Below are 58,012 nucleotides of genomic sequence, written 5' to 3' on the forward strand. Positions count from 1 at the left end.
CGTCCTGTGATTCTGGAACTTAAAAATCTCTGGTAGAAAACCCATCTACCTTTCACTTCTTTCCCTTGCTGGAAGGAGAGAGAAGCGATAGAACCTTGCAACTTTAACAAGCCCTATCTTCTTGCCCTCTCTCTGGATATCCCCTGGGAAGTACCAGAGGTAGACTAATTCCTTCAGCAACAAAGATTTGAAGCACTTGTTTTGTGGCACTGTTCTTGACTCCTATCTGATGCTTACCCTGCCCCCTCTCAGAGGTAGGCTTTTTCCCTTGCCTTTGCTGCAGTTTAGCATGACCCCCAAATTCTTCTGGGGGCAACATTTTGAAGGTGAGAACGGACTTACCTTTGGTATCCATGAAGTGCGTTTTCAGGTGTTAACGTTCTGCGGTGGCAGTGATAGATAATCTGGATACTGGGGGCGGGGGGGGGGGCAGTGTCTATCCACTTAACATTCTTAAAATTGAATGCCCATTTTCTTAAAATTGAAGTTATCCTGATTCTGAACCCTCCTACAGCACATGAAAAGGACTGTCAGTGGAGGAGTCACTCGGTGCTAGCAGACAGAGGAGAGTAGAAGCATTCCCAGAGAACTTCCCAGAAGGTATTACAGCACAGGAAACGGTGTAGGGGTGGGGTTCCAGATGTGGCCAGGAAACAGCAAACGATGTTATGTGGCCATAGCACGTCGCGTGTCCTGGTGGGAGTGGGGGGCGCTGGAAATCAAAGTCGCCACTAACAGTGTTTCCAGCCTTTTTCTCACTGTCCCATAAAGGAGATTTGGGTCTCACCCGCTCCTTTTCTTTGCCTTCCTCGTTCTCTAAGGGAAACACTGCTTTGGCAAATTGGTTTACTTGTGCTTCTGTGGCACAGCATCAACAGGAAAAGGGAAGAATGCCCAGGTGCTTGTTAAGGAGATAGAAATGCATGGGGTGGGGTGGGGGGGTAGTGTGTGTGTGAAGAAAATGGAAGAGAAAATAGTCTAAGAAGAATTTCCATGCTCTGTACATCCTCTTCCTAGTGCTCGAGGGGGAAAAACAATGCAAGAACTAGGTGTTTTTGAATGAACATTTTGGTAGCTAGTCTGTTTGACCACTGCAACCCCTTGGGCTAGCTCATGCTGGACATCTTTGCACGTGTTGTAATGGTACAGGGTTGAATTTTGAAGGGCCAGACAGCTGCCAACGGATCGGGAGGGGGGCATATTGTTAACAGCATCACACCGGTTCATTGGTTACTCAAGACCTTAATTCTTGTGCCAGGGGTGATGATGAGTTAGAAGGTAAAGACGGCAGGAAGACTAGGTAGGGGTTGGGGGAGGCACGATTCCAGAGACGTTTCTGAAGTAGGGATAATAAGAACTGATTAGTGATTAGACTGAGGGAATGAAAGTGAGGGATGAGTCAAGACTAGGGTTGGGATATTGAGGCATGCAGACTCAGGGATCGAGAAATGGTCATTGCCGGATTAGGGAGGAGGTAATGAGAGAAGTATGAAGGGGAAGCCGGGGGAAGCAGACCGGGGCAAAGGATTGAGTGAGTGAGGACTGTGCTCGGGTGTTGGTCCGGTGCGAAAATCTGTGGTAGCCAACAGGAAGCTAGAACTGTAGGTTTGAGGGGGGGGAAGTCAGGGCCTGAGCAGATATGTGGGAGTCACTGGATACAGGAACGGAAGACGGAACCATGTGGAATGTGACTAAACTAGGCCATCTGAGTGACTGTTATTTTGAGAGATCTATTTTGAAGTCATAAAATAGGTGAAACATATAAAATAAGAAATTGACCGAATTTGCTGGAAAGATAAATGTGGAAGATAGGTGTTAGACTCTGTCCTCCATGGCTGCGTTTGTTAGGCTACAAAAAACACTGACTCAAAGTGGCACAAGCAATAACTAGAAAGTAGTGCCTCCTGTAAATGACAAGTCCAGAAATAGGGCCAACTTCAAGGCAGGCTAGATCCAGCCACGTGGTGTCCCCAGGGACCAAGCTCAGGGTGTACCTCATCATCAGGCTGGCTCCCCCTGTGGTCACTGGAAAGCCACCCACAGCAACCGGATCTACATGCTTCTGCCTTCAGAGAGAAAACAAAGGGCTCTTTTCAAGACTGAAGTCCCGAGCTGCGCTGTGATTAGACCAACCCCTATCACAAGCGTGTCTGACACCAGTCACAGGTGACGGGTACGGAATATGCCCAATAAAAAGCCTTCCCCAAGAGCTGGAGAGGATGTCAGTCATCTCTCTTCCAAACCCCACGGCAGGCACACAACGGGGAGCGCGGGAAAGACGCCGCCAAAGCCATCAATCAACACTCTTCAATATGACAACCAATCACAAATACGCAAAGGGTAGTTCTAAGTATGAAAGGCATTTGGGAGATGGTCCATCCTGGCAGAGTGAGTCTACACTGTACCAATTATTCGTGGTGTTTTATTTGTCTCTACGGAAGAAATTCGGAGACCAACCCGTGATTCCCATCTGTAGAAAAAAGTATATATAGGTATGCACAGGAATTTATCCTAAGACAATAGATTTGGCCATTAAGTATGTTTATCATAGGGTTATTTACAATAGTGAAAACATAAACAACTTAGATGTCCAACCATGAGAGACTGATTTTAAAAAATACACTATATCCATACTGAAGAATAAGACTATTGTAAGTATAAACCGATGTCCAGATGCTGATAAAAAAGATTACAAAATAGTATGTATTCCCAACTCCCATTTTCATGGGGGAAACTTTAGAGTGTGTCTGTGTAGCTATTTATACAAAAACCTATCTTTGGAATGGTGGTTATCTCTGAGAGGTAGGAATGGAGACGTTTCTTTTCAATTTCTTTGATTTACCTGGCTTGGGTATTAGTTAATTAATTAATTGCAAAGCTAACAGGCAAGCCCTTTGTCTCTTTTTGTCCTCGTGAAGCATATAAAATGTTGAGTCTGATTTCCCTGGTTTCTCCTACTCCTCACCCTTGCACTCACAGGTGACGAAACTGGGCCCGTCTACTGAGGCTCAGTTTTCTTGGAGCCCACCAGATGTGAGGCTTCTAGTCTGCCGTGGTACGAAGCCACTCCATAGTGTGAGAATCTCGTGACTGTCTGGCTAATGGGATAAAACTCCTCTCTCAGAGCTCCAAGATCTGCTTGCTCACTTTGGGTGCTTTTTCCCCTCAGTCTTGCTGAGTTAACACTTACACTGAATTGCCTGAAATCAAATTGTAGAGATCTTATCTTCAGTGTATTGCAATGACCTTCTTAGCTGACCCTCAAGTAATTTAACCCATGTCCTAATGTTCAATTAAAACTGCATCAAATAGGTGAAATTGGATTTTCTTTGCATTTTGTTCAAGCTTTCCTTACCTAGGCAGCTCTAAGCGTATTAGCTTCTGACTCGTGTAGCGCAGTTAGGGTTCTGAGGCACCAAGGAGTAAGTATATTACATGGCACTTCCATTCACTCAATCCGCATTTATGAGCAGCTACCGCTTGGTGGGTGAGGAAACGTGTAGCCCGGCCACCCGCCTCCCGGGGTTGCAGGGAGGGTTCGTGAAGTCACATGTGCAGCAGTTGGCTGTCTCTGACATCACTGGGTGCAAGGCACAGCTCCAGAAAGGAGCCAGTGAACACACACCACGGTGTCCACAGGCCATTGCTACCAACAAAGCTTCTAATCTGAACAGAGGAAGTCCAAAAACGTTGATCTAATGCAGGGCATAATTTAAGTACCTTAAAAGGAGAAATGAAAAGACACACACACATGCACATTTTTATTTCACTGGCAAGAGATATACTATTCCACTGGAGACACCAGCAAGGCCGTTGTGAAAAGGAGGTAGCACCAGACCAGGATCTTTTGTGGGCTATGATTTTATATTTAAAAATTAGTTAAACTTCCTGTAGATGCCTACTATTTTATAGATCACTTTGAAGGAGCCAGACGTCAACTTAAGTGTTTTCCTTAAAATCACCTTCAAAGCTGAATTCTTCTTCTTCTGTCTTTTTTTTTTTCTTATTTTTTTGAAAGCTGAATTATTCTATGTGTAAAGCCGTCTAGATAAGGCTGCCAATCTTGCTCACAGAGCACATCCCAACCCAAAACATACATCTAAACCCTCAGTGTCAGGACAGTCTTCGCACTGACTCTAAATACTTCCCAATATTGTTCAGGTGTGTCTTCCTTGTTTGAGTCCTTATAGGACAGAAGACCAAGCCCTCTCCAGATCTTAGGCAGGCCCACCGTTAGGGACTGAATCATACCTTCTAAATCTAGCCCCCAGTACTTCAGAATGGCACTATATTTGGAGATCGGGCCCTTAAGAAGGAGAGGCCATTATTGTGGGCCCGAATCCAACCTGACTCATATCCTTAGAAGAAGAGGAAATTTGGACACAAAGAGATACCAGGGACTCACAAGCCTAGAAGAAAGGCTGTGAGAGGACACGGCAAGAAGGTAAGTTCAGGAGACAGGCATCAGAAATCCAAACTTGCCAACACCTGGACCTTGGACCTCCAGCCTCCAGAACTGTGAGAAAATAAATGATTGTCATTTAGGCCGCCCAGTCTGTGATATTTTGTTATGGCAGCCTTAGCAAAGTAACACACCCACCATCTGAAAACTTCTAGAAAATTCCATGCCTTCATCAAATTTTTTGAGCACCTACAGAAGATGGTATAAAATGGGTAATGACATGAAGAAACCGCAGTCTTTTGGGGAAATAGAATCTGTACCTATAATGGCAGAACAATACATGAAAAGTGCCTCAGGTGTGGCTGCAGAACTCCCAAGTGTTCAGAGAGGAAGGTAGCGGTTGGTAGGGGGACTCCTAGAACACCTCCCGGGAGACAGTGGGACTGGGCCATATGGAGGGATATAGTCCCAACAGAGCAAAGGGAATGAGATGAAAACAGTGGGGCTGATTGGAGAAATAAATGAGTCTAAATATCAAACTAAATGTAAGAAAAAAACCTGAAATCCGATCATTCAGGGCCTACAAAGTGACTCTGGCTGTCATTAAATTTTGTAATAGAAGCAAGAAGTGGAATTAAATTTAGCTGTAATAATTTAAGAAAAACATCCTTTTAAAAAGCTCTGTGTCAGATTTAGGGATTTTCCTCTATTGGTGATTTGGGTAGGTATCTTAATGTTCAGATATGCAGATTTCTAATTAGAACAAATGACCTCATCTCCCATCACACTTTACCTCCCAGAGACATTTTTACATCCTATTAGTTTATTCCCTGAGAAAAGAAAGAAGCGGTTAGTCCTTAAAATTAGTATTAATTGAACAGAAGAACAGAATCACCGGATTTCTTATTTTTAACTTCCTAAGAAGTTCAAGTTTTAAAGTACATAATTCCTGACTGTAAGTAATACCCGATTTCCTCAATTCTAAGATGTGTTTTTCACATGTCAATATTTCTGAAACAGGATATACCTAAAATTTAACATGCACAATTAATAAGCTATGGGGTTTCTCCCCCTGAAAAGTTAACAATCCCATCAATAGTGCATTTTACAATTGATGGTACCTTAAAACTAAGGAAATGGGGTGATGATAATAACTCCTGGCCAGCAGGACCTGATTCTTGAAGAATCGTGGTCCCTCAGGTGTCTGCGTTTCCAAGGAGATTTCCAGAGATTTTAGCATGGTATCAGGGGCCACCGTGAAAGTCAGGCAATGTTCACGCCCATGGCTGAATCAGAGAAGGGAACACTCCTAATGACTCGGCAAAAGGTTCACATCTGACCCCGTCACCTCTAAATCCACCCCTCTGACCACCATAGCAACCTCCGTGGAAAAAGGGGACAAGGGAAGAGTTTTCTGATGCATGTTAAGTCCAGGGGCTTACTTAGCTCATCTTTTGATGTGGCCGGATATACACCCCCATCAGCTGATCAGGGCCCACGCTGTGCCTTCCACATCACGCATCCAACAGCCCTACCTTAAAGACCAGAAGGAATTTCCATGCCAGATGGGGTGCAGCTCTTGTACCTTTACTCACAGGGCTCTAGCTAAGCCCAAGCAAGCATGCCTCCAAACCTGCTCTAAAGCAACTATTTGGGAATAGGAGAAAAGTCATTATGCAAATGCAAGCCATTCAAAACTATGGGATCTTAAGGAGATCATGTCAGATACCTAGAGAGAAATAGGGAGAGGAACTGTTTGTTCTCAGAATTCAAACCCAGTCCCTTCACTGCTGATACTGGACCACCAGATGATTACCATTAGGGCTGCAACCCCAGCCATCTGCACTTAACATTTCTCACCAACAGAACGAGAGCCAGACACATGTGCCTCATTTAACATAATCACAGAAAACAGCCTGTGGTATAACTATTATTACATAATGTAGTAATTATATGATAATAATAATGAAGAAACGGGTACGAGTGAATGACCTGGCCAAGGACATATAGTCAGGAAGTGTTCATCAGGACAAGAATGAGAGGTTTTAATCCCCAAACTATGCTGCCTTCTGCTACTACTTTTACAAAGAAATAAAGTTACTGGGGCACCTGGGTGGCTCAGTCAGTTAAGCATCCGACTTCAGCTCAGGTCATGATCTCACGATTCGTGAGTTCAAGCCCCACATCGGGCTCTGCGCTGACACCTCCAACCCTGGAGCCTGCTTTAGAGTCTGTGTCTCCCTCTCTCTCTGTCCCTCCCCCACTCATGCTCTCTCTGTGTCTCTCAAAAATGAATAAACATTAAAAAAAATTTTTTTAAAGAAATAAAATTACTGCCTGGTTTAAAAGATACTGAGATGACAGAGCAAGTCATAATTCTAAATGTCTCATTCATTCCACAACAGTTAAGTGACTCTATACCATCAAAGGACACTGTAAAAAGTACTTGAAAAACCCATATTTAATCATAAAGCCATGATGATACTCTTGATATCTTTAGACTATCCTCATCAAAATTCTTCCCATCATCTTCAGTTTTTGTCCCCGAATAATTGCTCATTGTGCCTTTCTTTGCAAGTGGGGTTTAATCCATCATACAGTATTTTGATGTTTGACTTACAACATTCCTGTGTCTAATTTAACACACTCGTGTTCAATATGAACAAGACCTCAAGTCTCCCCTTTCATTCCTCTTCTGACACTTTCTGCAAAAGAATGCTATATGCCCATTGTTCAAAAGAGGCCAAAATGATACGACTGGGACAGATTTGGAGAGTGAAAGAAGGCACACGGAGAGGTCTGGCAAACCAGCTAAGGATGGGACAACTCCCCAGGTCTCCAGAGAGGCTGCTGAGGGGCCCAGACACCAACAAATGCCACCTGCCTATTTTCTGGCTTCAAAAGGCGCATACCTTTGAAAGCGACAGAATTTAAGTCCAGTGTGGCACTTTCAGAAAATGGCATCAAAGGTTGGACTATAAATCTTTCTTATTCTCAAGTCACTGGACATTTAAGAGCAAAGATATTGATGGGCTCTTTCTCTCCTTTTCTTCTTCCTTGTAACAGATGTGTGATTCATGGATTGCTCTTTAACGGTCTCCATTTTCGTCTTCTTACTTTTTCTTTGCTTCTGCTTTCTGACAGCTCTGAAAAAGAAGGTGCTGAATTATTTTGTAGAATAAGCATGATGTATGTAATTATGCTGGGATTTAATTAACCAGCTGACCAAATAAGAAAACAGGAGGAAAAGAATTTACTGTATCCTAAGCATAAATCCTCAGAACCCTAATCATAATAACAAGGATGTAGTCTGAGGCCTCACTAAGCAATATGCCGGAGTAAAGAAATTTCCTTGACAGACGGTTACTACAGATTCAGAACAATCTATTCGAGTAAACACACCACAGAGGTAAATAGTCAAGCCAGGAAAAACCGCTGCTGAAGCGTCCGGTGGCCTCTAACCAGCATGTGGCATCCAAGCGCTTGGAATGTGGTGAGGGCGAGTTCAATGTGCTCCCTATGTCAAGTGCACACGGGATGTTGAAGAAAGAATGCAAAATATTTTGCCAATGTTTACATTGATTATGTATTGAAATAATACTTGGGATATAGATCCTTTAAATTGTAAAAACAGTAAAGCCAATGAGTTAGGAGGGGTTTTTTGTTTGGTTGGTTTGTTTTTTTGTTTTTTTGTCTGTTTGTTTGTTTCTGCTGCTGTTTTGGTTTTGGTACGTCTGTACTGCTCAACTCAGCACTTCAATCTCCAAATCCTTGCATTACATTTTTCAGGAAAAGGACCGATACATTCGACAGTTGGCAGAGGTGGAGAAATGAAATCGCACGATGGAAAACCGGACAACACTTAACGGAGGCCCATCTTATAAGCCCTACGGCTAATTTTCCCTTCCTCAGTGGGTGTAAAGGTCTGGACAAGTGCCACACGGGATGTCCGTATCTTGTGGTCCCTGTCTTCTCGAAAGACTAGCTTCAAAACAAACGAGATGGAACTCACCCCCTAAAAACACTAAAGCACACCAGAACAAAACAGATCCTTAGCTTCTGGTACTCTCTGAACTAAGTTACGGACAATCTATAGCTAAGAAAGATGACTTGTCCGTTCATTCTCTCTCTCCAAACTTACAGAATCATGCCATTTATCACATTACCAACCAAGGAAAATGCTGGGGCTGCCAGCACCAGCTAACCTGGAAAATCCCCAAGGCTACCCAGCAGTATCGGTCACGAGATCCACTTCTCCTAAACCACAAGTCCGAGGGAAAAGCTTCCTTCTGATCTGCCCAGGACCAAAACTTAGGAAAGAAGCTCCATAAACAATATATAATCCCTCAGTGGAGCAAACTCAAGCCTCGCTTTCTGTCCACACAACATCTCTAATTAAGTGATGGAAATGAGTGGGCATCATCTTTGACTCCAAGGATCTGGGAGACTGAGACAAGGCTGAGGTCACCTTTCCTTTTCCTTCCCCCAGCTTCTTTTTAGGGGAAGAAACTGAGGCTATGAAATCGTCCAATGAAGAAGTGGCAGACCAGCCAGATCCTAGAACCTGTGTTCTTAATTACCTTGATACTATGTACTCTGCTATAAATTATTCAGATATGTAAAATGCTACGCATACAGCAAGCACGAAACAAATACGAGCTGTTATTAGTAGTGCCACATGACTATTATTCAGACTTTTGCTTGACGACTTTCCCCTTTTCCATATTTAGATTTTGCATTATGGATTCGGATAGCCTACCCGTTCAGAAATAAAACAAATGCTACAGTCATACACTGTTTTGTGCATGTTATATAAACCTCCTTTCCCTCCAGTCATTATTTGAAGTAGGCTAATGTTCGGACAAGGGATGATTTAGCAAACTTAATGAAGTCTAATGTCTGGATGGCAAAGTCAGTGAAGCTGTTTGTGCCTGTATACAGAATTTGAACAAATTTTCTTTGGCTTATCCACTTACAAAAAGAACTAAACACGGACCAGACCTCACTAGAATATATAGTAAACAAAAGCAGAAGAATATGTTCACTTGTTAATATGAATAAACAAAACTTTCCGGAGATAAATTTTTCACATGAGTATAAACTGAACTGATTGAGTATAAATCAATTGTTTTGTTTTGCCTTAAAATTCAATTGACCTAGTAGCTGTTCTCTAAATTATAGGTATTTATGTAATGATAAAAACGATTTACCACAAGAGGGAGCTTGCATCATTCCAGTTCAGGAGCAAAGGCAAATTAAACTCAGAAAAAAAACAAATTAATATAAGACAGCTATGAAATATCTTTTATGCCATACATGCTAAAATATAAAATATCTATTTTTTTTAATGTTTATTTATTTTTGAGAGAGAGAGAGAGAGAGAGAGCACGAGCAGGGAAAGGGTAGAGAGGACATGACACACAGAATGTGAAGCAGGCTCTAGGCTCCGAGCTGTCAGCACAGAGCCCAACACGGAGCTCCAACACACGAACCACGAGATCGTGACCTGAGCCGAAGTTTGACACTTAACCGACTGAGTCACCCAGGTGCCTCTATTAAAATTATTTTTTACAATTGTAAAGAAAAAATTTTACCTTGTCAATTTCATTATGAAAAATTTTTGAGAGAAATACCTGAAGATAACTGTCAACAGTTCAGGAGTCTATTCTGAGAAAAAAGTAATACTATTTAAGACTTATCAGGTAGGGGTGCCTGGGTGGCTCAGTTGGTTAAGTGTCTGACTCTTGGTTTAGGCTCAGGTCATGATCTCACGGTTCGTGAGTTCGAGCCCCAAATGGGGCTCTGCACTGACCACTTAGAGCCTGCTTGGGGTTTCTCTCTCCCTCTCTCTCTGCCCCTCCCTGGCTCTTTCTTTCACAAAATAAACATTAAAAAAAAAAAAGACTTGGGGCACCTGGGTGGCTTAGTTGGTTAAGCGTCCGACTTCAGCTCGTGATCTCATGGCTCATGAGTTCAAGACCTGCTCAGGCTCTGCGCTGACAGCTCAGAGCCTGGAGCCTACTTCAGATTCTGCCTCCATCTCTCTCTGCCTCTCCCCTGCTCACAAACCATCTCTCTCTCTCTCTCTCTCTCTCTCTCAAATATAAATAAACATTAAAAAAATATATTTAAAAGAAAGACTTATCAGGTATACCACATCCTAATGGATTTGCTCCTTGAATTAAACTTGATAAAATCTAGTACTAAAAAATACTAAATGGTTTCCCTCAACGAAAACAATATAATACTACCAAGCAGACTAGCCAGGGCTGTTGAAGAGCCAACAAAGAGCCTACAATATATAACTAAAATGCAAATTCAGTTTCCATGTATCATACAGATCAAAGTCTGAGCATGTTACTAACTCCGTTTGCAACCAGAATTACCCAGTAAATGGTGCAACAATCCCAGACCAATAGTTTATTATGTTGTACTTTATTCTTTTTAAAGTTTATTTATTTGAGAAAGAGTGTGCATGCGTGTGTGTGCATGTGTGTGTGCAAGCGGGGAGAGACAAAGAGAGAGGGAGAAAGAGAATCCCAAGCAGGCTCTGTGCTGACAGCTCACCAAAATGGGGCTCACCAACCATGAGACCCTGGCCTGAGCCAAAATCAAGAGTCGGACACTTAACTGACTGAGCCACCCAGGCACCCCGAGTTGTACTTTAATTCTCAAAGGTTTCTAAGAAAAACTCTTTTATAAGATTCTTCAATACATTTCTTAATTTAGCAACTTCCATTTCTACCCTGGATTACTTAATGGAAATAATTGTTCAATTAAATTTGATAAAAAGTAATGGAAAAGTAAAACAGTAGGCAGAATTCAAATAGCTGGACCTCAGTGGAAAAAAATAATTGTCACTGTCCAAACAAATAAACAAATGGACAAGAATTCTAATACAATTATAAACAGTTACAATAGCATCAGATATTTCTAATACTAAGAAATATTTTTTTTATCACAAGTCATAAGATAGCTCAAAAATTTTATGCTGATCCCAATTCTCATGTAATGTTAAATTTGGCTATCTGGTTTTCATAACAATAAAAGAAGAAGACTCAATAACTATCATTCCTTTTAGTTTTTTTGTTTTTTTTTTAAGTATTATCATTCAAATCAGCCCAGTTGAAACAGCAGTGGTTTTTCTAAATATACTGTGGTCACTGGGATAACTTTGTTCTGAGTTATAACCAACACCAAATATTGGTGGAAGTGAAAATAATCATAGAAAACAAATGGTAAAAATTAAAATTTTACATATTTAAATATTAATACGTCTAAATTTTTTTTCCAAGTCTGCAGAATTTAAAGAGATAGCTTCCATTTTCCAAGGTGTTCACTGTGGGATGACAAATCACATTCCATCTGAAATGCCTTCTCCAGCCTCGCCTATCACGTGTCTGCATCCCAGCTGCCCTGACTTAAATATCATGTCGGTCAATAAAGCCTGAACTCTCAGGGGTACCTGGGTGGCTCAGTCAGTTAAGCATCTGACTTCAGCTCAGGTCATAATCTTGCAGTTTGTGAGTTCGAGCCCCACGTCAGGCTCTGTGCTGACAGCTCAGAGCCTGTTGCCTGATTCAGATTCTGTGTCTCCCTCTCTCTGCTCCTAGCCTGTGCGTGCATGAGCGCACTCTCTTTCTCTCTCTCTCTCTCTACTGCTCTCTCTTCCCAATCTCTCTCAAAAATAAACATTAAAAAAATATATATAAAAAACAAAGCTTGAAATCTCTCCCCACAAATTATAATTTCACATGAACCACAAAAGATACAAAGTTAATCAGTTTCTACCTTGTATTTTGGTTATTTTCATGTCTTAAATGTTAGGCTTTTTCACTCATCTTCATGTCCTCACACCACTGTCTACACAAAGGTACATAACAGTAAAAATAGCCAACGATTTCGCACTTCTGAATCCTCCAGTGCTCACCTTTGTGGACTGCTTTATATGGATCACACAAGGAAAAGCTTTTTCTAGTCAATAAAATAATTCAACTTACTTGATCACTTTCTTAGATGCAGTGATCTGAGGACAAGTACTACGTTTATGATCTAATTCACCACAAATAAAGCAGCCATCTTTAGGGGCCCCGCAGGAATGATCTGGAAGAGCACAGTGACCGCAAAGGTTACAGTGGATCCAGGCTATAAAATAAAAATTGAGTTTTGGGAAAAAGTTCATTTAATATAATTTTTCATTTGACCAACCTTTATGATAGCGAGGATGAACAGTGATTACTTCAAATTACCGTGACTGGTTTGCATAGTTGTTTATACTTTGGCTACAGAGGCCAAGGTAAAGAGTCGGAATCCCACATAAACCAGCTAACTTCTTTCTGATACATGGCAACAAATGCAGCCCTTCAAGGAGTCATGAGCAGGAGCCACTGACACCATGGGGGTTGGCTGAGGGACACAGAGCCCTATTAAAATAAGCCAAACCAGGCCACCTGGGTGGCTCAGGCGGTTGAGCATGTGACTCTTGACTTCAGCTCAGGTCCTGATCTCATGGTTCATGGGTTTGAGCCCCACATCAGGCTCTACGCTGCCAGTATGGAGCCTACTTGGGATTCTCTCTCTCTCTGCCGCTTCCCCACTGCACCACCACCACCACCCCCATCCCTCTCAAAGTAAATAAAAATGTTAAAAAAATAAAATAAATTAAATTAATAAAATAAAATAAGCCAAACCAAATGCCACACTGAAATAGGTTACAGTCATATCTCCCTATAAAGGAGAGAGTGTGCATTTTGGTAGCTGCAAAAACTACAAAGCAGGTAAAATCAATGCAGGTGTCTATATTAAGTTTTTTTCTCTTATAGATACAATTAAATAAAAACCCTATCTGGGTGAAGAAAACCGCTGAAATGTTTTCATAGGATGTCAAACACTAAGTCTAAATACTTACAAGGTTTTACACACTTTTTGCAGAGAAAGCAATGGTTCCACTTCCTGCCATCCTACAAAAATAATTTTTAAATTATGTTTAATGTATCATAAAAATCAAGTTCCACAATTAAAAATTAAAGTGTCTTAGTAAAATCTGTGTAAATTATTCACTCCTTATTTCTCACTTTCCTGGGCTTCACAATTAAATACTTTGATTTTAATTTATGCATTTCTCCCCTCAACTCAAAGGCCGCCTTGATGGGCCCCAATTTCCTTAACTGGAAAACTAGGGGATTTATCTACATGATCTTGAGTTCAAGCAATCCATACTGCACAAAGAAGGACTCAATGAAAATTTCAAGAGAATTAATGATTCATAACTTTGACATGTCTATGTGGTGTAATCCTTAATAAAATTCGCATTTAAGAATTTTAGATAATTTAGAAAGATAGAGATTACAGGGTACTGTCTGGGTAATGTTAAATCCGGGAAATAGAACTACCTAGAAAAATGTATAAGACACTTTCGTGTATAAGGCACATGTCCCATTTAATGAGAATTATAAAGAACAGACTGATGAATCCCAACAGGCTGAGAAATGGAATCCTGTCAGCCCCGAGACACCCCCCCTTTCTAATCCAGCAACCCCTCCCTCCCCATTGAGTAACACCTACTCCGGTTCCTGGGATGGTCATTTCCTTGCTTTTGTTTATTTTTTACCACTTATGTGTGCCTCTCTAAATGATAAAGTCTGGTCTTCCTCATTTTGAGCTTTATATGATCTGGGTGTAATTTTTTTCTTTTAAATAAAGAACACAGAGAATTTCTAAACTGATTGAAAATACATGTAATCAGGTGTGTTGCCACAGTTAAAAACAAGTATAACCCGTCATAAAATTATAGAGTTTTGAAAACTGTACTTTATAATAGTTACAAAAATATAGCCTTTCCTTTGGAGAATGATTTGCGTATATTACCCAAACTGAACTTCCTATGTTCTTTCTGACTGGATTTAGCTAAAACAAATAGGCCAACTTAAGTGTCATCCCACCTCTTTAAAACAATAAACAGGAGGTGTGTCCCTACAGTCCTTCCTTATCTGCAAAAACTGGCAGAGTACCTGGGGCGCCTGGGTGGCTCAGTAGGTTGAGCGTTTGACTTTGGCTCAGGTCACGATCTCATGGTTCACGAGTTCGAGCCCTGCATCAGGCTCCATGCTAACAGCTCAGAGCCTCGAGCCTTCTATGGATTCTGTGTCTCCCTCTCTCTCTGACCCTCCCCTGCCCACACTCTGTCTCTCTCTCCCTCAAAGTAAATAAACATTAAAAAAAAATTTTTTTTTAATTAAAGAAAAAAACGAATTCATCCATGCACAGCCCTTAGGAAAGGGCCTGGCACATAAAAAGTGCACAGTATGTTACTAATACTTCATTAAAATACTGATGGCATCTAATAGTTCAGTACTTTACCTAAAACACCTTAAATTTATCCCCAACACAATTCAGCACTCATTTCATGCCTTATTTAAAATACTCCTAATTTTAGCAGTCATACAGTCCCATAGCAAAGTGAATTCAAATAACCATTAACGATGATGAATGCAAAGGCTGTTGTACTTTATAATTAGACATAAAATACTCTATTAATGTACATTTAGCAAATGATACTATGGTAATAAATTATAATATTATCAAAATAACCTTAAGCAAATGTAATGGCTAGTAAGCTAAAATAAAACTAATATATTTAAATAAAAATGCATTTTATAGGAGCCTATACCTTGGATGTGCAAGAATTACAGTGCTCACAGTGTTGATTCTCTAGGGAAACATATCGTTGACATAAAGGGCAAAATCTAAGGAGGAAAGAAACAGACTTAACTCAGCTGTATATTCTCATGAAGATTCACAGAGTAGATAAATGGCACTTGTTACAGAAGTTGGGTGTAATCCAAATGCAATTCAATATAAAATACAGACCAAATTTAAAAGTAACAGAAGAACTATATGAGTCAATATGAGAATCATTTTAATGCTAGATATATGGAACTTTATTTTCAGTGACTCATGTATTTCAAGGCCCCACTATGATCTTACCTGTACCCTTCTTCACTAGGAAGGATTATTTTGCTGGGTGGGATATTGGTGAAAATACGCACAGGAGATTGTTTTCGACCTGTCTTTCCATGTTTATAAAGTGCGTGATTATCATAATCTACCTAGAAAGTTAAAAAAAAATTGAAAAACAACATTTACTCAAAGGAGTGAACATCTATGAAGATTCTTTACCAAAAAAGAACAACTGATGCCAAGATAGGAGTTAAACCAAAGTATTTAACAAGAAACTATTCTTTTTAATTGTTTTTAACGTTTGTTTACTTTTGAGAGAGACAAAATGAGTGGGGGAAGGGCAGAGAGCAAGGGAGACACAGAATCTGAAGCAGACTCCAGGCTCTGAGCTGGCAGCACAGAGCCCAACGCGGGGCTCGAACTCAAGAACCGGTGAGATCATGACCTGAGCCAAAGTTGGATGCTCAACCGCCTAAGCCACCCAGGGGGCTCTTACGAAAAAATTCTTAAAAGCAAAAGTTTTCTTATTAATCAACAGCTTCAGAGAGGCCTCTGTGGCAGTGAAATTTCATTACAGAAAAGGCAAACTTTGTTATGATAAGTTCATATTGCCCAGTATTGACAGAACAACTGTAATCTTTTACCCAATACAACAGACTTCACAAGAAGGACTACTATGTAATTAAGAATTTGGCTTTTAGCATTAAAAAAATTCCACCCCTGAAGACGCGTGCCTGTCAGGTGTCAGGTCAGTGAGTCTCAACCAGCCTTACTTTGGCCCTCCACCATTCACTATGTGACCTCTCACATCCTGGTAGAGCACAGGTTCAGGGACCAGACAGTGGCTCTGCCACTCACTTGTTGTGACCAGAGGCACCTTCACATAATCCTCACCTGGAAAAGGAGGTTACTGATTTCTGCCCCAGGGGTGCTGTGAAGGTTACACGAGATAATGTGTGTAAAATACTGAGTTCAAAGCCTGGCATGTGGTGGAGACACAGAAAGATGGAGATGAAGAGAGAGTCACAACTATAATTGTGACTATTTCAAACATTTACGTCTCCTCAACACCCTAACTCGGCTTTCAGCCTTGGCAGCTCATCCTGAAAGTAAGCTGAAGCCAATAGGCACGGCTTCTATAGGCTTCTTGCTCCCACCTCCTTCTCCAACCTCTCTGTTATCCATACGCATTCTCTCTTTGGCTTTAAACCTGCTCTGAATCCACCTGGTCACTAAGGCCATCTTTCTCTAGATCAGTAATTCTCCAGGTGCGATGCCTGGATTGGCAACACCAGCACTGCCCCTGAGATCTTTAGAAAAGCACATTCTCCCCAGCCTAAGACCTAAGAAAACAGAAGTTCTGGGGGTCAGGGCCCGCAATCTGCATTCTTTTTTTTTTTTTAACAGGAACTATTTATGTATGTATGTATGTATGTATGTATGTATTTTTGAGAGACAGAGACAGCATGCACATGTGCATGAGCAAGGAAAGGGCAGAGAGAGAGAGAGAGGGAGAGGGAGAGAGAGAGAGAGAGAGAGAGAGAGAGAGAGAGAGAGAGAGAGGAGGACAGAGCATCCCAAGCAGGCTCCATGCTGGCAGCAGAGAGCCCAATGTGGGGCTCGAACTCACGAACTACGAGATAATGACCTGAGCTTAACCGATGGAGCCACCCAGGCACCCCCACCCCCTGCTCCACAATCTGTATTCTTAACAAGCCTTCCTGGCACACTAAAATTTGAGAACCGTTGTTCTAGATTCTCCACAAGAATACCATGAGATTTTTATAAAGTCAATACAGGCAGAGCCCAACTTTCAAATAAGTTAGACTGAATTGTTTGGATTCTAAACAAGAATACACTTAAGAATTTCATAGAAGAACTGGCTTGCAAGCTAGCTATTTAATAAACAAATCACAAAAATATAAGGACTTAATGACAATGGAAAGAGAGGGCCTTTAATGAGAAATTCCTGAGCTCTCTGTATGGCCCTGCTGTGGCTGGCTATCAGACTAACAGATGAACAAGTTCAGGAAGACTCATCAATAAGCTTCAGCAGTGGGGGGAAAATAAGTGGCACATGAGGAGACCCAGCTAAACAAGGGACAGTTGGGAGGGGGCGGGGACAAACCCTGGGGGTTCTGGTTAACTGTCAGCATGGTAAGTCCACGGTCTAGCGTGATGGTGTGAGAGCTGACATGGGCTCACAGCTGCCCTATGCAGAAGTGTAATATCATAACAAGCAAAGGATGAAGTTGGATTACATTTGAAGCCCTGCATTCAGTCACTGCATATGAAGAGAGACGCTGATAAAACAAGTTCATTTCTACCAAAAGTAATGGGAATGAATAGGATTTGTAGTTTAATGTACTGGGGGTGGTGTTTATTCAGAAAACCGAACACTGGGAAGATCTGATAGCTATTTTATAACTGAAGGGGTGTCAGTGGAATCGAAATTAGACTTAGCCTTTATTGCTTTGGAGAATAGAAGTAGGACCAATGGTTAGAAGTTAATAGGGAGCATATTTTATCTCAATATGAGAAAATTTTCTAACGATTAGAGCTATTAAATAAATTGAGTTGCCTTGTAAGGCTGCAGGACTTTGCTCACTGAAAGCATTCAAGTGAGGCCGGTGACTCACTTAGTAGAGACGATTATTATGGTGAAAAGTTAGCCTACGTTACACCCCTCATGTTTCTTTCCAACTTTAAAATTCTATGAATATATGTCACCTATTAGAGGCTAAGATACAAAAGTAGGTTTTACTTCAAAATTACCTTAAAATATTACTGTAGTAGTTTTCTTTTAAACCTATTTAAATTCATAATTTCTCCCTAATACACTCCTCTATGTACTCAATAAAAACACGATACCTTATTAAATTCAACAAAGATATTTTGAACATTTATGAGTATCATAAGAAAGAAAAAACCTTCCCAAGAGAACCTCAGGAAGATCTTCAAATGTTGGAAAAGAGGACCTTAGAAAAATTTCTAAGAAATGGAATATTCCATGCAATACAACGGATGGCAGATAGAAGAGAGGGAAAAAAAAGAACAATCTCTTTATGGCTACCCCAGGAGTTGGAGAATGTATGTGTCAGGAAGGTGGTTGATTGCTTGATTTTGCATAACCTAATTGAGATTATTATTATTTTTAAATGCGGGTTTGTTGTGCTAATTAACTATAAACATATGCTATGTAAAATGCATGCTGCTAGGGTAAATTAATGTACCTCTAACATACATCCATATTTCATAGCTTCATCCACACAAATAAACGTCCTATGGAAGGAAGCGCTGTAAAGCAAACACAATTTTGCAAATTGCATATCACTAGTGGTAGAGCTGATACACCATTTTCCCATCATTATCTCTGACATTTCACTCACAATGATGATGAGAGGCATTTTCAAATAGAAAATTTCTCCCATGGAACTGATTAATGTGATGAAGTACTGTATAGAAATGAGGGAAAGCACAAAATCTCTGCAGTTCTTAACTTTTAATTTTATCTATACGCAAATTTCTTCTGTAACATGAGACTGGAACTGGTTATACAGACACCAAGACGTTCAAGTCAACAGACATTTATTTTGCACCTACTATGTCCTAGGCATCCCTCCGGGAAACAAAGATTAAAAAGACACAGTACTTGTATTTATTTTCCCAATTCCCTAAGGACTATAATCTATTTATTTAATTTCAGTGTATCAAAAGGTCCAATCAGCTCCATCAACCAATTTCCACCAGAGCAATAAGGTCTTTTAGTCATATTCCCCATATCCCATGTACCTCTTATTTAAAATTATAGGGGTGCCTGGGCGGCTCACTCAGTTAAGCATCCTACTTGGGCTCAGGTCACGATCTCATGGTTCATGAGTTCGAGTCCTGAGTGGGCTCTGTGCTGATAGCTCAGAGCCTGGAGACTGCTTTGGATTCTGTGTCTCCCTCTCTCTCTGCCCCTCCCCCACTCACACTCTGTCTCTGTCTCTGTCTCTCTCTCTCTCGCTCTCAAAAATTAAAAAAAAAAACATAAAAAATATTTTTAATAAAATAAAACATTATATACATACAATATATATTAAAATATATGTTATATATACATATAATCCCCCTTGTCACTCCAAACCCTTTACATGTTTGTTTATTACATATCAAGTTTTAAGAATTTCAGTTGCCATCCTGTAAAATTTGCAATCATTTGCCAGAAATTCCTGTCAAAATATCTTCATTTCTGAACATGAAAATAAAAATTTCAAAAAACAGTTTAACACAGGATGATTTTTTTAAAGATAGCTTAAAAAAAAAAAGCTAAGTTTGTACTTATAACAATCCAAACAAATGTCCCAGATGAAGTAGAAACAAGAGATCATTGCATGTTCGCAGTGGAAGGGAAGTGAGGTGATCTAGTTCAGATACGGTAAATACAGGACCCGAATGCCACTACTCCCTGACCCTGTCCCTGTGGCAGACATCACTAATCAATCACACACTACTCGCTGCCACTAGGCATGGTATTCTCAACAAATTCTCCAGAAAGTCACTACCAATTTATCAGGCTTACCACTAAAGCACTAAAAGTGAAACTTATCTGCCCTCTCTTTTCTGATTCAATCATTTTATTTTATAGGTAAGGAAACAGAGACCAGGAAAGATAAACTGACTTCTTCCAAGATTAAAGAGCCTCTAAAGGGCAGTATGCTAGGACTCACACTTCTGACTGTGAATCAAAATTTCTTTTCATTATCACATCCTTCCTTTCTAATCTGCCCTTAATAGAACTTTTAGTTTTCTAGGTCTTTGATGATTATTTTATTCTGTAGTCATCAAGTGCTTTATCATTGAAGAGTCTGACTTATATTTTATGAAGATTTGCAGCATTTCTGCATTCTTCTTACCCGAAAAGTATTTCAAAAAAAGAGATTTAGTGATTTTTTTTTTTTTTTTTTTTACCGTATTATGGTTTGGGAGCTTATAATCATCTTGGGCAATGTGAGAAAGAAGGTCTAATCAAGGTCTATGGCAAAAGACCTGTGAAGGAGGACAAGAGACTTTCAAAATTTCATTTGATGCAGGCAGCTAATATACAAGAAAATAAATTACCACAAAGTAAGGTTAAAATAACAAGAGAAAGAAAAGAAAGAAAATAAAAGTGTCAGAAAGGATAATAATAGTAAATCCAGAAAAAAAATCAAAAGAAAGGAAGGAAGGAAGGAAGGAAGGAAGGAAGGAAGGAAGGAAGGAAGGAAAGAAAGAAAGAAAGAAAGAAAGAAAGAAAGAAAGAAAGAAAGAAGAAAGAAAGAAAGAAAGAAAGAAAGAAAGAAAGAAAGAAAGAAAGAAAGAAAGGCCATCAAGGTAAGATACAACAAATAAGGTTTATAAACACAATGGGAGATATGGTGAAAATCAATTTCTCCATCTGAGCATATAAAGGGCAGTAGTGTTCTGATCTTTAGTAGAAATCAGGAAAAACAAAGATTTTTCTTTGTTTCACACATTGTATTCTAATTTTCCTTTTCAAAGTTTGGCTTTCTCTTTACCAAAAAGACTACTTTTTACCCTGATACATATGTCCTAATTAGAAACTTTTTTCACCAATACGATGAATTGTATAATTATCATTTTTTTAATGTTCATTTATTTTTGAGAGAGAGAGAGAAAGATCGAGAGAGAGAGCGCACGTGTGCAGGGGAGGCGTAGAGAGATGGCGAATCCCAAGCAGGCTCCTCACTGTCAGTGCAGAGCCGGACGCAGGGCTCGATGTCATGAAATGTGAGATCATGACCTGAGCCGAAATCAAGAGTCAGACATTTAACCAACTGAGCCACCGGGCTCCCCTGGATAATTATTTTTTATAAGCTTGGACCTTGGAACGATTTCTCAACAGCGAGACTCCAGTATTCCCACAGGTTCCTTCCTAGTAACACAGGCTGTCAAAACAAACAATGACTGGTTTCTCCACAGTAACTTCTCTCATCCACTCTACTCTTGATCTGCCTTCTTTGGGCTCCTTGCCATTTCAAACTCTTGCCCTTAGTGAAAACTCATCTCTAAAAGTGTATGGAAGGGCGCCTGGGTGGCTCAGTTGGTTAGGCGTCTGACTTCGGCTCAGGTCATGATCTCACAGTTCGTGGGTTCAAGTGCTGAATCAAGCCGCTTCAGATCCTCTGTTTCTTCCTCTCTGTGTCCCTCCCCTGCTCACGCCCTCTCTCAAAAATAAACATTAAAAAATAAATAAATATGAATGGACCAGTTTTCTGAGGGACCTTACGTTTTGCAAATTTAATATTTCAGATACTGTACAAAAAACAAAAAAAAACGCCCGAAAGAAGAGTTTTACCCCCACCTTGGGACTGTCTGAATGGTGACAATAAAGTGATGGTCACAACAATGCTGAGACCAATAGCCTTTAATCTACATTTGCTGTGCGTCAGGGACGAGGCTAAGCCTTTTTGTGTGTTATATAATTCTCAAAACCTTATGAGGCAGATAGATTATTACTCTGCTCATTTAACAGGTCACATGGGCTGCAAAGAGTTAGATAAAATGTACAGGCCTAGCTAGTAAGGGGCAGAACCAGGATTAAAACCCAGTTCCTTTTCAACTCTGGAGTGCACACTGGTTTTCAGACAGTTATTTATTCAACATGTATAAGGCACCTACTATTGTGCCAAACATCGTGCCACATGATTCTTCACTGTCAAAGGCAGCAGCCGCTCCTGCCAACTGAGAAGTTTCCTTGGTTAACATCTTTAGGATATGGCCGCTATCTCTGCTCTGCAAATGTCCACACTAGAGGCACCTCTCAGACAAGAAACAGAAAACTATGTGTCCTAAAAAGGAAAGTAAACCGGAATCGGGAAGAATTATGACATGGACTTTGCCTAAAGCAGAGCTTGAGAATTCAAGGTTAAAATGGTTTGTGTAGATACGCTTTTGGAAAGGAACCTGGTAATATGGCTCAGAAGCCATAGAGATGTCCATTAAATTCGATAACACAATGTTTGGAATTCTATTTCGGTTTTAGAAATTTATTTTAAGGACGTTATGTAAAATATGGAAAAAATTATTTGAATAAAAGGTGTTTATGGCAGTGGTATTTATAGTGCCTTAAAGGTGGAAGCAATCTGAGTCCAAAAAAAAAAAAAAAAGAATGATAACAATTGATAACATAACTTGCTAATGAGATAATTTAAAGTGATTAAAAGCATAAAAACTATGGTGCTACATTTACAAATGTACACGTACATAAGACACAGGGGGGAAAACAGAATTCAGATTTGTCTGCTATGATGACAAACATGGAAAATTATGATATTTGCTATTTGGGATAGAATCACAGGTAGGGTCTATCCTCTCATTTTTGGTAACACTGTTTCTGAAAGAAACATAACAACTTTTTTCATATGGTAATTTTCATCACTCTCATGATAAATGTCTTCAAGATTAGAAAGCTCAGATCCAAGCACTAGCTTGTAACAAGTAGGGAAGACATTTTCAGTTCTATGGCTGAAAAGCCTTCATAAAGGTAGTCCGTTGCTCAGCAGCTCAAATAGAAAAATATCACTACAAAAGAGGAAGCAGTGGCCACTTGGTGACCACACATGGTGATGGTGACAATCGGGTTAACTTCAGAACCCAAGGGAATGAATACAGGAAAGTGGACATTAAAGCAGAAGGAGTTGAGGGCAGAGATGGGAGGGTGGGCTGGTCAATTCCACCCTGAAATCAGCACACTCACCCCCACACACAGACCTCAGCATCTCTGCCTCTCTGACATGCTGCTACCTGGGACACGCCTCCCTTCAGAGCTCCTGGCATCCTCTGAGTGACACAGTAAAGTGTACATGACATGCCACCAACCAGAAAAGCGACTTACTTCTCTACAACCTCTGAACAGACAAAAATCCCTGTTCCTAACAATGACTCTGAGGTTCTGTGGCATCTTCTGGTGATGATAAAGGTTAGGTCAGTCGGTCTAAAACCTAGTTACACTGCAGAATCACCCGGAAAGCCTGGGAAAATATGGTTTCTTCGGGCTTTACTCTCTAATTTTGATTTAGTTGGTTTATTTTGGTACCTAAGAATCTATATTTTTAATCAGCGCCCTAAAATTACAATTAGGAACCTCTGGACTAAGCTACGTATGGTACACTTTTAGTGTTTAATACAGCTTATAATATTTTCATATGCTAAACCTGATGGATAGTCTGATCAGAATATTTACTTAAGCATTCCTCGGTCATGCCCGAAAACAGAATATTTACTATACCTGGTAATCCAGCATGCAGAAGCTTGGAAAAAACTGACGAATTCGGGATTCAAAAAAATAGGGGAAAATCCAGAATACAGGTAGTTCTTTGTGACTGCTATCTAATGGATCAAAAAAAAAAAAAAAGGAAAAGAAAATAAGAAGTTTAAATTAAAAAAAATAAAACAGCTATAATTGAAAAACTTCTGATACTGGGAGAAATTGCAAACATCCAATGCATTTAAATCATACAAAAGAAGAGAATGTTCACCAGACTGCCATTTACAACCTAATCTTTCCCAAGAGCCAGTGGAAATGTTCTTTTAGATCTAAACACAGCTATAAAGGAAATGTAAAAGGAATCCTTACACACATATCACTCTATTCCAATAAAGGCAAAGATATCACCAGTAAAGTGGGAGATGAAAGGGAGCACCACGTGAGGAGCAAGGTGGCTGTGCTGTGGGGCAGGAAGCACGGGCCAGAAGGCAGAGGCCGGAAGGCAGAACACAGCTCTGCCACAACTCGTTATGTGCTTTTCCGGGGTGAATCAATTCTTTCCCAAGTCATGGAAGATTCTTAAAAACAATTTTATCCACATTAACTTTGACGACAGACTGGGGATATGGCTGTTAATTGCAGAGCACCCAGTAGAGGCTGAGCACAATACTAGGTACTTTCTATACATTATCTCCTTACAATAACCCTTAGAGTTAGATGTTAACAACCCCATTTATAGCCAGGACAACTGAAGCCATAAGATTTAGGTATTTTGTTCAAGTTCATGCGGCCAATAAGTGGCAGAACTGAAACTCAAGACCACTGAGCTCTTTATTGCTTCCCCAATAACGCTGACTTTATCTATTCTGATAAGTGGACTTAAGATCTGAAAATAAGTGGAATACTTAATACTGTAAGTCATGTTTTAGATTTCGTTTGCATTCTCTCTCCAAAGCACAAGCACAATTAACGAAGAAGCCTGGCGCTCTTACAGTTTATCAACTTGCAAGCTGGAAGCTAAAAAATGATTGTACCAACTAATTAGATAATTACATAAAATACTTCAAAGGCCTAAGCCACTTTAAAATGAATAATAACCCCCCCGCCATTAACGCACCTCTATCTACGTGGGTATCTATCGCTGATAACCACTGTAAGGCTAGCGCACGTCCGATCTTTCTACCCCAATCTTGGCACAGTTTAGAGCTCTGGGCCACAGGCTGGGTGACCTCCAGGAGCTTTGGGCAGGACTTTAGGAACATGGAATGTAAGATCCACGAGGACAGGGAAATGTGCCCATCTCGCATGGTACTCTATTCCCAGCACCCAAACAGTACCCAGTACTCAGTAAATATCTATTAAATAAATGACAACGGTTTACTGCGATTCTTCATAATGTCCCCTTATGCTCACCTGCAAGTCATTTTGAGAACATATGATTAGGAAAATACAAAGTGTATCATGATAATGAAGTGTGCCACATTCTCAAATGAGCCCGTTTTAGAAAAACACAAGAACCCAAGACATGTATATTTTATCAGAGCTCTGATTCACTGAGCTCTGCTAATATTTGACAGGAAGTAGATACACAGATACATGTTTGTTTTGCAGTAAGTAATAAATTACACACCTTGGCTTTGACCTTCTTTCCACATAGCAATTAACTTCTTGAATGTAACAGCCAGAGGTTCAACCAAGCCACCAAAAGGAGGATCTGTCACCATAATGACTCCCTCACCTTTATCTTCCTGTAAAAATGTTCTGCATACTTCAAGGGCAGCCTGGAACAAATAAAAATTCATTTCTAAATGAGGACGAGAGGGAGGCACTTCATCCTATCTGGAGGATGTATTAGGCTCGGTCCTCCTGTTTGTACTGAAACTTCACCCATCCTGTCACCTCAGAGTCCCTCGGTGACATCCAGAAGCCTCTCTCATTCAGCCCCCAGAAGATTTTATCTTTGGGCTCCTTGATAAGCGGGTTTTTTAAATTGCAAATTCAAACACCATCACTATCAGAGGACTACACATTTCAAATGGTTAAATTAAAAAACTAACTTTAGTAACCTAAAAGAGAAAAACTCATTACCCATGAAGACTATCTAAAACGCTAAATTCCATTCCACAAACAGAAGCAGGGACTGAGCTAAACACTGGAGACACAAAGATGAATAAGACGGACTCTCTTCCTATCTCGTTTGTCCACCACCATGAGTTCAGTTTAATAGGAGCTACACGTCACCAGTTTCCATGCACGTGTTCTTGAGCACCGGGTATATGACAGATGTATTCGGACATGCACAGTACGTAAATAAATGAAAGACGACAAATAACAAAGCTTATCAAGGCTGTGAAACCATGCTATTAACGCATTTTCCCAACAGACTAATTGTTTTCAGTCATTGTAAAGTTAACATTCACCACTGTCTAGGATATTTATTATTTTTTGCTTTGGGAGAAGTTAGTAAGAAATATACCTATGATACTAACTCCAGTCTACTGACTTTGTAGTAGTTTTCAAGTACTCATCTATAAAAGCAAATCAACACACTATAAAAATGGCCTAAGACTTTAAAGTTTAATGGCGTTTTAAACTTTAATCAGCCCATATGTACTTTATAATAAAATATATATTGTTGTACTACTAAATCAATTTAGAAGACCCAATTGATGAGAGGAAAAACCACAACATCCTAATCCCCTTTCCCTAGGAGAGTCTTTATTAACTTCCTACTCGAAGTCCTATGGCGATGGATGGTATGTCAGGAAGGTTAATCATTTTTCAAGTAGTGCCTGGCACTTCCTTAACCTGCCTACGTGAACAAGGACTTCAAGTACAGATGATGTTATTGAAAAACCTTCAAATTCCTTAGGCTTAAACGTAGGAAAAGAAAAGGAACAAGTAAGTGAAATCTAAGCTCTTAACCAAATTAAAAAACCAGTAAAGAGTGCATTTGTCTCCAATGGCGGGATGGCCCAAACCAGTCGAGTATGTTTGTTTCCAATGGTGGGACATCCCATCGTGACTTGCTGAGGGTCCTGCTGTTGACCTATGGGAAACACATGCTTGACACCACCAACGCTGACACAACTTAACTCTTCCCTACACCTTAATCATCACTAAAAAAAAGTGCCTGGTACTTTAAATAACTTCCCTCTAGACATGCTTCAACTTCCTTGACCACTGAAGCATATGACACTTCCCATTACCTGAAAGACTATATGATTTTCTCTGGGAAACAAGGAACACCTGCTTTTTAATCCTGTGGACTGTGAAGTTCTTACCTGCAGAGACAGAGACCTCTATCCCCGAAAGCTCCCTGCACACCTTTACAGGCGCCTGGTAGATGCTTAAATACTCAGTGATGGATTAGTAGATGGTAAATCTCTACTGAAAACCTTTGACTCAGGAAGCAGGCAGAAAAAGGGCAGACGGTAAAATCATCAAGACAATAGTTTTCTGTAGATCAATCTCTACAGTTGCAGTGCTATTTAGAGGCTGCTCCTAAAATATAGAGAGAGGAAAGCCTGAGCTAGACGATTGTTTTCTTCTGGGAAAGATAAAGTGGAGCTCGGTCTTGGCAGCTTATTCCAACCATTATTCTAGAAACTTTTAAGGTATTTCCATAAGCTTTCAATAAAAGTTCAAAAGAATTTCCTACAGAAAGGTGAATCACATGCTACTTTCTTAACATATAAGATACTGCTAGCCAACGGTTAGTGATTTCAATGTAACTTCACTCTTATCTTACCCTTATTGTTCAAAATAGAATGCAAATCATGGTATAGTATTAAAAACAAATAAGCAAATGAACAAACCCGACCCACTACTGCGGTATCAAGCAGTAACACAGACTCAGTTATTACTTCGCCAACTCTGAACCCAGCCCTGACCACACTCCTGAGCTTGAGGTCCCCCAGTTTCAAGAAGCCATACTCAATACCCCTAAATCAACATTTCACCAGCTCCAGAAACTTGACATTTCCAAATCTCCCTTCCAAACTTCCCTACCCTCTGTTTTGAAGAATGAAATACAAATCCAGGCCGGACCACCATATCCTCTTGGACTTCTCCCCCAGTATACTTACCACCAAGTCTTCTGGTTTCCATCTGTGGAAGCCCACGGAATCCACCTCTCTCTTTTTCCCACTGCCACTGTCCTAGTTGAGAAGCCCATCATCGTCCACTGTCAAGTGAGTTTTCAATACCTCTCTCTCCTTCACACTCATCTAGATATCAGTTCTCAAATCCTGGAGATGATCGACCACATAACTGCTTTGGGAAACTCTGCAATATGTCTAGTTCTAACTGCTATTTACTTCAATACTTGGTTTTTATGGCTATCATAGCTAAAAAATATAGAACCCAATGCTGACTGAGTCTCGTGGAAGGAGTGCATCACTGGCTAGACTGAATCAGGAGACTTATTTTTCAATCCCAAACAACAATTTAGAATTTGCTTTCATTTCCTGGATGCTTAGTGTTCTAGTTTTGCTTGGTTTTTGTTCTATCATCAGTTAATATCTAAAAACATAATATATACATATACATGGTTCAGAATTTCTGGAAAATTGATATACATACATATATGGATATGTGCTTCAAGTAGTCTTGATAATTTCAAACAGTGTGGCCAACTTCCTGTCAGGTGTCATTACTTGGTTGGGTATAGTTTTTATATTGTAATAAGACTAACAAAGAGCTCAAACTAGGAGTGCAAGTATCAGCTCTGCTATGTTGTTTATTCATAGTGACGTTACTAACATCATAGTACTGACAGATGCCATCCCCTGCTACACATGGACAGCCTCCCCCACTACCACCATCCCCCACCAGAGCGGTACATTTGCACAACTAATGAACCCACACTGACACACCATTTGTAGATTAGGGTTCACTCCTGACACAGTCTAATTTTTAAGAATTAGTTTAATAAAACCATAAACCCCCTTAATATTTATCAGGCAGGCAGACATCAAACAACTAACCACAGGATTATTTAATTATAGTATCAAAGCACAAAGGAGAACCTGACCTTGTCTGGGGGCCAGGGGAGGCTAGAGAAAGTGGCTTGGAAAAGAGCTCTGAAGGATAAGGTGAACTTAACAAGGCAAAATGAGCCCAGAAGGCAGAGGAAACACCGTGGGCAAAAGCCCCCGGGGCAGAGAAGCCACTCCGAGATGAAAGTCAGACATCCTGAACACGAACACACACACAGCAGAGCAGGGAACAAAGAGAGCCACTGGAGGGTGGCAGGGGTCAGCTCAGGCTGAGCCACGTGGGCCTTGGTAAGAAAGTGGGTCTTTATCTGAAAAGCAGCAAAAAGTCACAAAAGAACAAGAGTACAATCGCTTCTAGGGGCTCAACACACACTCGGTGGATGAAGAAAACTACACACCAATAAATGGTGGGACAGCCACAGTCTGATCTTGAGGAACTCAAAGAAAATAAGAAAGGAGGTGCTCTCGACTTTGTTCTTCCACAGTAAGAAGGATGACGGTAATAATTCTTACCTTTCCATCAAAGAAGTGATGGTTGAACATGTTATAACGGCAAAAGCTATCTTCCATATAAAACTGTGAATACCTGTAAAATGATTTATTACTGTAGTCATCTGTCCAGTTATGTATACAGTAAATACATACAAACTAAATTTTAAAACTATCAAAGCACACCTTTAATAAAAGCAATTCCATCATTCCTTACTTTTCGAAGTAAAGAGTGCTTTCCCAAAGTCTCAGGGAGTCCATAGCAAGGAATAAATATCAAATTTAAGAATACTCACATATAAGATTCGCATGTTCCTTCAGACCACAGAATTATACAGAAACAATGAGATTACTGACCGATTATTATGCAATTTAAGCTTGAGATGGGTTGACAATTAAGATACATCTCTCATAGTTAATAATTTGAAGAAAAACACTGAATAAGCATTTCTGCTCGGCAGCTGTTATTTTTTTCTGTGGTTAACAAGGAAAATATCTAATACAAAGCATTTCTTGTGCACTGCGGATTAGCTCAATAAAATATACTTCTCGATATATAAGAAAAATAAGTATGTGCATTTCATATTTACTGAATTAGTGCCAGGAAAGAGAGATATTTATTTACTGATTGAACCATTTTATTCTGCTAACATACTACTTTAAAATGCAATCAGTAATGAATGAGAGTACCAGCTTTGGGTATTAACATTTTATAAATTTTTGCTAATTTACTAAAAATTCATAGCATAGGATGGTTAAATTTGCATTGATTTTCTTTCTTACAAGACTGAGTTTTCTTTATTCCTTAATTGTATTTGTACTGTCTGTCTCTGCATCTTCCCCAGGTCTTGTTAGTTCTTGCTGAATTTTGAGTTTTTTGTATAATATAGAAACTTCTTTGTTATCACAATAGGATTCTGAACTTCCAAAAGTTTGCCATAAGCAATTCACATATGAACCACATTGTTTTTCTACAGGATTCATGACCTAGTGAAAAAAAATCAGGGACACATGCTCACTTCTTTCAAGTTGACACATGGTCAACTTTTGACCAAATCGTGATAGTGGCACTTTGCTTCTATTTTTTTTTTTTAATGTTTATTTATTTTTGAGACAGACAGAGGGGGTGGGGGAAGGGGCAAAGAGAAAGGGTGACAGAGGATCTGAAATGGGCTCTGCGCAGACAGCAGAGAGCTGGATGTAGGGCTCAAACTCACGGACTGCGAGATCATGACCTGAGCTGAAGTCAGACGCTTAACCAACTGAGCCACCCAGGCACTCCACTTTGCTTCTACTTCTACTTCCGGTTCTCCATTACTGTCCGTAACTGATTCACCACCCATGGCGAGTGCTCAACCCAACGGACAGCCTTGCTTTATCCTCTCTATTACACGTGGTTAAAAGTACAGGCTCTAGAGTCAGATGGTCTGGTTTCGAACTCTGGGTCTCTCACTTACTACCTGTGTAACCTTAGTAAGTTATTTAACCTATCCGAGCCTCCGTTTCCTCATCTACAAAACGGAAGAAATAACAGTGTTTGCTTCATAGGACTTGGTAAGTATAAACAATGCACATAAAGTGCTTAATCCAATGCATCTACATAGCACATAATGAAATGTAAGGCATTGCTGTTTTAATAAATATCTGCTATAAAGATTTATATCTTAATTCCCCTAATATGAGGGAGTTACGTTTATGTCCAACCAAAATTTCTCCTCCTATAATTTAAACCCACTTCTTCTTGTTCTCTGGAGAGAGAACAGCTGTTCATTTTGAGTACAATGTCCCTTAATGTCATTTGAGATACTGTTAGTGCATCTGCTGATTTCATAAAACGTAAATTTGCTCTGAAGAAATAAAAGGTCTGAATAACTGAAAAGTATTTAAGCTATACACTGTAACCTGATGAACGTTCCAAAAACTGTGGGACAATGTCAGTTACCGTTAATAAACAAATGCCTCCCTATTTAAGCAAATTCCAAATAACCGGTAATATAGGTATCAGTTATTTTATATACAGGTATATCTCCATACTAGTACAACTGCAGATCAACTATCGTTTGCGGACTTTCTTCTCTCTTGCATAGCTTGGTAAGGGTGAGCAAAGGAAAACACGACCCCTTTTAAAATATATTTCTACCCCCCTCCACCTTTTTTTTTATTGCTTCAAAAAGACACAACAGCCATTTTTTAAAAATTAAAAAAGAAAATTTTATTTACATAAAATTCAGCACAGCACACTTGTCCAAAACATTCTGGGAAGCAGTGGGCAGACTCAGAGACAGAAAAAAGCCAAAATTTCAGCTCTGAGTTTCCATCAGATACAAACAAGGCAGCGTAATTTTTCATATTCTAAATTATGAAAAATCACTGAACTTACCCTCTTAAAATGAAATTGGCCTCAAAGAATTATTCTCTCTATTGAATAAGGCAAACAAAACCAATCAGAAATGCATGCACTTGAAAACTGCAGAAGGACATTCATTTAATTTGGCCATTCATTCTCTTTAAATGAGAGTCAGTTACCAAGTGTAAAACATGCTCTATACACAGGAAATGTAATCAAGAGCTGAATAAAATTAGTCCATGAAATGAACCTAAGAAATTCATTTTTTTTTATATAACTTTATTTGGATGATAGTTTGCCAAATAGAGTTTCACATCTTTCATGCTAAAATTGGAGCATGTAAAAATCCATCTTAGCAAATGTTAACTTCATATCTTAGACCTCCTGAAGAGAATATTTATAGCATATATAACACTGGGGTTCAGGCAGTTCTCTGAAGCCTTAGACAGACCTTTTGTAGGGCTGCAAGGAACCAAAGTCAAAGGGCCAAAAGTAATGATTCACTGCCACTCTGTATCACACGGGATTCTGTTCCTGCTTTAATTGTGGTCCCTGTGAGAAATCCAAACAGACCCCACATCCCATAATCCCGGAAGTACAGGCAACAGATTCAGTTCATTCTGGCCACTAATGTGTTTCAGTAAAAGAGTTCTCCCTCAATACCCAATGTCAACCTTTTACAGGACTGACTCAGCATCAAAGAAGCTAAGCTAAGTAATACAGCACTTTCAGCTTCTGTTTCCATCACACACACCCAGAAATGTATAGATACGAAAAGAAAAAAAAAATCAATATATTTGATAAGTTACCAAATAACTATCCACATCACCTACTCCGTCCGGGAGATTTCATACAGGCTCGAGAGAGGTAAAACTATAAGACACAGCTTAAATGAAGAGTTAAGAGTCCATGTAAATCTTTCAAATTAAAAGTCATCAGCCAAGGTGAGAAGAGTTCTAGTGAACTGTTGTACAACAATGTGAAGGTATTTACCTTAATACCACTGAACTGTACACTTAAATAAGTAACTTGGTAAATTTTAACCTATGTGCATTTTAGCACAGTTTTGTTGTTTTTGGGGTTTTTTTGTTTTTGTTTTTGTTTTTAAAACTACATCAGGGTACCTGGCTGGTTCAGTCCATGGAACATGAGACTCCTGATCTTGGGGTTGAGAGTTCAAGCCCCACATTGGGGGTAAAGATTGCTTATAAATAAATAAATAAATAAATAAATAAATAAATAAATAAAATCTAAAAAACCAAAAAGTAAATTAGGGCACTAGCAACGAATAATACAAAATGAAATTTAAAAAATGATTTAATTTACAGTAGCAACAAAAAGAATAAAATATTTTAAATAAATTTAACAAAAAACATGCAAGACTTATACAGTGAAAAACTACAAAATATTTAAAGAAATTAAAAACAACCTAAATAAATGGAAAGAACTCTATGTTCATGGACTGGAAGACTTCATATTAAGATGGAACCCACACCAGCCAAAACAATCTTGAGAAAGAATACAGTTGGAAAACTCCCACTTTCCATTATCACAATTTACGACAAAGCAACTGTAATCAAGGCAGTGTGAAAGTAGCATAAACATAGATCAAATAAACAGAGTTGACAGCCCAAAAATAAATGCATACATTTATGGTCCTCTGGTTTTCAATAAGGTACCAAGATAATTCAATGAGAAAAGAATAGTCATTTCATAAATGTTGCTGAGGCAACTGGATATTCACATGCAAAAGAATAAAGTTGGACTCCTACCTCACACCATACATTACAAAAAACTCAAAATAGATCAAAGACCTAAATGTAAGAGTTAAAATCATAAAACTCTTAGAAGAAAACATTGTGTAAAGATTCGTGACCTTGAATTAGGCAATCGCTTCTTAGATATGACACCTAAAACACAAGCAACCAAAGGAGAAAAATTGCACATAATCACTAATAAAAAGACAGCCCACAGAAAGGGAAAAAATACTTACAAATCATATATCTGATGAGGGTCTAGTATCCAGAATATATTAATTACTCTTTCAATTCAACAATAAAAAGACAGCCAATTAAAAATGGGTAAAGGATTGAATAGATATTTCTCCAAAAAGATAAACAAAAAGCCTGTAAGCACATGAAAAAATGTTCAAAATCATCAGCCATCAATAAAATACAAAACAAAGCCACAGTGAGATACCACATTAGAAAGACAGACAATAACAAGAGTTGACAAGAACATGGAGAAACTGGAACACTCACACATGGCTGCTGGGAATGTAAAATGGTAGCCACCTTGGAAAACAGCTTAGCACTTCCTCAAGAAGTTAAATGTAGGGTCTCCACATGACCCAGCAATTCCCCTCCTAAGATAAATGCCTGTTATGGGCTGAACTGTAACCCATCAACATTCATCTGTTGAACCCCTCACCCTCAGCACCTTGGAATGTGACTGTATTTGGAGACAGAGCTTTTAAAAAGGTGATTAAGCTGCTAGGAATTTACCCAAGAGATACAGGAGTACTGATGTATGGGGGCACTTGTACCCCAATGTTTATAGCAGCACTCTCAACAATAGCCAAATTATGGAAAGAGCCTAAATGTCCATCAACTGATGAATGGATAAAGAAATTGTGGTTTATATACACAATGGAGTACTACGTGCCAATGAGAAAGAATGAAATCTGGCCCTTTGTAGCAACGTGGATGGAACTGGAGAGTGTTATGCTAAGTGAAATAAGCCATACAGAGAAAGACAGATACCGTATGTTTTCACTCTTATATGGCTCCTGAGAAACTTAACAGAAACCCATGGGGGAGGGGAAGGAAAAAAAAAAAAAAAAAGAGGTTAGAGTGGGAGAGAGCCAAAGCATAAGAGACTGTTAAAAACTGAGAACAAACTGAGGGTTGATGGGGGGGTGGGAGGGAGGGGAGGGTGGGTGATGGGTATTGAAGAGGGCATCTTGGATGAGCACTGGGTGTTGTATGGAAACCAATTTGACAATAAATTTCATATATTAAAAAAATAAACAAATTAATTAAAAAAATAAAAAGGTGATTACGCTAAAATGAAATCATTAAGGCAGTCCATGATGCAAGATGACCGGTGTCCTTATAAAAGAGGAATGTGGACATACAAAGAGAAACTGGGGCTATGCTAAGTGAAATATAAGTCAGTCAGAGAAAGACAAATACTATATGATTTCATTCATATGTGGAATTTACAAAACAAAGTAGATGAACATATGAGAAGGACAAAAAAAGGAGAGGGAAGCAAACCATAAGAGACTTTTAACTAAAGATTAGAACAAACTGAGGGTTGCTAGAGAGGAGGTGGGGGGGGGGTTAAATGGGTGATGGGCATTGAGGAGAGCACTTGTGATGAGCACTGAGTATTGTATGTAAGTAATGAATCACTAAATGTTATTCCTGAAGCCAATATCATACTACATGTTAACTTACTAGAATTTACATGAAAATTTGAAAAAGAGAGAGAGAGAGAGAGAGAGAGAGACACTAGGGCCATACACACACAAAGGAAAGACTACGTGAGAACACCGTGAGAAGATGGCTGACTACAACCAAAGGAGAGAGGCCTCAGAAGAAACCAAATCTAATAAAGACAGTCTCTTCAGCAAGTGGTGCTGGGAAAACTGGACAGCAACATGCAAAAGAATGAACCTGGACCACTTTCCTACACCATACACAAAATAAACTCAAAATGGATGAAAGACCTCAATGTAAGACAGAAAGCCATCAAAATCTTTGAGGAGAAAGCAAGCAAAAACCTCTCTGATCTTGGTTGCAGCAACTTACTCAACACATCTCCGGAGGCAAGGGAAACAAAAGCAAAAATGAACTATTGGGACCTCATCAAAATAAAAAGCTTCTGCACAGCAAAGGAAACAATCAGTAAAACTAAAAGGCAACCTACAGAATGGGAGAGGATATTTGCAAATGACATATCAGAAAAAGGGTTAGTATCCAAAATCTAGAAAGAACTTCTCAAACTCAACACCCAAAAAACAAATAATCCAGTGAAGAAATGGGCAAAAGACATGAATAGACACTTCTCCAAAGAAGACATCTAGGTGGCCAACCGACACATGAAAAAATGCTCAACATCACTCATCAACAGGGAAATGCAAATCAAAACCACAATGAGATACCACCTCACACCTGTCAGAATGGCTATTAACAACTCAGGCGACAACAGATGCTGGTGAGGATGCGGAGAAAGAGGATCTCTTTTGCACTGCTGTGGGAATGTAAGCTGGTGCAGCCATGCTGGAAAACAGTATGGAGGTTCCTCAAAAAATTCAAAATAGAACTACCCTATGACCCAGTAATTGCACTACTAGGTATTTATGCAAGGGATACAGGTGTGCTGTTTCGAAGGGGCACATGCATCCCAATATTTATAGCAGCACTATCAACAATAGCCAAAATATGGAAAAGAGCCCAAATGTCCATTGATGGATGAATGGATAAAAAAGATGTGGTGTATATATATTCAATGGAGTTTTACTCAGCAATCAAAAAGAATGAAATCTTGCCATTTGCAACTATGTGGATGGAACTGGAGGGTATTATGCTAAGCGAAATTAGTCAGTCAGAGAAAGACAAATATCATATGACTTCACTCATATGAGTACTTTAGGACACAGAACAGATGAACACAAGGGAAGGGAAGCAAAAATAATATAAAAACAGAGATGGGGACAAGATATAAGAGACTCTTAAATATAGAGAACAAACTGAGGGTTACTGGATGGGTTATGGAAGGGGGGATGGGCTAAATGGGTGAGGGGCATTAAGGAATCCACTCCTGAAATCACTGTTGCACTACATGCTAAATAACTTGGATGTAAATTAAAAAAAATAATAAAATAAAATAAAATAATAAAATAAAATAAAATAAAATAAAATAAAATAAAATAAAATAAAAAAGAAGAAACCAAATCTACTGACACCTTGATCTTGAACTTCTAGCCTCCGGAACTGAGACAATAAATTACTATTGTTTAAGCCATCCAATCTATGGTTACTCTGGTATTGCAGCCCTAGCAAATTAACACAATACCAAAGAGACAATAAAACCTATGTTCACACAAAAACTGTATACAAATGTTCACAGCTGCAATATTCCAAATAGCCAAAGAATGGAAGTAGCACGCATCCATCAACTGATGACTGGATCAAAATTTGGTATCCTGATACATGCTGTAACACGGAGGAGCCTTGAAAATACCAAGCTAAATGAAAGACGCTAGATACTAAGGACCATATGTCGTATGATCCCATTTTTATGAAATATCCAGAACAGGCAAATCTTCAGAGACAGAAAACAGATTAGTGGTGGCCAAGGGCTGAGGGAAGGAGAGAAAAGAGATCACTTATTGGGACCACGATAATGGAGAGACAGCTCCATCAGAAGTGATGGAAATGGGGCGTCTGGGTGGCTCAGTCAGTTGGGCGTCCAACTCTTGATTTTGGCTCAGGTCATGATCTCATGGTTTGTGGGTTCGAGCCCCACATCGGGCTCCATGCTGACAGAGTGGAGCCTGATTCCCTCTCTCCCTCTCTCTCTACCCCTCCCCTCCTCACATGTGCGTGCTCTCTCCCAAAATAAATAAATAAACTTAAAAAAAAAGTGATGGAAATGTTATTAACGATGAGCATTTAGCACAATTTGAGGCTGAAGTTTAGTGCAACACTGTATCCTAGATCAGTCAGTCTTAACAGCTTGCCTGCTGTATTTGTAGTCACCATTTTCCTCTGGACTGTTTAAGCAAAAAAAGGTAACTAACTCCTTCATCTCCTTTCGCACTTATTTGGAAGTTTTAGTTACAGTGTTTAATTGGCATGGATGGATAAAGTTGGAGTTTTATTTCTAAGAAAACTTCACAAGCTAACTTCCACTTAATCCATTACCTCTATCTTACTGAAATGTATAGTCAAATTAGCTGAAGGAAAGATTTGTAGGACTACGTTGCCAAAGCACTTCATGGAAACTAACTTACTGTTTCACGTTGATCTGCATATTTCTGTGTTTCGTCATGACAGTGCTTGCATGCTATCTGGTGTACTGAGCACACACACAAAAAAATTTCCATTTTAAACAAACGACAACAAAAAAAAAAGGTGATGGAAGTGTTTTGGAATTAGGTGGTGATGACAGTTGCACAACCTTGTGAATAATACTAAAACCCTGCTTTTCCTACATGAAATATGCTTCAGTTTAAAAAAAGAAAATATGACTGATATATAGTGGGGAAAAAAGATTATGATTCTCTCTTTTCAAAATGTTTATATGCATAAAAAAGACCTAAAAAGCCAAAATCCAGAATGTTTTGGGTGATGGAATTAAAGATCTTGTCTCCTTAAAGAGCTATAATAGGAGCGCCTGGATGGCTCAGTTGGTTAAGGTCTGACTCTTGATTTCGGCTCAGCTCACGATCTCAGTCATGAGATGGAGCCCTGTGTTGAGCTCCTGGCCGGGAGTGGAACCTGCTTAAGATTCTCTCTCTCTCCCTCTCCTCTTCCCCTGCTCACACACACACTGTCAAAAAAATAAAAATAGAAAGATTTGTTAAAAGTAAACCAGAGATTCTTGGAATTTGAGCAAATCACAATGAATCACTGATTTTTTTCTAGTTTGTGCACAAGACAGTCCACCACAACTGGCTTGGAAAAAGCTTGACTTGAATGAATCAGAACACAAAGAACCATGACTGTACCAAAGAAAGACAACACTGTACCATTTTCATGGAGGTAAAAGTCCCAAAGGCAGGGACATGAGCACTATTGCCTACTGATATACATGATGTTAGATAATTCAGCTGTGGACATGTGATTTTTGTCATCTCTCACGTACCTATGGTAAGAGGGTTTCCTTTGATGAACCCACTCCATGTGGTTGGTCAGGGTTGCCGGGCCACCCTACCTGGCAGGCCACAGAGATGGTTCTGGAACGGGCAGATGGCCCCAGCCCAGCCAGCCCTTCCCCCATTGGGGCTCTCAGGAAAGAGTGCCTCCGGCCACTGGACAGTGAAGCTAAGACTACAGGGGCTCAAAGCTGCTGCTGTCGAAGTGTGTGATGTATACTGTCTGGAGAATAAAGCCAATCCGGAGAAAGACAGAATGAGAGGTGCAGAGAGAAAGACGGAGCCCGAACGACACAGGGCAGCACCCAGGACCTCGCCTGGACTGAGGCCTGCTGTATCACAGGCTCCGGTAACGTGAGCCAACACGTTCTCTTTGACATAAACAGACTTCCAGGGCTCCAATATAAGGTGCCCGACTAACGAGTGCCTTCTTGTAAACACGTGAGGGGCCTGCAAACCGGCTGCCGACGAACCTTCGTGGACCAGGCACGGGGACAGATGGAGAAAGGGAGATGGAAGGATGACAAGAGAGAAACGGGCTACAGAACAAAGGTTCATATACAAGTTCAAAAGCGAAGTTATTTTCAGAGGGTAACTTAACCTTTAGAGCCAGACTAACTGGGTTTGAATCCTGACTTGGCCACTTACAACCACAAGGTCAAGCCTGTTCACCTCTTTGTGCCTCAGCTTTCTCACCTGGCAAATGAGGATGAGGACAGCACCGATCTCACCGGGGAGGTGAATGTGAAGACGGAATGAGTTACAGCAGGGTTTGACACAGGACAGGCACTCAACGCAAGCACCAGTTATTGTGAATACTGTTATCAAAAGAACCCAAAGTTACACTTCTACCTTCAAAATAACATGTTTACAATAACTTAACAATCATTCCTTAGGAAAGGAATGTGGTGTTTTAAAAGACAATCTGCTCTATCGATACAATGGAATGTTAACAGAGCCTTACAAGGAACAAAGTACCGTGAGGTGCCATGACCTGGATAAGCCTTGACACCATTACACGAAGTGAAAGAAGCCACATACTCAGGCCACACATTGTATGATTCCATTTATGGAAAACATACAGAAGAGACAAATCCACAGAGACAGAAAGCAGATCGCTGACCGCCAGGGGAAGTGAGTAGGTTTCTTTTCAGCGTGACAGAAATGTTCTGGAATTAGATAGTGGTGATTACTGTAAAACATAATGAATACACCCCAAACCACAGGCATATACACCTTAACTTGGTGAGTTTTAAGTGAATTATATCTCAATTTAAGAAAAAGAAATTGAATTTCTCTTTTAAAAGTCTGTATTATCACCTATGGAATTACATCTTGCCAAGCCACGCTCATGTTAAGCAGAAATCGCCAACTGTGCTAGTCCTGTTAATACGGAATGAGAGGTTACAGAAACTGTGGCTTATTTCTGAGAAATGTAGCTGCCTCTATTAGACCACCTAAAGTTGACCTGGAAATCTTAAAAATAGTAATAATAAATGATAAAAGCTGTACTTCTTGTTGTAACTTTTTCACTTTAAAAATCTGTTGGCCTTGTTTTTAGCGAGAGAAAGCACATGAAATTTCACAGATTCTCTCTGACAAATACTGGAATATTAGCCAAACAGACTCTATCAGATTAAATAAAAAGAAACACAGTGCCTGCTCCCTTTGACATAGTCAAGAACAAGTAAAAGATACTAAGAACACAGTGTTTTATAGCATCACCCTGATCTTGGGGAATCCAAGTAATTACAGCAAGTAAGGAAGGGTAGTCCAAGTTTACAGAATCACAGAGACTGTGGATGGACACATGTGCTTCTAAATCACCACCTGAGGGGAGGTACGACCCGTGGTCCTCTGTCAGTCTCATCTCCGCTTGTCCCAACACATCAGACGCCATTTAATTCTGGCCTTCTCCCACAGACTTTGCCTGTTTGTTAATCCTCTGCTTTAACACCTGTCTCTTCCCTAGCTCTCCCTTGACTTCAGGCTATTTCCAGTGAAAGACAACAGGCACATCATCTGGGAAGATCTTTTAAAATAAGTATCTTATCACATTTCCAACATGATGAAACAAAATCCTGAAGGAAGTTCACAATTATCTTTGAAAAATAAGTGTATGAGAAGAAATTTCACTCAGTAAGAATTTATCTCTAAATTATAAGCCCAAGACAATGAGACACATTGGTTGAAAGAATTTAGGAAGCACATCAGCAAGAAGGAATCCACTGCCTTCGTGTTTGAAATACAGAAGATTACAAGTGGAGTTTATATGACTAAAAAGGCGGCTTCTAACCAATTACTACTTCTGAATGTTAAAGGAATGCAACCAGTAACAAACAATAAGAGGAAAACATTAACAAGGAATAGGAGACAACTGGGTGCCCGGGTGGCCCAGTCAGTTAAGCGTCTGATTTTCAGGTCATGATCTCGCAGTTAGTGAGTTCAAGCCCCGGGTCGAGCTCCGTGCTGACAGCTCAGAGCCTGGAGCCTGCTTCAGATTCTGTGTCTCTCTCTCTCTCTGCCCCTCCCCTACTCGGGCTCTCTCTCTCTCAAAAATAAATAAACATGAAGGAAGGAAGGAAGGAAGGAAGGCAGGCAGGCAGGCAGGCGACAATGAATGAGAATAAATACCATACTTTGTAAACCTACCGAAAATCAATATCCAGTAAAAGGCTTTTAATGTTAGACTTCTCGTCACCTGATGCTTTCAACCTGATCAGCTCATGCAACCTAAAACAATTAATGAAAGCAAATTTAATAAGGAATTACAAATGCCATAGATAATAAGCAAATAAACCAAAAAAAACCCAAAAAACAAAAACAAAAAAACAACACAAAACAAACAAACAAAAACCCACCAATGTTCTGGTATTTCTAATATTTCAATGAAACAACTGAAGTGAATTTGGCAAATACAACTGTTTCAGTTTTCAAGTATTTTTTAAAAGGTAGAACGTATTTGAAAAAGAGAAGTCTAAAATTGTAAACAAGTCAAGAATCAAATCAGAAGGAACCTTCCATCATATAACAGAATTCTATAAAGGTTTCTCTCGAGGAGCACCTGGGTGGCTCAGTCGGTTAAGCGTCCGACTTCGGCTCAGGTCACGATCTCAACAGTTCATGGGTTCAAGCACCGCGTCAGGCTCTGGGCTGACAGCTCAGAGCCTGGAGCTTGTTTCGGATTCTGCGTCTCCCTCTCTCTGCCCCTCCTCTGCTCATACTCTTTCTCTCTCCCTCCCTCTCTCTCTTTCTCTCAAAAATAAACAAACATAAAAAAAAAGAAAAGATTTCTCTCAAATAACCTATACAAACTCCTTAGGAGAAGGACCATGCTTTCTACTTCCTTTGTATATTTAAAGCTGCGTGCGATGTCTCGGAACATAGTACACAGCTGCTTGATAATTCCGTCTCACAGTTTCAACAGTGGGGATAGAAGTTTAAAAAAAAAAAAACATCATTGGGAGGGGGGAGGGGCTACATGCGTCAGGGGCATTAAGGAATCTACTCCTGAAATCACTGTTGCGCTAGATGCTAGCTAACTTGGATGTAAATCAAAAAATAAGTAAATAAGATCGTGTGACCTACCTTGGTGTGCCAACGCACAGTACTCTCGTGAGCCCAAGGGCAGGAAGCAGGTCTACCAGGAAGTGGCAGGTACGCTCGGCAAACAAGTACTGGGCGTTTGTCTTCTTGTTCTCCAGCGGACGGAGAAGCTGGCTGGGCCTGCCGAGCTGGCCGGCAGAGATGTTGCCCACCACCCAGTGCTCGCGGTGCTTCTCCCAGTCGTCCGGCAACAGCAACTGCTGGCATCTTTGACAAAACCTCCTTTCAGCCAAGGGCAACTCAATAAACTTCAAGTACCTTCAGGACATAACAAAACACAAAGCGATACGTTGGAAGTCTGCTGTTTTAAAGACAGTTTCTCTTTGCTATTTTTAGTATGCAAAAAGTATTATTTTTTTTTTAATTTTTTAAATGTGTATTTATTTCTGAGAGAGAGAGAGAGAGCAGGGGAAGGGCAGGGAGGGAGGGAGGGAGGGAGGGAGGGAGGGAGGGAGGGAGAGAGAGACAGAGAGAGAGAGAGAGAGAGAGAGAGAGAATCCCAAGCAGGCTCTGCACTGTCAGCACAAAGCCTGATGTGGGGCTCGAACTCACAAACCGTGAGATCATGACCTGAGCCAAAGTCAGACGCTCAACCATCTGAGCCACCCAGGGCCCCCGCAAAAAGTATTATTACTTCCTGAAGAGTACTGTGTAAAGAGGCAAAGGAAAGAAAAATCTGTGGAATGCTGGCTAGAATTTATGTCTGGCTGCATACCCACAAAGTAGAAAAGAATCAGCAGTTTTGTAAGAATTGAGATGCTCCAATTCAGTCACTGAATGAAGATCAATATCCACTTAAAATGTGAATATCATATATTACTCAAACAACATAGTAGTAATGGAGACTACTATTACGCTTAAATTTATTGACAAATCCATGTGTTCCAACGCTGAAGTGTTAAGTAGTCTGGCTCGGTATGACAGTCATTTTAAAATGAGAAATTAAGATCGTTCTTCAATTTTTTATGGCATAGTTAGCGGGAAAAATTACCTCCTAAAAGAAAAAAATGTTCCCACAAAGTTCCTCTATTCTTAGCAGTACTGATGGAAGCAGCTCTGCAAAAGCTCATCCCCAAAATAGCAAGACAATACCCAGAGCCTTAAAAAACTGTACCAATAGCCCATTTGGTCTCCTTCAAATCATCCTCCTATCTGATTTCAAAGTCACTGCTTTGATTTTTTTCTTTCATTTTATTAGAGATAATTAAAGAGAGAAAACAATCACTGTATGTTTTAAACACTGCTGTTGGATAGCCACTAGCAGCTATGAAATCAGAGTAGGGACACAAAAGAAAACCAAATAACGCTATTGAGGCCTAAGGCGGGTCAGAAATGTCTGAATCTAAGCATGTCGTATAGTCCACTAAAGGGTTCTTATCGTTGGAGCGGAGCCATACGGTTTCAACTGAACTGAACTCCGGGACTACACTGGAAAAACTGTGAACTTCACACAGAATCAAAGTGGGTTTTAAAACTTTTTATATCTAAGCACAGTTTCACTTCAAAGCACCCACGGCAGTGACAAATCGATGCTCTGAATGGCTACAGCAAGAAATAGGCTTATTGTGCCAGTAATTTAAATGTTTCTATTTCCATGATAACTGTGCTTCTGACAGCTTTATCTATGACTGGAAAGAAAAGGGAAAGCGATATTAGAGGAAACTTTTATAGTAATTCAAAGTAAGACTGTCGGTAGAGGAAAGGGACATGAAATGCCGTAGAAAGAATCAGTACATTCTCCAGCAAGAGCAACACTGAATTCACTACTATTTCCTTTCATTGTTAAATGCGGAGTGTTGAAGACTTTCGTGTGCAGCCATGATAGAGTAACGGAAACCAGACTGACCACCTTGGCTCTCAAAAAATCTTTTAAACGGGGGCGCCTGGGGGGCTCAGTCGGTTGGGCGTCCGACTTCGGCCCAGGTCATGATCTCGCGGTCCGTGAGTTCGAGCCCCGCGTCGGGCTCTGTGCTGACAGCTCGGAGCCTGGAGCCTGTTTCAGATTCTGTGTCTCCCTCTCTCTCTCTGACCCTCCCCCATTCATGCTCTGTCTCTCTCTGTCTCAAAAATAAATAAAAACAGTAAAAAAAAAAAAAAATTAAAAAAAATCTTTTAAACCGACAAAATAACATGAAACTGCGGCTTTAACATAATGGACAACTGGCAGCCAAAATGGGGAATGGTGAGAGAAGGGAAGGGTTGAGGGGGAGGACAGCTGCCAGTTTGCCGCCTGCGCAGAGCTGGCAACAGAGGACAGAAAGCCCAAACAGAGCTCAGGGAATGGATGAGCAGAGCTGGGAGTTCGTGGAGGCCAGGGCGGTTAGAATTCACAGGGCAGAGCACTAGTGAATGCACATGTGGAGCATCCCAGCCAGAAAGCAGGACGTGGAGAGAGAGGGAGCTCCACGGTTTGCTACGACTCCCCTCGAATCCGTAGCTGAGTACTGATAGGCACACGCAGGCGAAGGAAGCATCCAGAGCGTGGGAGAGAACCACTGGAAAGGAGCAGGTGGAATAATCGCCAAATACCCAACAGGACACGGGGTCGGTGTCTACCAAGCAGCCCGAGGGAGAAACCTCCTAAAACCCAAGCATCAGGTGCGGTCCTGAGAAGGGTACCGCTTCAGGAGCGGGGAGAAATCAGCCCTACCCCACAGATGCTCTAGTCCTGCCCAAAAGCTTGAAGATAAACCTTCGAAAGCAAGGAACGACAAACCTTTTCTGTACAGGATCAGGTAATAAATATTGAGCTTGGCAGGCCATCTGGTTTCTCTGTCACATCTATGCTGTGATTGTAGCACAAAAGGAACTACAAACCCAATGTGTAAATGGACAGGCATGACTAGAGGCGGTCTGCACGCTGGGGTATGCCAAATCCTTCTGGAGAGTACCAAACTATAGCCAAGTAACAACTGTGTTCCAGAACAAAGCTCAAAAAATATGTAAAGGAATAAGAAATATCCAGAATACAAGGTAAAATTGATACTTCCAGCACTGAATCAAATACCAACAGGTATGTAAAGAAACAGGAAACCATGACCCACGACGAGGGGGAAAAACAACAAGAGCAACAACAATCAAATCAAACTGACTCAGAAATGACACAGATGATCAGAGAGAAATTAAAGCCATTTACTGTAACTATATACCATATGCTCAAGTGGTTTAAAAAAAAAAAAGAAAAAAAGAATGAGCTTGTTAGGTAAAAACATAGAAAATATTAAAAAGACCCAAATTGAACCTTTAAAGTTTTTTTTTTTTTTTAATTGTCTGAATGGAAAAATAGCCTAGATGGGAGTAACAGAAATTTAGACGTGACAGAGGAACGATCCATATACATGAAGGCACAGTCTTAGAAATTACCCAAAATGAAACCCCAAGGGACAAAAATACATGAAAATGAGCCCCCAAGTGGGGTTGGGGAGATGGGAACATTTTTGAAAAAATTATGGCTGCAATTTTCCAAAAATTACATCAAAAGACTCAAGAAGCTCAGAGAACTTCAAGCACAAGAAACACGAAGAAGACTACAAGGTGCATCATACATAGTAAAATTACTCAAAATCAGTGAAAAAGAGAACATCTTAAAACCAGAAGAAAAAAAGACACTGTACAGAGGAACAAAGATTAAGAATGATATCAGATTTCTCACCGGGAACAATGTAAGAAAGAAGACAGTAGAGCAATACCAATTCTACATAAATTCTTCCAGTACCCTGAAGAGGAAGGTACAGTTCCCACTTCATTCATTAGGCCAGGATGACCCCAACACCAAACCAGAAAAAAATAATCGTAAGAAAACTAAAGACCAATAAACCTCATAAACGCAAAGTCAAAAGTTATTAACGGAATTTTAGCAAATCAAAACCACAGCATATAAACAAGGTAATAGATCATGACCAAGTGTAGGTTAGCCCAGGAATGCAAGGCTGCTTTAATGTTTAATGTTGCAATCAGTGCAACTCACCAAATTAACAATCTTTTACAAAATGATCATCTCATTAAATGCAGGAAAAAAGCACTTGACAAAATCACACACTCATTCATGAGAAAGATTCACAGAAAACTAGGAACAGAAGGAAACTTCCACAGCCTGCTAAGGGGCATCTGAAAAAAACCTATTGCTAACACCATACTGGTAAAAGACTGAATACATTCCTCCCAAGATTGGGACACAAGCAAAGACGTCTACGCTTACCATTTCTAGTCAACACTCACTAGGGATTCTAGCCACTTTGATAAGACAAGAAAAAGAAATAAAAGGCACAGATCGGAAAGGAAACATAAAAATTTTTTTCACAGACAACATGATTGTATATGTAGAAAGCTCTGAGGAAATATTTTTAAAAGTTGCTAAACCTAGTAAGCTCATCAAGATTACACGATAAAAGATTAATACACAAAATCAATTGTACTGTTTACAGACTGGTTACTTTGCATATGATCAATGTTAAAGTCACACCAAGTGAATAACCAGGCATTATCTATCTTTTGATGTAATTCAAAAGGGAATATGCCCCACTACTTACAAAAGAGTTTTGTCCCCTGAAACTGAACTTGAGTCTGATGCTACCTCTACAAGAAATACAGGGATAGAATAAATGTTAAACAACATTGCAGGATGCAAGCAACCAAATCCAGAATGTGAGGAATTCTATGGGACAAATTACTCTGTTTTTTCAACAAACAAGTGATTAAAGATATCCACCAACTACCGTGCATAAACGCTGTTTGGATCCTGTTTGAAGAATCAATTATAAAACAGTATTTATGGCTAATAGTATTTACAGGCTAATAGAGAAATGTGAATACTAACTGCATGTTACATTAAAGAACTGTTCATAGTTTAGGCATTTTAATAGTATCGTGATTATGGTTTTTTAAAGGCTTTATTTCTTGAGGTGCATATATTTATGGATAAAATATGTAATACCTACACTGGAAGTCACAGAAGATACAGGTGAAATAAAATTAACTACATATTAATGACAAATGAAGCTGGGTGTGGGTGTAGGAGACTCTTCATACTGTTCTCTCTTTTATATATGCCTGAAATGTCCTACAATAAAAGGCTTTAAAAAGTGCTTTAAAGAAAAGGCAAGAATTAAACTCAAAGAAAACAAGCAAAGATGACCCCAGAAAATACTAAACCAAAAATGGACTGTAATCAGCCCTACATCATATGAGATTTGGTTTTTCATTCGTTGACAATGGGAATATATGCTAGGAAATTTCTCAGAACTGAAGAACGAGTTTCCAATTTGAAAGGATTTACCTAATACCCAGCAAAATAAAATGTAACAGACTCACATCAAGATAGATAGTCATGAAATGTCATACCCCTAGGAATAAAAAGATTCAAAAAAAAGAAAAAATGACAGAGGGATCAAACAGTCACAGATCATTTATGAGATCAGGAATGAACTTCTTGAACTTGAACTTCTCAGCAGCTAAAATGAAGACAAAGTAAATGGAACATTGCCTTCCAAAATCTGGGGGAAAAATATTTCCAACGTAGAATCCCATCATCTGCAAAGGTATCAATCAAGTATCGGCACAGATAAAGGTATTTCCAGAAACACAAGATTTCAAAATTGTTGGATAGTAAAAATCAGGTTGGCCTCAGATTTCTACAGCACCACATTTAACTCTAGATCAGTGTTCCTCACAAAGTGGCCACGAACTGGTGCTGGCAGTGAACTGTTACCAGTTCCCGATGACACAAAGACAGACATCAAGAGTATGTATTTAGAATTTTTATACCAGTTAGAGCACTTTTATGTCTGTTCAAATTAACAATAAAAAACGTGGGCTTGTATTTTGTATGTCTTCTCTTTTCTTCATTTGACTTTCATTTTACTTTAATTTATCTTTACCAGGTTTACAAAAGTATCTGACCCCAATGGGTAGGAAATGAAAACAAGAACATAAAAAAGCCAACAGACAAAAGACCGATCCTTTAACACAGATCATTTAAGAAGTCCTGCTCTGAAGGACATGATGCAATCCTGCAACTGTTCCAAGGAAAACATGTGATCTGAATAATTTTATAGTTGGGTCAGTGCCATTCAAGAATAAAGCAGGTGGGCACCTGGGTGGCTCAGTCGGTTAAGTGTCCATCTTCGGCTCAGGTCACGATCTCAACAGTTCATGGGTTCAAGCCCCACGTCGGGCTCTGTGCTGACAGCTCAGAGCCTAGAGCCTCCTTCGGATTCTGTGTCTCCCTCTCTCTCTCTGCCCCTCTCCTGTGCATGCTCTCTCTCTCTCTCTCTCTCTCTCTCTCTCAAAAATAAATAAACATTAAAAAAAAAAAGAAACAAACATAAGAAAGTACCCGAGAAAAACTATCTTAAAAGAAAAGAAGAATAAAGGACTTCGTAGAACTCAGGTTATGTAGTCATATAATCTAAGACCTTGCTGGAGAAACTGCAGGACTGCTGGGTGCCAGGTAGAAAGGGAAACCATTCCAGACTGAGCATTTCTGAAAGCCCTAGGACAGATTTCTCTAAGATCTAAAAGACTGTGCTACATCTGAATGTTCTGAAAGGATTCAGACAACTGGCAGAGGGTTTGCGGTTGGAGCAGTGATAAGCACATAAATAAGCAAATAGCAGCTACAACAGTAAAAAAATCCAAGACTATTCTTAACTCCAAAGAAAACAAAAAGATTATACGGTTCAGCTTTTCACTTTGGTTTCTTATATGGTTCAGCTATGAGCAGCACTTACAGTTATAATAATGCAAACACTAAAATATGAATCTAACCCAAAAATTATGATGTCACCATATACAAATGGGGTAGTGAAAAGGTACAGATTCTGAGGTGGGGGGCGGTAGAGGTGAAGGGGAGAGGGCAGGAGAGGAGAGGAAGAAAGGTAAACCCTCCTCTTCCACAGGAAATAGATAATTCCAAAAGTTGATAAATCAGGAAGTGGCAATGCAAGCATGTTTTGTATTTCACAGACAGGAAGGCAAATTCTAAAATAATTAGCCAGAACGGCTGACTGTAGTTGCTGCTGGGGAGGAGAAACGTAAGGGTGGAAACAGGAGCGTTGTTCTTTGTGAAACCTCACAGAACTGTTTGATTCCATTGCCACGTAAAGATTTTGGTTTGACTGAAATTTAACTCATACCATACAACCACTCTTCTAAAGTGTACAATTCAGCAGTTTTTAGAGTGTTCATGAAGTTGGGCGACTATCACCACAATCTAATTCCAGACCATTGTCATCACCTGAAAAAGAAACCTTGAACCCGTCCACAGTCATTCCTCGTTCCCCAAACCCCAGCCCCTGGCAACCATGCCTCTACTTTCCGTCTCAACAGATTTGCCTGTTTGGGGTATTTCATATCAACAGAATCATACAACAGCCACATAGGAATTTTTATTGAATATTTCCGATGAATGTGAGACTTTTATTTAAAAAGTAAAAACCACGAGAATATGAATGTTAGCCATAGGGGAGATAAATAAAGCAAGTACACCAAAGGGGCTTCCAGGAAGCACCGAATCCATTTAATCACAGAATAAAAACGGAATCATATGGGCATTATGGTTACAGTATAAAATGTAAATAACGTAAATCCCAACACAAGAGGTCGGAGAAGTCCCAGAGAAAGTGGGAGACAGTGTAAGGACACTGGTGCTCTCATGTGTTAGAGTCAGAGACCAAAAGATATCATTTCAAAGCGAAAAATCGAGGGACAGAGCACTAAGCAATAGTCAAGGGCATAAAGGGTATTCCTAAAAAGAAATAATCAACCAAAATGGGATAGTTCATTATCTCTCACTTTTAGATGGATGAAGACCATCTAAAGAAAGGATTAAATAGGATATAAAAAGCTAGAAAAGCAACCGTAAGAACAACAAAAAAAACAGAAGCAGCACACATGAAATGAAACAAAGCAAAGCCAACATACACCACATAGTAAAAGAGAACAAAGAGAAGAAAACCAGGAAGCATCAAGTAATACAGCAAAACCAAGATCAAGTGTTATCTATTATAACCGCTATGAAAATGAGATAAATCTAGCCACTCAACGAAAGCCAGTCAGACAGGATCACAAAGCAAAATCCAGCCATCCCCATTTTATCACTTCTAAGATGCGTATTTTTTTCACTACGACAGAGACAGGATTTTTAACGCCATCAGCCAGACGGAGGGCATGATATGGTTGGGATGGTCCCTCCCCACCCCCTCCACGTGCAAAATTGTCCCAGCCCTTCATGGTACCATCTCTTCAACTCGGCCCAATGCACTGCTGGAACTACACGTGTCACTGCCGTCATCTACGATTCGGTCCCCAAACGCAAGGGTATGACACGTGCAGTCAGGAACTAAAACGGAACAACAGGGCAGACGTTGGATATTAGGGAAGTAAATACCCATCCTTGAAAGAATGACGACTACAATCGAGGGCTTTATAGGAACAAAGAGAAGGAAGATCCCCACAGATAGAGCTGTGTCAGGGTCTGTTACTTAAACCCAGTCCAAAGGACCGACCACCTATCACTCACCAAGCAATGCCCACTGAAGGAGGAAGACGCAAATTCACCAGGAAGAGATGAAAGTTTTAAAACACCACGAATGACTGGTGTACAATTTGCTCATGACACAGGACTCTCTGAAGGCACTGAGGACACTGAGTTTAATTACTTGTAAACAAAGGAAAAGAAGAATACTGTTAAGTGAACCTCCACCTCGAGATCTTTGTGCCCTGTCAAAATTGCTCTTCGGGAAGTTTTACTGCTGGTTTGTTAACCTTTCCCTGACAAAAGATAAACTGAGATCTTGTGCGTGTATCTTTCTATTCAAAATCACATCATAATCATTCAAGTATACTGCTTTAAATTTAATATTCAGACACAAGGCTTTTTACAGGTTTGGTAGGAAGAACATAAGACCATGAAAACTGAAGATTACTCAGCTCTCCCTCCTTATTGGTACTTTCTACATGTACTGGGGGTGGGGGGGGGGCAGAGGAAATTCATTCTGCTGCATGGCTCAGCATGATTCACAAATTGCAGGCTAGCATTTTGAAATGTCATTTTTATTGATCTCCATTTGATGTTCCATTTGCCTTTCCTGGAGTAGACGAATTACGTTTATGGCATTTCCCTAATAGCAGACCTTGAAAATCTGAGTTTAAATTGAGCTCTGAAAAAAACGTAACCAAATGAAGTTATCAACTAAACAAAACCATATGGATGCACATACATTATTGCTTATTTTAGCATTAAAATATATCTTCTCTAAGACTTCATAGGTCACAATAAAGGTGTCAGCACACTACATAATAGAATAACATCTCAGGGCATGACAGGCAGCTAGAAACTGTAAGGAAAGTCAAATCTCAGACACAAAATGTAAATCTGTCAACTGAACACATGAAATCAAAAGCATGGCTCAAAGAGTGAGGTTAAAAAAACAAATATCCAATCCTCTTCTGTAGCACCTAGCCATCTGTGCAGGACAGCCAGTCCGTAATAAAAATCAAGTATAACAAGCCAATTTATATGGCTAGCTACATATTTCTTTTCTAGCAATTTGGAAAAGAAATTACCAATGCGAAGCTTATTGTTACTCCACAGTAACAGATAAAAGTTTGCTTTATAGAATAGGAATCACATTTAAATGCATTTTAATACTTTCAAATGGTGTAGTTATTTCCTAAGACCATTTGTAAATGAGCTGTAGAAAGTTCACTTAGAAAACAATTACAACGTCAAGTAACAGTACATCATCCTTTGGGTCATTTACACACAGGAACGAACTGCGAGTTTCCAGCTGAAGACACTCTAAGAGAACAGGTACTTAATAACATAGAATAAGGAACTTAGTAAGCCTTTGATTTTAAAAAGCCAAAATTTTACGTGTTTAGAGGAACGACTGATTTCAAATGGTGTACTCCACAGAAAGCATATAAGAAAGCATGCAGCATCAATCACAGACAGAGCAAGACAGTGAAATCAATGCCAGTGCATTTCAAAAGGCTTCAACTTCCACCCATCCTCCAAAATCTGTTCCAGTCCTATGCCCTTAAATGGTACCGATCAGCTAAGGCACAAGGTAGCTGTATCACTGCTGACCTCCGAGAACACCCAGCTTTTTTTCCTATAAATACTGTCTACATTTAACACATTCTTCTTAGCACGATGTTATCTTTGTGTATCTCAACTCCGTGACTTGCATCTTAAGTTCTTTTTGAGACCTCAACAAAGAATGACTATATGGATGCATGGATGGATGGATGGATGGATGGATGGAAGGAAGAAGAAAGGAAGGAAAGAGGAGGAAGGAAGAGGAAGGAAAGAAGCAGCAAATAAGCAAGCAAGCTTGGGCAACAAAATCCAAGGTTATGGGTTACAGATGATCTCAGATGTTGAAAATTATTTTATTAAGACATGTTCTCAGGGCGCCTGGGTAGCTCTGTCAGTTAAGCATCTGACTTCGGCTCAGGTCACAATCTCATGGTTCATGGGTTTAAGCCCTGTGTCAGGCTCTCTGCTGACAGCTTGGAGCCTGGAGCCTGCTTTGGATTCTGTGTCTCCTCTGTCTCTGCTCCGCCCCTACTCGGGCTCTGTCTCTCTCTCAAAAATAAATAAACATTAAAAAAAATAATAAAATTTAAAAAGACATGTTCTAAAGAATCAGCACTAGATTACAAATGACAGTATGACCTCTGAGAAATAACCTTTTGAAAATTCTTTAATTCTTCATATTTTAGCCAATGCTTTGATATTCCAATTAACATGAAATATGAATTTCAAAAATTATTATCAAAAAGCCATATTCTGGCAGCACAAAGACAGAACAGTGGTTTAGCTCCAGACTGAAATGTTCTTATACAAGGAAACAAGATCACCAAGATGTTCTTATAGCTTAAGTGAATCACCAATATCCTTATGTAATAATATAAAAAAGATGCTTATCAGGTAGAATTGAAATGGCAAAGTATAAGAGACTATGTATGCATTATGATGACAACCTTGTAAAACAAACTTTAGCACAGGTCAAAAAGGCTGAGAGAAAATACTACAAAATGAACAAAATGAGGGGCTCAAGGGGAGAGATCACAGGTGATATTTTTCTACTTTGCACTTTCTGCATCTTTGGTATTCTTTGTCATTACGATAGATCTCTATAGAACTCATGTTTTATCTACTTAGATCTCCTTAAATCAAATCAGCACAGGGGCGCCTGGGTGGCTCAGTCAGTTGAGCGCCGACTTCGGCTCAGGTCACGATCTCGCGGTCCGTGAGTTCGAGCCCCGCATCGGGCCCCTGTGCTGACAGCTCAGAGACCGGAGCCTGTTTCAGATTCTGTGTCTCCCTCTCTCTGACCCTCCCTGTTCATTCTCTGTCTCAAAAATAAATAAACGTTAAAAAAAAAATTTTTTTTTAAAAAATCAAATCAGCACATACCATATGTTAATTTGCGTCTGCTTTCATGTTTAAAAATGTTTTAGAATCAGGGGCATAAGTCTGCGTCACCGCTAAGCCATTCCAGTAGTAATGGCTTTAATGAGGTTCCTCATCTGCGCCAGGCCTCAATTTTCTCATCTAAGTAAATAAACTGCCTCAGCAAGATTAAATAATTCTCATGTGAAACACTTAGCCCACTAGCCCGCTCACAGTAGTGCTCAATTTACATTAATTTCCTTTTAAATATTTTGTACTGTTGACTGAATTCCCATATAGTAAATGGTCATCACTGATTAAGTACTTTGGTTAGGGGTGATCAAGTTACCCTGTGAAAAGCCTCCTCCATCAGAGGACTTCAAAATCCAAGAAGCTCAAGAAACATGTTTTTAATAGAGCCTAGCTCTCCTTACCACTTAGCCTAGATAAGACCTCAGAATCCTTCTAAACATAGCAGCCCAGGGAGCCAGCGCACTTGCTGTGAGAGTAAAAACCTATTTGTCACCAGCAGCCCAGACCAGGGGCTTCGCAAGGAGCTTCTCCCAGCACACAGGAACAAGGCCTGTGACACAGAAGGAAGTGGCCTTTCACAGATCTCCCAAGAATTAAATCCAGGAGTCAACTTCCAGTCACTCAACAAAATATTTCAACAATGTAGATTTTTAAAAATAAATGTCCACAGTTTTCGAAAAGTGTTTTGTTTCTTTTAGTGCTGCAAAATAGAAACATTATGGTAAATCTTCATAACAGTGGATAGGGTCATGGATTCCTAGCTATATCATCAAAAAGCAAAGAAAACAAAAGCAAAAATTTGATAAATTGGACTTGATCAAATTTAAAAACTCTTGTGCATCAAAGAACATCATCAAGAAAGTGAAAAGGCTATTTACAGAATAGGAAAAAGTGTGTAAAAATCCTATATCTGATAAGGGTCTGATGTCCCTCAACATATAAAGAATTCCTGCAATTCGACAACAAGAATTACAACCCTATTAAAGATGAACAAGGGACTTGAATAGACATTTCTCCAAAGAAGATATACAAATGGCCAACAAGCACATGAAAAGATAATCAACATCATTACTCACTAGGGACCTAAAATTCAACACCACAATGACACATCACCTCACAAGTACTGAGATAATTAAAACACACACACACACCCACACACACACACACTACTAAGTATCGACAAGGATGTGGAGAAACTGGAATCCTTGTACGTTGCTGGTAGGGATGTAAAATGGTGCAGCCACTGTGGGTAAGAGTTTGGTGGTTCACCAAAACACTAAACACAGAAATATCGTATGATCCAATAATCCCACTCCTAGGTATATATAGAAAAGACTTGAAAACAGAGACTCAACCAGACATTCGTATGCCAATGTTCTCTGTAGCATTAGTCACAACAGCCAAAAGGTGGAAATGGTGTTCACTGATGAATGAATAGATCAACAAAATGTGGTGTGTGTGTGTGTGTGTGTGTGATGCAGTATTACTCAGCCATAAAAAGGATGAGGTTCTGACACAAGCCACAACATGAACGAACCCTGAAAACATACTAAGTGAAATTAACCAGGCACAAAAAAAGCCAAATCAGAAATACATAATTCCACTTACATGGGGTAACTAGAACAGTCAAATTCATAGAGACATAAATTATATGAGAGCTTACCAGGGTTTGGGAAGAACTGGAATGGGAAGTTACTGCTTGATGATAAGAGAGTTTCTGTTTGGGGTGATGAAAAGGTTTTGGAAATATATAACGGTGACAATCGCATAACTGTGACTACAATTAATGCCACTGAACTGTACATTTAAAATTATTAAAATGGCAAATGTTATGTTATATATATTTTACCATAATGAAAACTTTTTAAAAAATGAAAGTAAATTTAAGGACCCAGGAAAAAAACAAAACAAAAATAGTAAATAAAAATGACACCACATCAGCACCTTTCTGCACACTGCGTTCGGGATAGAGGCGGCTGACATCTTCGGTTATGAGCTTCTCGGGCAGCAAGTCTAGCTTCTGACAACTGGAAAAGAATTAAAAAAACATTTAATAAACTACCAAACTTGCTATCATCCTAGAAAACCCGGTATCACATTCTGACATTAAGAGGCCAATTAGAGCAGCTCAATGTTGTAAACAAGCATCTGTTTCAGGGGAAAACAAAACAAAACACATTAAACTGGTAAGGTTCTAGAGTAGTACGAAGCAATACCTAACATATTAAAGCCCTGCAGGATTATCTCACAGTGATTTTAACAGACGTGCAGGAGAGTCGTATACAAGACTGTATTCCAATAAACCCAACAAAGCTGGAATTTTTCTAGACAAAATTTTCAGAAACTTCAACTGGAGCTGAGTCCAAGAAGATACCAAGCTGACAACTACATCCCTAGGTGCCTTCATCAGTCACATAGTAACTGTATAAAGGATGCTCACTCAAATGTTTAAAAAAAAAAAAAAAAAAAGTTTTTCTAAAACACTGCCTGACATGATCACAACCTAGACTCGTTAGGGAGAAATCTATACTAACACCTCTGAATCTTAAAGGGGACTGTCTTTGAGACAGTTATTTACAATATCAGTAATCAGAGTTAAGTTGAGAGTAGGTCTAAACTCCAGTCCCTTGACCCAAAAACCATGTCTTCGTCTATCCAAAGAGATTTATCTCATTTAATGCTCAAACTGCGTTTTTATTGGTTCACACATTCTCAAACAAATTGTCACATACATCAAAAATAAAAACATATATGTCCACAAAGTTGATATACCTTTTCATCTTCCCATTGAAAAAAATTACAGTCTTTTCTATCTCTACAGGCTGAGCAGGCATAAAACCTCCGTGATTCTTCTTTCCCTTGGTTCACCTTTACAAACAGAAGAGTGGGTCCTAGTTCCAGAAAGGGACAAAACATATCAACAATCGTCATCTACATCAAGTTCTTAGTTTTCACTGCCCTTAAATAAAGCTTGATTTGGTTTTACGCACAATTTGTCATAATTCAACCTACACTCTGTTTAATTACTTTTTTTTTCCGTCACAATGTTTAGACACTGATGACTGAAGAAATGGCTTTTACAAACTAGTCTCTCCAGAAAGAAAATGCCGTAGTCAGTTGCTGTCTACATGATGAATGACCTGGCTCCTGAGACTAAAACATGGCCAGGGTCCAGAGAACTGAGCATTTTGCCACCTCCACCCAGTTATCCTTTCAGTGAAAATTTGGGCTTTTGGAGTTGGGCACATCCTCTCCATAAGTTAGAGAAAAACTAGGTCTGGTTTCTAAGCAATAATTCACGCTATTCTTCTCCCTTTCTTTTTTAATTTTTATCTTTTATTTTAGAGAGGGAGAGCGCGCGAGCGGGGGAAAAGGACGGAGGGAGAGAGACACAGACACAGACACTCCTCAACAGGTTCCATGCTCAGCGCACGGAGGGAGGGGCGGGGAGGCTCGATCCCACCACGCTGGAATCGAGACCTGAGCGGAAATCAAGAGTCTGTGGCTCAGTCGACTAGCTACGCCCCTCTTTCTCCCTAGCTTTTTAAAATAAAGATATCAAAACAACCAATGAAATCCACAAGTACTTGGCAACGGATTTACTCAATAACATGCATCCCCTTTGCTTGGACTGTCTCTTCCCTTGGCGGGGAGGGGGGGAGGGGAATGGAACAGCCACGGAGCCAAAACCGCAACAGTGAGGACTTCCTATGACAGTGTCTTAAATAAGCTGAAAACACTACGTCCCGAAGAAAGGGCGTTTTCTAGGGATCACACATGGTGGTAGAGAGCATAAAAATCTGGGAGCCGTAAGAAGCCCATGGCATCTTCAGGCTAACCCCCGCCCCTTGCGCCCGAAACCTCGGCAGAGCCCAAACGCGCACCCACCGTGAGGGCACAGCGGGGCAGGCGTGGCGGGATCAGAAGGAAAAACCACCTCCACTCCCGAGCTCCCCTGAAGACCCGAGTTCCCCTCTTTCTCCACCGCTCCCAGCCACTCCCTGGGGGCCGCCATCTTCCCGCCACCGTCCCGAAAACCTCCGTGCAAACAAAGGAGTCTGAGAAAGAGTGCCGCCACGCGGCACAGGGAACTCACAGCGCCCCCGCGCGTCTAGGAGGAGCTGAGACCGCCGGGGCTGAGGCTACGCCCCGGAAGGCAGTCTCTTCTGCCCCTGGCTGCCCCCAAAGGGGTCCCTGGCGGGCAGACCAGGGTAAGGGTTTGGGGAAATGGGGGGGGGGGGGGTATATTTGCACGCAATTTATTGGTCCTGTGCAATAAGCTCACCTATTATCTGCTCTACCCTTAGCACCCCAAGCACCATCCTCTCGTAAGAATACAGCCAAAAGATGAGAGGACTCTTTGGAGCAAAGATTTGGTGGGGTTTTAAGACCAAAAGGCAGCATCACCACCACCAGTAGCTGACAATAGAAATGGCTGCAGCAACCGCGTTTGAGGGAAACATCCTCTTCTTTCTTCCCCAAAGTGAGAGTCACGCTGTCATCTTCTACTTCTTGGGCAACTGTTAACAGTTGAACGTTATCGTTGCATATGCATCGACATCTATACATCCGAGAGAGGGAAATAAACCTGTCCCTCTTTGCATACGACATGATTGTCTACATAGAAAATGCCAAGGA

At 40.0% G+C, this 58,012-nt stretch overlaps 1 protein-coding gene across 1 annotated transcript; it reads right to left on the reverse strand.

Moving 5' to 3' along the window:
- Positions 1-3,740: 3,740 nt before the first annotated feature.
- Positions 3,741-57,420, reverse strand: ZCCHC4 (zinc finger CCHC-type containing 4). Its single transcript, XM_015072427.3, has 13 exons — positions 57,263-57,420; positions 56,147-56,265; positions 55,319-55,401; positions 41,923-42,198; positions 40,987-41,067; positions 29,126-29,198; positions 25,243-25,393; positions 23,634-23,734; positions 15,389-15,510; positions 15,072-15,147; positions 13,311-13,362; positions 12,403-12,547; positions 3,741-7,548 (listed from the first exon to the last, which is right to left on the reverse strand). The coding sequence occupies exons 1-13, from the start codon at positions 57,387-57,389 to the stop codon at positions 7,413-7,415; spliced, it is 1,542 nt and encodes a 513-aa protein (XP_014927913.2). The 5' UTR covers positions 57,390-57,420; the 3' UTR covers positions 3,741-7,412.
- Between the last annotated feature and the right edge of the window lie 592 nt (positions 57,421-58,012).

Source organism: Acinonyx jubatus, chromosome B1 (genome assembly GCF_027475565.1).
Source record: "Acinonyx jubatus isolate Ajub_Pintada_27869175 chromosome B1, VMU_Ajub_asm_v1.0, whole genome shotgun sequence".
Lineage (NCBI taxonomy): Eukaryota > Metazoa > Chordata > Mammalia > Carnivora > Felidae > Acinonyx > Acinonyx jubatus.

Bases quoted from the DNA above. Each gene is read 5' to 3' on its own strand.
- ZCCHC4 (XM_015072427.3), bottom strand. From the start codon at position 57,389: ATGGCGGCCCCCAGGGAGTGGCTGGGAGCGGTGGAGAAAGAGGGGAAC. The intron at 13,363-15,071 runs GTATAGGCTCCT...TTATTTTTGTAG, and splicing joins GTAATTCTTGCACATCCAAG to GATGGCAGGAAGTGGAACCA. The intron at 12,548-13,310 runs GTAAGTATTTAG...TTTATTTTATAG, and splicing joins CAAAAAGTGTGTAAAACCTT to CCTGGATCCACTGTAACCTT.